Here is a 72,089-nt window from a genome sequence, read left to right on the forward strand (position 1 = left end):
ATGGTCTTATGTTGTATTTAAACGTTAAGAATACTTGCAGAAAGATTTATTTTGGCTTTCATTCTACTGGAAAAAAAAGTACTTTTTATTTTAACTGTCTGCAGTATTTATAGTCATTCCCTTCATGATCAAACATCACAAAAACTGATGCATAAAAATAATGACAATCTCCATAGTGAAGAACTTCTGCAGCAGCTATAACTCAAGGTGCGGAAAGGCATTCATGTTGCTCCAGCCCAGTGTAATTTGCTACACAGTGGACTCTATTATTTTATTCTAGAAATTAAAGTGAGATAATAGAGATATAAAGAACAATCACGTAATATTGAAAATCAGGAGCTTACCGTGTGATTCTGTCCAGGCAGCCGGCAATGTGTTGTCAGCTCAGCAGCATATGGCATATGCTCAGTTTCTGGCATAATGTGCTAGATCAAAAAGAATAACCTGCCCTACTTATTTAGTACACACCTGAATTGCATTAACTCTTTTCCCCACAAGGCATACCTGCAGGGCCGGATTAAGGTTGGTGGGGGCCCCTGGGCAGAAAATCTGGTGGGGGCCCCCATATCATTAACATTTTAGCCATAACAGTAGAGCGCGAACTGTAGCACTTAGATGTACAATCTAATTTTATCCTCTTGTTCTGCCACATTCAGATTTACAGTACTACAATAGAGATATAGTCCAGGATAACTCAAAGTAGTCCAATTATAGACAGAAAGAGTTACTCACATTTTTTTTTTATTGAACCCAATGTTAAGACAGCCAAGGAATAATAAAAATGCAGAAAGGGAAAGTTTTCACCGGCAGCAATTGTTGCTAACTACTGTATAACAATATGCTCTCTATTGTATTATCTCCGGAGTAGTGGCTTGCTCTCCTATAGTAAGAGAAGAAAAAGAAGCATTCTTTGAATACAGGTCTGTTGGCTGAAGGAGGATATATCACCTGTCTTAATGTGCCTGTGAGCATCTCCAAGTACAAGGGGGAGGTGTTAGCGATCGAAAACATGCTTTATATAAGTGTGTACAGATAAAAGCATAAGTAAATGTATACATTACAAGCTTTACTGTATTTTTTCCCACAATGATGTATGATTTTGTCTGGCTCTCTTGCTTTCCACATAATATAACAATTTCAAAGCATCTTTTCCCATAACTCTGAATTGTACTTTTTCTGTAATACCTCTTAGAAAGTCGTGAATAAATTGACAACTAAGTTTTACCACTCCCCCTGTCAAATCTCTGTATCCAACACATGTCTGTCATCAGATTGCAGAGCTCCAGGGGAAAATTAACACAAAGAATAAGTAAAATGTCAACATTAGTACCAGCATTAAATGCAAAAATTTTTATATGTGCCTTAAAAATTTCACTTACCCATCATATAATGAAATAGAGTATGTTGAGAAGGATCATATGAACTCTATCCATCAAACATCCAATGATTCTTGTAGTAACCTCAAAACACAACTTGTATGCTATAAGGAAATGAAAATTATAAAAAGTTAAAATAATCATCATTAGAATGGAATGGATATATCAGCAGACTAGAACTTTGCAGCTTTGCTTACCTAACAGTTATTCTCCATGTATAATTTAAGATGTATATATCCAGGTAATCCAAGATGTATGATAACAGATTTGATGCCACGAACAGAACACCCATAATGTATTAAACTTAAACGGAACTGAAAAAAAAAGAAGGGGTTAAACGCATGTTTTTACTTATGTTAAAGTGACTAAAGGGGTTGTGCTGTCTCCCCTGCTTCTGACTGCTCTACAGCAGTCTAGAAGCAGGGGGTTGGCTCATAACTCCATGGCTCAGCCAGCCCCCAGTATTGCATGAGGAGACTAACAGCAGTGCTCAGTTTTCTCAGACAAGTATATGGAGTATTCTGACTCATGGATATGTAGAACGTATGGTGCCTGGATAGACCTCTCTTTCTGGGCCCCTTCCGTATCGACCTGTACTCACGTTCATACCGATTAATCAGACAGCTTAACTCAGCCACGATCTCATGTAAGAAGACTCCAGGAAAAGAGGGATGCTTTAACTGAAATTCTTGTATTATGATGAAAGCAGCAGGTAAAAAGGAATATTCTTCAGAGGACATGTAACAGGATGCATACAGATGGAGGGACGATCACAAAATGGAGAATGAAGGAGGGAACAAACATACATCACAGGACTACAGGGAGAGAGTTGGAACAAAATACAGGGAAAGGCAAACTTCTGCCTAGCAACAGATGATGCAACACAAACAATGCAAATGTTAAATGATTTCCCAAGTCGTGGGACATGACACTCCCCGTCTGAAATCCTTGGATTTCACGATGTCCGTAATTCTTCGAAGTCGTTCGAACCTGAAAAACAAGAGAAAAGAGAAAAACATGTATGCAATAATAAACATCAAACATTTTTAAAGTCCAACTCTTTGTTGTTGACCCGTAGATCACACCGGAAGATAAGTCCAAGACTATAAACCCATCTTCGGATTGGGGAAGCCGGAAACATGCCAACTCTTCCACCAACCCAGCAATCCAATGGAAAATGTCAATGTTCAATAAAAAACTGGGGAATGAGGAGGAATGCTCCCCGCCGTGAGCAACGTCCAGGAGCAATGTTCAGTTCATGTGACGTCCTCCTTTGGCAGTAGCAGCACGAGATCGGTGACCGGACGGAGGAAGGTTTGGGTAGAGCCCCCTTTTGTCACCTTAACTTCTGTCTTACGAGTCTTTCCGTCCTCGCTGGGCATGACCTTGGTGATAAGACCCATTGGCCAGTCGTTACGATGAGCCTCTTTGTCTTTTAAGAGAACAAGGTCTCCTTCTTGGAGATTGGGACTGGGTGTCTGCCATTTGTGACGGTTTTGATGCAGGTGCAAGTATTCGGCCCTCCAACGGTGCCAAAACACGTTGGCTATGTGTTGTACTTGCTTCCACTGACGTTTGTAAATGTCCTTGTTATCGAAATTCCCGAGAGGAACTGTAGCAGCTCCAATCTTCTGTGTAAGAAGTGTAGCTGGGGTAAGAATCATTGGAGAATAACAACATGGGACTTGGAGTTGCTCTAAGAACTTCAAGGACTTCTTCCATGTCTCCCACCTTTGCTGTTTCTGAGTCGGAAGCGGGGTGTCCCAATCAGTGTTCTCGGCAGTGAGCTGTCTTAACAGTATCTTGCCTTGAATAGTGATGGATGCTACAAACCCGAGAGGATCGTAGATGCTGTTTATGACAGATAGGACTCCTCGTTTGGTAAAGGGTTTGTCACAGGGCGACACTTGGAAGGTGAAGGTGTCCTGTTTGATATCCCACAGTAGACCAAGGCTGCGCTGTGTGGGAGGAACATCAGAACCTAGGTTGAGGTCCTTTAGGTTCGTGGCATGGTCCTCAGATGGAAACGCGCTCATTACTTCTTGACTGTTAGAGATGATCTTGTGGAGTCTGAGGTTTGATGTGGATAGCATTTCCTGTGTCCTGGAGAGTAGGTCAATTGCCTCTTCACTTGTGGGCAAGGACTTGAGCCCGTCGTCTACGTAGAAGTTCTTCTCTACGAATTGACGAGCATCGGATCCGTACTCTCTCTCACCTTCCTGGGCTGTCCGTCTCAGTCCGTAGATCGCCACAGCAGGTGAAGGACTGTTGCCGAAGACATGGACCTTCATCTGGTAGCCTATGACTTGATTGTTGACATTGTTGTCTTTGTGCCATAGGAACCTAAGATAGTTTCTGCTGTCTTCCTTCATGATGAAGCAATGAAACATCTGCTGGATGTCGGCCATTATAGCAACAGGTTCTTGTCTGAAGCGGATCAATACTCCAAGGAGGCTGTTGTTCAGGTTGGGTCCAGTTAGTAGCAGGTTGTTGAGAGAGAGGCCTTCATACTGAGCACTGGAGTCAAACACCACTCTGATCTGGTTAGGCTTGCGAGGGTGATAGACACCAAAGGATGGAAGGTACCAACATTCTTCTCCTTCCTTCAGTGGTGGCGCAGGTTCAGCATGATCTTTGTCAAAGATGTTCTGCATAAAGTCAATGAAATGCTTCTCCATCTCTGGTTTCCTCTTTAGGGTACGTTTTAAGGATGAGAACCTTGCAGTTGCTTGCTGCAGGTTGTTTGGCAACCTCGCTCTTGGGAAACGAAAGGGTAAAGGAGCTACCCAACTGTTGGAGTCATCGTGAACAAATTCTTTGTCCATAACCTTTATGAATTCTTTATCTTCCCTTGTGGGTGCTAACTTGTTGTCTTCACTTGTGGAATCGAACACTGTTGACCCGAGGTTTTCGTCCCAGGGCTGGAGCATGTTCATGAAGGATTCCTGTTGCCTCTTGGTGTTGCTCACTTTCTCTTTCACCCAGTAATGATGTGGGCATGGCTGAAAATGAGTGCTGCGACCATTTGGCAAGATGTGTGTTTTGTAAGAGGAGATGTTATTAGGTCTCTTCATCTTGTGTATGCAAACATCGCCTGTAATTACCCAGCCTAGATCAAAGCGTTGGGCAAATGGTGCATCGTGTGGTCCGTTAATTTGCTGACGTACCTTGTGCAGCCGGAGAATGTCTCTGCAAAGCAGAATCAGGATATCTGCGCTGTTGTTGAGGGCTGGTATCTTGTTTGCTATCCCCTTGAGATGTGGGTGAAGAGCAGCCTCTGGCATTGGGATCTCTTCTCGATTGGATGGAATCTGGTTGCACTTGACAAGTGTGGGTAAGGGTATCTCCACGGTGTTGTCGAGGGATGTCGCTATAAGACCACTGGCCCTTCTCCCAGAAACCTCTGTAACACCGCTGCAGGTACCTAAGATGTAAGGGTAAGCATTTCCCTTTAAGTTAAACATACTGTATGAAAGAGTTCTGACCTTGCAAGTGATCGGTTGCTCTGATCATCCAAGAGGACGTACACCTTCGCGGCTTTCTCTGGGTGACCGTTGGGATATACGTTCACCAGGCAAATCTTCACACAGGACTTGTCCCAGAGACCTTCTCCGCAGACTTCTGTGCATGAAGAAGATATTGTGGTATGACTTGCAGTTTGAGCTGCGTCCTCCCCGCCATGGCTCGTGGTGGGGGAAGGAGTACGTGTAGAGTCAGGACGGTATGGGTGGAGTGCTTGTACGTGATCCTCACTGTCACACTCCATAGACTTAATTGTAGTTTTACAGTCTTTAGCAAGGTGTTCAGTAGAAGCACAACATCTGTAGCATACCCCGAACTTCTTTAGAAGTTCCTTGCGTTCTTGGAGCGGTTTCTTCCTGAAGCCGATGCACTTTTTTAAGGGATGTGGCTTCTTGTGGATGGGACACTCACGATTTGGGTTCTCTATCTTTTCACCCTTGTTGCTCTTGCCTGGGGCTGATGTTGGTAAGGGAAGAATATCCGTCTTCTTCACTGACACTGGACCCCTGCGGTTTCTGTCATTCGAGCGTGTGCTCACGTATTTGGAGGGAGGTGAAGCTGGGCCACTGGATTCTCCGTAGGAAAAGCTTGGGTCATTCTTACGCTCTGCAATGTCTTTTATAAACTCACAGAAGTAGGAGAACGGAGGAAATGACACTTGATGGTCTTTCTTGTATTTTGACCCTATTGCAGTCCACTTCTCTTGTACATTGTATGGTAGCTTGGAGATAATGGGGTTTACTCCACGAGCAGTGTCCAGGTAGCTAAGGCCAGGTAGGTGGGTGTCTGCCTTGGCCAGCTGGAGCTCTAACAGCAGGTCACTGAGCTCTAGGAACTTTGAACTGTCCTTGCTGGATATCTTTGGAAAACTCTGTAGTCGCTTGAACAGTGCATCCTCTATGGCTTCTGGACTGCCAAAGTTTCTCTCTAGCCTTTCCCATGCAGCCATGAGACCAGCCGTTGGATTACTGATATGTACAGACCTGAGTCTCTTGACACGCTCTGTGGATTGTGGTCCTAACCATCTGATCAGCAGGTCCAGCTCTTCCGCAGCAGTGATGCCGAGGTCACCAGTTACGGTTCTAAAGGCACTTTTCCAACCTCTGTAATTTTCAGGTTGGTCGTCGAACCTTGTGAGACCGGTTTTAGCAAGTTCACGGCGAATCATGTACCTTGCGAAGTCGGACATGTCTGTTCTTTCTGACTTAGGATGCACAATTGTAGGCTGAGCGGTGTTGTACATAGAGGTGGAGACGTCTTGGCCTTGAAACATGGGGAAGTATGGAGTGGCATATGCATTTAGTCCAGCAACTGGTTTGGTGGGTATAGTTTCTGCTACATGTGGAGGTGTCACTGTGTGGTTGTCGAGGGTATAATGACCTTGAATGCAGGATTCTGTAAGTGGATCGGCATCCTGGTGCTCTAGAGAAGCGTCAACACCATCAAGAGTGTTAGTGATGATCTGCGGTTCGCTATATTGGCTTAGCACGTAGTCTCTTGTGCGTTCAATAGGGTCTTCTGCCTCCATTTCACACAAACTGACGCTGTCTCTTTGACTCCCACTGACAGCCTGCTCGAGTACCTTTAATTCTGCCATGGCTGTTGCATGCTCACATTCCTTCTCTAGAGCTTCCTTTTCCGCTTTCACGCGTGCCGCTTCTGCATCCATTTCTGCTCTATTTTGTGCAGCAGCTGCATCCATTTCTGCTCTCTTTTGTGCAACAGCTGCGTCCATTTCTGCTCTCTTTTGTGCAAAGGCAGCTTGTACCTTAGTAGTTTCAGCCTTAGCACGTGCTCTTATAAGCTGCTCAGTAAGAGTAGAATATTTTGATGAACTTGACCTAGATGAACGTTTTGAGTGCTTACACGATTTGGATGAGCGAGTTGATGCATCTGGTGTTCGTGCAATTCTAGCCTCTATCTTGGCTTTAATGTCACGTACAGTGCATTCTCTTTCAGAATTAAGCTGCTGGAAACCTTGCAATTCGTTTAAAGTCTCTGGGAGATTCAGTTTCTTCAGGAGAATAATATATTGGTCACTCTTCTCCATATACATTTAGTATGCTGTGCATAATTGTTCTAGGACTCCCTCTGGTGGTAACTCATGAGAAGCAGGCCTTGATGCAGTGTCTATATGACTCAGCACTTTCTTCCATACTGAAGACACATCACTATATAATTCACATTTTGCAGTCTCTAAATTCTCCATGACTTTCCATGTGGGTTTGACTGTACGTTTTCCCCTTTCGCTAGATGGTGGATGGGGGTCTGGGTCTCTTTCCTGTGCTTGTAAGTCTGGTAGGGACATTGTATTCCTTGCTTCAGACATGATTAGATTGCAGGCAGGAAGAGTTGATGATGGGGGTTATACTTCCCACTGTTCAGCAACAGGAAATACACAGACTCTGCACAGAGTTGATACTTTGTATCTAATGCTGGAGCAGCTGCAGGGTCCTGTGTAATGATGGGAGTTATATTCCTCTCTGTTCAGCTGCAGTGTGTGGTGGCTTCCATGCGCGCTGGGGTCTGGCCGGAACTGGGCCACAGTCCAACTGGGAAATGTCCCCCTCCACTGAGATTTAGCACAGACCTCGAGTTACTGTCTCTGAAGGCAGGTTATTCCTTTTTACTATTCTGACTCATGGATATGTAGAACGTATGGTGCCTGGATAGACCTCTCTTTCTGGGCCCCTTCCGTATCGACCTGTACTCACGTTCATACCGATTAATCAGACAGCTTAACTCAGCCACGATCTCATGTAAGAAGACTCCAGGAAAAGAGGGATGCTTTAACTGAAATTCTTGTATTATGATGAAAGCAGCAGGTAAAAAGGAATATTCTTCAGAGGACATGTAACAGGATGCATACAGATGGAGGGACGATCACAAAATGGAGAATGAAGGAGGGAACAAACATACATCACAGGACTACAGGGAGAGAGTTGGAACAAAATACAGGGAAAGGCAAACTTCTGCCTAGCAACAGATGATGCAACACAAACAATGCAAATATTAAATGATTTCCCAAGTCGTGGGACATGACATGGAGAGCCGCGCGCATGCGCCGCAGGCTGCTCAAGAACTTTAACGGTTGACCTAGCTGTCTGTCAAAGACTGTGGCCACTGCTGGGGGGGATTCCTATTGGCGGGCATTTTTCATGTTCGGAGCACATAAGGTTTTACCATGATCACAAAAATAGATTCTTTAGGGTACACTGGGAAATTATAGTTAAGAAAATTGCTAGAGAGCATCCCTGAAAACACCCGTTAGCAATTATTTGCCTTATGTAAAGGTGGCTCAGATTACGGATTGCTCCTCCCCATGCTGTGCAGGGGGTTGTTACAGTAAAGGTCACTCGCTTCCAAACAATTATGAGCTAAATTTCTCTGTGTAAAGCCACCATTATTGCAAGAACAGTGAGACTATTAAGTCTCTGACACAGGCAATGGAAAAGGTTGATTTATTAAACAAGTTAAAGAAGGTCATGGGTGGGTGTCTTTCAACATAAAATTAGTGTTTGTTACGGGTGTTTTTCTGTATTGAAAAACTGAGTAATATAACAGACCAAGTCTCAACAGCAACCAGTTGCACATTTGCATTATGCATACCATATCTGAGCTTTTAAGGATGTACATATCATATTTGATCACAATGTGAGCATAGTTTTACAAACCTTTTGGAACATTTAGGAAGGCCAAAGTACTGGAAACTTAGAGGTGAACTTTTCTTGATTTTTTTCATAGCAAATTCTTGAATCAGATCTGAAAAGTCTAGCTCTTCAAGAATGTCATGTTCAATGCTTAACAAGCAAAGGTGGGATAGACGTTCCTGGCCCATTGTACTGCGAAGTCTGTTTTTATTTAGCTTCATTTTGGAGAATGATCTCTCTCCACTGCAATTGGTTACCATCAAGACCAAATACATTCTCAAAAGAATTTCAATATTTGGGAATGTACTCTTGAAAGGGTCCTTTAGCACCATTTTATACATGCAGAGCTCTCTAGGGAAATCTTCATGTTCAGCTAGTGTAGCATTTTTAACAAGATATGCAAACTGTTGTAATTCATTTTCAAGTGAAGCTGCATCTAGATCTTCAACATATATATTCGCTAAGTTACGGGCTGCAGAAGAGATTTGTTGTGGAGTGGCTACTGCAAGATTGCCAAGAATGCCAAACCTTTCAGCAATTACTTCATAGGAAGATATTCTATCCGAAAGAGATGTAGAAATGCGATCTATAACAGGTAAAAAGCTTTCAACCTTAAACTTCTCACTAGGAGAAAACTGGCTTCCAGGTTCCTTTGCATAGTCCAGGGGATTTAATCGGACATTTCTCTTATGACGTCTTGAGTGCTCCTCACAGTACTCTTCTGTGTCACTCAAATGTTTTGCTTCTTGCTCACATAGTAAAAAATGGTCTCTTTTCGACTCCACAAAATTCTTCAAAGACTTCAGCATATCCACTGCGGACTGAAGTAATAATTTTGGATGTTGTAGGGCCTTATTCGTGGCATCAAATCTGTTTAAAATGTCCTTCCAACAAACAGCTAATAATGATATTTCCAGTGATGACATCTGTCTTGAAAGACCATTCGCTTCATTTTTTACAATATCTTTTTCATCCTGGTCAGATCCAATTTTCACAAGAGCTTCTTTAATTTTTGCATAGCCTTGAACTAAAGCTTTTGTGGCATCTGCCCGGCATGCCCATCGAGTGTCACTTAGATTTTTGGGAACAAGATACTTTGATCCAGATTGACTTAGATAATTAGCCAAAATTTTATAGCGATGAGTGGATGCAGTGAAGAAAACATAAATTTGTTGTACAAATTTGAAGAAATTTACAGCCTTAGGACATGCATTAGCAGCTGCTTTACCAACCAAGTTTAAGGAGTGCCCACAGCATGGTATCAGCTCTGCAAATTTGTTCTTCTCTTTAACATATGTCTGCATCCCTTTATATTTTCCACACATGTTTGCGACATTGTCATAAGCTTGTCCCCGACAGTCACGTATTTCAATTTTATGTTGCTGTAAAAACTGCAGCAATGCATTAGCTATAGCATATCCTGTGTGACCACAATTTGGAAGAAATGTTAGGAATCTTTCCTTTGGTGAAGATCCTTCAAGATATCTTATAACAATTGTTAGCTGGTCTATGTGTGCTTCATCTGGGGTAGAATCAACTGACACCGAGTAATATTTTGATAATTTTAGCAATGATTTCTTGCTGAGCACGCTGTCCCATTAGTTGAATTAGCTCTTCAACAATTGTTGAAGACAGATAATTTGTTTTCCCTCTTCCTGTTCCACCATGTTCTTTAATGTGAGAGGCAAGAAACAGATCAAACTTTGCAATGAGCTCCATTATACCTAAACAGTTACCATTTCTTGTTGATTTCAGAAGCTCATTTTCACCTCTAAAAGCAAGTCCTCGTTCAGCCAGGAATTTTATGGTACTTACTACACGCATAAGGACTTGCTTCCAGTATCCATGTATTTCATCTGACATTTGAAGCAAATGAGCACTAATGGATCCTTTCCTTTCTCCCAGGTTTGCCAGTGTTATGACAGCGGTAAGATGGGACTTTGATACCTCATGTTCAGCAATACGTGCATGCACATGCTTCCAGTCTCCAAAACCTTCCCCAGAAAGGTTCTCCTTTTGTGGTGTAATAAGTTTACAGACATAACAATAGACTTTGCCTGTGCTTGGTGAGAAGCAGAGCCAAGATCGATTGACTGATTCACCATTCTTATTTCTTCGACTGAAAATATTTTTGCTACATTTTCTCTCAAATATTTCTTTTCCTGTTTTACACAGTTGCGAGACTGACTTTTCTAATAGCGCTGATGTGCAGTTCTGAAGCTTTTTTGATCCTTCAGTGGCCCAAAAATCTATAAATTCTGAGCTAAAAGTTTGAGGCCAAAGACCGATGTCATTACATACTCCAGCATTTATAGAATCACAGGCACAATCTACTGCTTCAGATGATAGATGAGCTTCTTCATCACCATAAGCAGGACTTGAATGACCTACAATACTTGAATGGTAGATTTGCTGTCCTCTAACAGCCGTGTACACTAGGTCTTCTTGCTTTTTATCATCTGCTTGGTCATCTGCTTCACCTATATCCATTACAACATGTTCTTCCCTTTCATCTGCTGTAAGATGGTAGTCATCTTCCGCTACATTAGCTGTGAAGTCCTCTTCTCCAGATTTTCTTGGATGCACATTACCAACAACACGTTCATCATATTTTTCTTTATTGTCTTCTTTACTAGCAGCTTGGGTTAATTCATTTTCCTCATCAGCTATGTAACAAATATTGTGAACCTCTGCTGCAAGACAAAATAAATGTTTTTTGTTTTTGTTTTTTTTTAAATTAAAAAAATAAATGTTCATAGGTATGCATTTGCTTTCACCTACCTCTACTGGATTGTCCCTGTAGCTCACGCAAATCATCTGGCAAAATTTGGCAAAAATAGTTGCTCAGCTTCTGAGTCTTTTCAAGAAAACCATCTCTTCTTTTCTTTTCTATAGCTTTGTTCCTCTTCTGAGCACCACTACTATATGATCTTGGTGTTTTATGCCTATCAATTCTTCGCTCAGCCATGCTGTACCTTTACAGAAAAAAAATATGACATACAAACCATAGATCTCACGAGTGAATTCCAGCAGTTGTGTCTGAGCATACTCATATCTATGTGCTCCCATCCTGCTATATACCCCTTCCTGGCATATGGCCGCATCCTGCTATTTAACACATCCTGCTATATATGCCCTCAGGCCCCTCATCCTGCTCATAATATACCCCATCCTGGTGTATGGCCGCATCCTGCTATATACCCCCATCCTGCTATATACCCCCTCCCCCATACTCTTATATACCCCATGCATCCTGCTATATACACCTATATTGCTATATACCCCCATCCTGCTATATGGCCTGTATCCTGTGACACACAAAAATAAACGTTTATACTCACCTTTCCTCACTCCAGCAGCATCGCTCCTCCTCCCGTCTATGCCGGCAGCAGCGCCGCTGACCTGTGTGGAGCCGGCCACGATCCCTGCAGCATCGCTCGTCCTCCTGTCTGTGCCGGCCGCGGCTGTGTCTGGACACGTGAGCACAGCGATGACGTCATCTCTGTGCGCACCACTAGTCTCCACACACAGCCGCGGCCGGCACAGACAGGAGCTATATATAAATATATAGCTAGCTGGAGGCAAGGGGGTTAATCACCGTGGCACTGCAGAGTTGATTGGCGGGACCGTACACAGCAGGCGGCGGGCGCACAATGCTCGTGAACGCGGCGAGCAGGCAGAGCAGATCCACAAGACAGGAGGCGTGACAGGAGAGGAGGCGTGACAGGAGAGGATGAGGCGGTACCGGTATGCCTAGTTCATCTCAGCGTGACGGCGTCTAATATTTATCCTCGCGCTGCGTTAATAAAATGGCGGTCGCTGCCCAGTGGTGGGGGCCCGGGCCCCCTTAGAAGCTCTTGTGGTGGGGGCCCCGGGGCTGAAGCCCCGCCTGCCCCTCCTATAATCCGGCCCTGCATACCTGGGGTAAATTGCTATGCTTTTCTTTAATGCTATGGGTACTTCTGGAATTGTATATCTGATTTTATATTTTTACATATGACAGTGGTAATCTTTAGTCAGGCCTGGTTTTAGATAAAATGTAACTCTGTGCAAAAAAAATGAAAAGTGTGGCCCTCAATGCTAATATATTGCAGCCTCACAAAGAAACATTTAGGTTGAATTTACACGAGTGGATTTCAGACCGTTAAACAGGAGCAATTGACAATATTCAAGTTTGGCCCTTGTTTGCTGGCCTCTTTACACAGGCTGACGAAGAATGATGGGGGCAGAATGATCTCTAATAGGTCCCTCTGTTTCCATAAGTATCATATGTTATCGACAGCACATCTCCTGATTACACGGGCAAGGTGCTGCAGAGTACAATGACTTTTGTTCCAGCATAAATAAATTACCCAATAATCCGATGAATGAGCATCATTTTGCTAGTTTTTTTGGCGATTGCTGACACTCTCATCCGCAGTACCGGTATTAATAAGCATAGATACTAGAGATGGGCGAGCCCGAACATTAAAGTTATGCGTCTGTACCAAACACCTACTCTTCGGGAACGGACACCAAACACAGACTACAACAGGAAGTCCGTGTTACTGTTCAGGTTTGGCCCCCGAACGCCGAGTGTTTGCCGTGCTGTCATGTGCATGGCAGTGCGGCAAACACCACTTCTGATTGGTGGTAAAATCATTACCGCCGGTCAGAGAGCCGTGGTTCCTACGCTGTCAAATGACAGTGTGAGCCCACAGCTGCAATCAGAGATGTAAAGTTTACCTCCAGTCACTGGCGTCAGCTGATGGGACTACTGCTCCCATCAGCCTACACCTGCTGCTGCTAATAACAGCAAAAGCAGGAGCGGATGATGGGTGTATTCATTAGCCTGCGCTCTAAATGAATAATTTAAAAAAACGGTGTGGGTTCTCCCCTGTATTTTTGATAACCAACACAGACAAAACTCACAGCTGGGGGCTGCAACCCTCAACTGTCAGCTTCAGCAAGGCTGGTTATCAAAAATAGAGGGGTCCCCACGCTGTTTTGTTTATTATTTTTATAAATAATTTTTAAAAAATGGCATGGGGTCCCCTTCATTTTTTAACTGTTTGACAGAACCAGCTGGACCTGAAAATCCAAGGGTCTGCCCATCTCTATTTACCATATGTCTAATGATGTAAATGTGAAAAAGGACCAAAAACCCAACTAATGGACACCCAGCAGTGGGAAGTTTTATAAACATAATGTCCAGCTCAAAGAAAATGGACGCCATCCCATTATTTACACAGAGCGCAAAAACCTGAATCAAAAAACGAAAGAAATTAACTTTAATATAAGTTGGTGTGCATGCATCATATAAGCGAATGTTCACAGTGGCCACTAAATAGACGAAACCAAAAAAAATAACAAAATGAGCAAATACCCTGCAGTAAATAAATAGCAATAGAGCATGAAAATAATGAAATAATATAGGGTACTTGGTCATCATAATTTTGATTAAAAAAATGTAAAAACCATCCCACCACTTCACGGTGACCATATTCGGGATGGTCCTAACCTCTAGTATAAAAATCTTACTATATGTCTAATGATGAATATGTGAATAAGGGCCGAGAAGGACCAAGGCCCTGACTAGCATACAGCAGTTACGGTTCCTGCCAATTGGACCTGCATGTACCTTGAGTATGGGATTCTGATGTGCTGCTCTCAGCCAAGAGATGGACAGAATTCTTATTCATTTGCATAGAAATTTTGATCTCCTCTCCATAAAAAGCAGAATGCAACAGTGCCCCATTCGTGAGATTAATTGTGGGTCCCATTGATACGATCCACAACTGCTAAACATTTATTTCATAGCCCGTGGATATAGCATAAATGTATGAGATGGGAATATCCCTGTAAGTGTAAACTCAGTCATGGTGGATTTCAGGTGCACATTCCACACCACATACTTACAGCAATTTATAGTGAAAAAATCTTTTGTAGTTCCAGCACACGATATAGAAAAATTTAAAAAAAGCCTTTATTTAGTCCATCATTAAAAATTACAATACTATGCAATAAAAGCATATGTAGGCTTACGCGCTTCGGATCATATTTGACCCTCAATCATAGCATCAGTTACAGCAATTTATAGTACAATACAGAGCGGTGGGTCATTTCACGTCAGTAAAAAATGATGGATCCGATTCATTATTATTTGTGCCTTTTTTGTCTAATTTTTGGAGTTTTTCACCTGTTTTTCATTTTTACCCAATTCTTCATTTCATTTGTACCTTTTTAAAAGTCTGTTTTTATGTTTTTTCATGTTTTTCCTTTCTTAGGCTATGTGCCCACGTAGCGTTTTAAAACGCACAATGAAAACCGGACTCCTTCCCAGAAATCGCGCATTTTTTTCCGCGCAATTTCACCGCGATTTTACCGCGATTCTGTTCGCGATTTTGCCGCGATTTTTTCAAGCACTATCCAAGTGATTTGAAGCATCGCTTGGAAAATCATTGACAGGTTGGTCACACTCGTCAAACATAGTGTTTGACAAGTGTGACCAGATTTTTACTATTGAGGCTGCCTATGCAGCCTCAATAGTAAAAGATAAAATGTTAAAAATGATAAAAAAATAAAAAATCGGGGTATATTTACCTTCCGACGTCCCGCGCTGCATTCCCGGGCCTCAGCGTTCCCAGCGATGCCTTGCGAGACCTGTGATGACGTTGGTCTCGCATTACTATAGCGATCTCGTGAGACCGCTAGAGTCACGCGAGGCTACGTCATCACAGGACCTTGCCGCAAGGCAATACTTGGAACGCTGAGGCCCGGGAATGCAGCGCGGGACGTCAGAAGGTAAATATACCCCGATTTTTTTATTTTTTATTCTTTTTTTTTTACAGGGGTATGGTACCCAGGGCCTGGAGGACAGTCTCCTCTCCTCCACACCGTGGGTACCAACCGCACATGAGACGCTTAACTTCCCGCATGGTGGGCATAGCCACATGCGGGAAGTAAGCGATTCTCATGCATTCCTATGGGTGCGGAATCGCGGCAATTCTTTGCGATTCCGCACAAAAGAATGATCATGCGATTTATTCCGCGATGCGATTCCGCCTCGAAAAAAAGCGCAGCATTAGCACAGCATGTGCGGAATGCCATAGGAACGCATGGGGTGCGTCATGTACATGATTTTTAAATGTTTTCGCGCCGAAAATCGCGGCAAAAATGCTTTAATGTTCACCATTGTGGGTAGTATTTAGGGCTTCCAGATAAATCAATTACGATTTCTTAAAAAGTAAAAAAATTGACGAAAAAGAATTCCAAGCTTTTTGCCCATTACAGAGGAACATGCAGCTTTTTGAGCATTTTTGATTTTGCTCAAAATTCATTAACCACTTACTTTTGAAACATTTAGAGAGAAAAAATGAATGAATTCCACAAAAAAATAATAGAAAAGTGGCGTAAAAAAAATAAACAAAGACTTATGAAGAATTGTGCCCTATGTGTGAAAAAAAGCATAAATCAATATTCCCAAGAAATAAAAAGAAATAGCCTCCTGCACGCGTATGTTTCCTGGAGGAATTGAGTAAAAGGAAAAGAATGAATGAGTTTGCGGCACCAAAGGGTGATTTTACACAGATATCTTTCAGCCTAAGGTTGGCCCTGAATCTATCCTAACGCCAGTTCACGTGATAGTATTTCACAGTCTATAACCATGGGACTTCCGACCCCCTAATTGGAGCCTCATAAACATATATCAGGCTGTAAATCCGGGTTTGGTCAGAACAGAATGCAATTTTGTAAGAGCTTTTCTTACACGTCACGGTCATGCTAAAGATTTTTCCCCATTTCTCAGCCAAAAGCATGGAAGGTCCTCTTAAATAAAAACAAAATGTAACAATTTGGGCCATGTCAGTACGCCCTTAGAGGTAATTTAATTGTATTCGGCAGAATTAATATTCCAGTGCAAAGCCATTTATAGATCGTATGTAATAAAGCAATCATCTCATTTCTGCACCTGCTTCTTTTCCTGCCGTGCATTTTTCATTGTTTTGATTCCGATTTATCATCTGTGACTTGACTTCCAAAGTCATACATTTTTACACTATTTTTATCATCACAGCCTCATGAGGGTTTGTTTATTTGCAAGATGAATTATAGATTTTAATGCCGCCCAGGGCCGGTTTTAGGCAAAGTGGGGCCCTAGGCAATGTTTAAAATGGGGCCCCAAATACTAACATTTTGCACATCACACAGAAGCATTTCAATTGTATTTACATGCTCTGAGTTCAGGCCGCTAAATGAGTGTGATCAACAAAATTTATGTTGTTCAACAATGGTTTCCCGGCCTCTTTCCACCATCTGAGAAAGAATGTTGGAGACAGAACAATCACTAATGGATCACTAACAGATCACCATACATTATCATGTTATCAACAGCACATCTACAGTATACGCCCCATAGTCCTCCATATAGTATAATACACTCCTCAGTCCTCCATATAGTATAATACACTCCCCATAGTCCTCCATATAGTATATTACACTCCTCATAGCCCTCCATATAGTATAATACACTCCTCATAGTCCTCCATATATTAAAATGCACTGCTCAGTCCTCCATATTGTATAATACACTCCTCATAGTGCTCCATATAGTATAATACACCGCCAGTCATCCAAGTAGTACAATTCATTTCCCATAGTATAATGCAGCCCATAGTTCTTAACATAGTATAATGTATTCCCCATAGTGCTCAATACAGTATAATGCAGCCCACATAAAGTATAATGCAGCCACCCCATACAGCATAATGCAGCCACCCCACGGAGTATAATGTAGCCCCGCCATACAATATAATGTAACCATCCATACAGTAGAATATAATGCAGCCCCCCTTAGAGCATAATGCAGCCACCCCACAGAATCTAATGTAACCCCCCATAGAATATAATGCAGCCCCTCCATAGAATATAATGCAGCCCCCCATAGAATATAATGCAGCCCCTTATATAGTATAATGTAGCCCCTCCATAGAATAGTGTAGCCAACCCCCTATAGTACTGTATAATGCAGCCCTAATAGAATATAATGTAGCCCCCTCATAAAGTATAATGCAGCCCCCATACAATATAATCTAGCCCCCCCATAGAATATCATGCAGCCCCCCATAGAATACAAGGTAGCCTCCTCATATAGTATAATGTAGCCCCCTCAGAGTATGATGTAATCACCCCCATAGAATATAATAAATATAATACAGCCCCCCATAGAATATAATGTAGCCCCGAATAGAATAGAATACAGCCCACCTCCCCATAGAATATAATGTAGCCCCCCATATTACAGTCACATGTAAAAGTTTGGGCACCCCTATTAATGTTAACCTTTTTTCTTTATAACAATTTTGTTTTTTGCAACAGCTATTTCAGTTTCACATATCTAATAACTGATGGACTCAGTTATATTTCTGGATTCAAATGAGGTTTATTGTACTAACAGAAAATGTGCAATCTGCATTTAAACAAAATTTGACCGGTGCAAAAGTATGGGCACCCTTATCATTTTCTTGATTTGAACACTCCTAACTACTTTTTACTGACTTCCTGAAGCACTAAATTGGTTTTGTAACCTCATTGAGCTTTAAACTTCATAGCCAGGTGTATCAAATCATGAGAAAAGGTATTTAAGGTGGCCACTTGCAAGTAGTTCTCCTATTTGATTCTCCTATGAAGAGTGGCATCATGGGCGCCTCAAAACAACTCTCAAATGATCTGAAAACAAAGATTATTCAACATAGCTTTTCAGGGGAAGGATACAAAAAGTTGTCTCAGAGATTTAGAGAAGAACACAGGTACAGTTCTTGTTAAGCCCAGAAGTGGCAGGCCAAGAAAAATATCAGAAAGGCAGAGAAGAAGAATGGTGAGAACAGTCAAGGACAATCCACAGACCACATCCAAAGACCTGCAGCATCATCTTGCTGCAGATGGTGTCACTGTGCATCGGTCAACAATACAGCGCACTTTGCACAAGGAGAAGCTGTATGGGAGAGTGATGCGAAAGAAGCCGTTTCTGCAAGCACGCCACAAACAGAGTCGCCTGAGGTATGCAAAAGCACATTTGGACAAGCCAGTTACATTTTGGAAGAAGGTCCTGTGGACTGATGAAACAAAGATTGAGTTGTTTGGTCATACAAAAAGGCGTTATGCACGGAGGCTAAAAAACACAGCATTCCAAGAAAAACACTTGCTATCCACAGTAAAATTTGGTGGAGGTTCCATCATGCTTTGGGGCTGTGTGGCCAATGCCGGCACCGGGAATCTTGTTAAAGTTGAGGGTCGCATGGATTCAACTCAGTATCAGCAGATTCTTGACAATAATGTGCAAGAATCAGTGACGAAGTTGAAGTTACGCAGGGGATGGATAATTCAGCAAGACAATTATCCAAAACACCGCTCCAAATCTACTCAGGCATTCATGCAGAGGAACAATTACAATGTTCTGGAATGGCCATCCCAGTCCCCAGACCTGAATATCATTGAACATCTGTGGCATGATTTGAAGCGGGCTGTCCATGCTCGGCGACCATCAAACTTAACTGAACTGGAATTTGTTGTAAACAGGAATGGTCACAAATACCTTCATCCAGGATCCAGGAACTCATTAATAGCTACAGGAAGCAACTAGAGGCTGTTATTTTTGCAAAAGGAGGATCTACGAAATATTAATGTCACTTTTATGTTGAGGTGCCCATACTTTTGCACCAGTCAAATTTTATTAAAATGCAGATTGCCCATTTTCTGTTAGTACAATAAACCTCATTTGAATCCAGAAATATAACGGAGTCCATCAGTTATTAGATATGTGAAACTGAAATAGCTGTTGCAAAAACCAAAATTTTTATAAAGAAAAAAGGATAACTTTAATAGGGGTGCCCAAACTTTTACATATGACTGTATATAACACTGCCTCCCCCATAGAATTTAATGTATAATATACCCCCCATGGTATATAATGCAGCCACATAGTATATAGCACAGTTGCATAGTATATAACACAGCCCCACATGGTATATAGCACAGCCCACATGGTATACAGCACAGCCCCACATGGTATACAGCACAGCACCACATGGTATATAGCACAGCCCACATGGTATACAGCACAGCCCCACATGGTATACAGCACAGCACCACATGGTATATAGCACAGCCCCACATGGTATATAGCACAGCCCCACATGTTATATAGCACAGCCCCACATGGTATATAGCACAGCCCACATGGCATACAGCACAGCCCCACATGGTATATAGCACAGCCCTACATGGTATATAGCACAGTCCCACATGGTATAAAGCACAGCCCCACATGGTATACAGCACAGCCCCCCCTCCCAAGCACAGCACCAAGGTATACAGCACAGCACCACATGGCATACAGCACAGCCCCCCTCCCCGATCACACCCCCATGGTATACAGCACAGCTCCCCCAGCACAGCCCCATGGTATACAGCACAGCACCATGGTATACAGCACAGCCCCCCAGCACAGCCCCATGGGCCATGGTATACAGCACACCCCAGCATGGCCCCATGATATACAGGACAGCCCCCCCAGCACAGCCCCATGGTTTACAGCACCCCCCCAGCACAGCCCCCCAGAATGGCCCCACAGTCCAGTACTCACTGCTGCATTGAAAAGAAAATTCTCCTCACCTTCTCCTCGTGCCCACGCTGCTCCCGGCTCCTGTCTCCTCTCATGCTCTGCCTGGCAAACAGTGAGCGCATGATGATGTCATTGCGCACCTGCAGTGTTAGAGGCAGAGAGGAGAATGATGGGAGAGGGAGCATCAGCTGACGCTCTCTCCTCCATCATTGCGGTGGCAGGGGGAGTCGGCGCTGGGGGAAGGCGGGGCCCCATAGTGGCTGCATGATGTGTCGCTAGCTGGGGGCCCCTGAGGGAGCGGGAGCCCTAGGCAGCTGCCTGGTCTGCCTGCCCCTAACGCCGGGACTGATGCCGCCATGTAATTTATACAATAATGTGCAAAAAAAATTCTTTGTGTTGTGCACTGGAAAAGAAAATGCAATTGAGCCATTGGTGCATGGGTTTCATTTTTATAGTATTCATTATAGGAAAAAAATTACATGTTGACTATATGCTGTAGGTCAGTACTACTGCTATTTTACCATTTATTATATTGTCATTTTCTTGATTGACTAATCTTAAGATAGAGTTTTGAAAAATCTTTAAAATTAAGCTTGTGCTTCCAAATAGTGAAACCCATTTTTTTGGCATCCCGCCCCACTGCCCCAATTAATAATGCTGCGTGAAATTTTTTTTTTTTTTTTTCAGGATGAGTTGTAATTTTTATTGGTACACAAAACTTTATCGTTTTTTTAAATACCAATTTTGAGGCAATACAAGGGAGTGGGGTAACAACTGTGAATCCCAAGGGTGCTGCGACTCTGAGCAAGTAACAAGAAGTTTCACCATGTCAAAGGTTTTGCAGCTTGCTTCTCGCAGTCATAATTAGAGTTGAGCGAAACAGGTTGTTCAGATTCAAAAGTCGCCAACTTTCGCCAAAGTCGGGTTTCGCCGAGTGAAACTCGACCATAGCGTGATGTCGGCCATGCGGTCGTCGACCCAAGCGACAAAGTCAGATTTCACAGAATGCTTGCACGTGACTGTTTTTCAGCCAATGAGCAAGGACGTACACTGTGGGCAACGAGATGACATGTGCAGCGTCCGGGGAGAGAGAGAGAGACTTCGCGCAATTTAAAAAAGCGGTCCGGCATGTAGGTGTCCTCCACTCCCTGCCGACTTTGCTTCCCCATTGACTTGCATTGGGTTTTGTGTTTCAGTTGGACCTCAGACTTTTCCCGATAGTCGGCCGATTTCGTTCGACTCGACTTTTGAGAAAGACGGGTTTCATGAAACCCGACTCGACCCTAAAAAAGGCAAAGTCGCTCATCTCCAGTCATAATATCTTAGCCATAAATGAGCCAATCAAGTTCAGGACAACCAAAGGGCGGACATACCATTGGTGCAGCCTGTGTGGCCATACAGGCCAAGATGTAAGGGGCCACTAACACCTCCAAAGTAGGTAGAATTATGCATTATGATAAGTTATTAGACTGCAACGGGCCAATATACTGTTCTTGCACAGACTGTGTCCACTCCTGCCGCAGCCGGTCTTGGACCATGACACAGAGATGAGTGAATGCCTTAGATTTTAATGCGCTGTGCATTTTTTAGTTTTAGCAATTATTCCCTTTTATGAGGAGGAAGAGGAAGAGGAAGGAGAAGAAGAGGAAGGAGAAGGAGAAGGGGAAGGCAGAAGAAGATCTCGTTTGCGCCCCACAGAAGAGGAATCATTTTCTATGCATGGTGGATACGTTTTTAGCGTTATTTTGCAGGAATATGATTGAAGCCGGACCAAACACAACAATTGCATGTTTCTGTTTTTCTTTTCCCAGTATTTCAATTAAAGATTAATTAATTTCCTCTAAATTTGTCCCAATTGCATCTTCGAAATAAGAAAATTAGAGCTCATCCAGACATCCGTTTTTCTCAGACTGGTGCTATCCATATTTTTCATTTATATAACTTGCACAGAACTTCAGAACATGCTGTTGTTGCTGTAAATGAATTACATAATTATGAAACGTGTTCTTCATTATTGGCACTGGAAAATTAATTCAGAGTTTATCATGGCAACATTACAAAATTAGGGTCAGGTCACAAGGTTACGCACCTGCTGCAAGCATCTTATGGGAGGCAACCATCTTTAAGAAAACACAACACTGTCAAAGACATGTATGCACAGGGCGCTGTGGCTTAGTTGGTTAAAGCGCCTGTCTAGTAAACAGGAGATCCTGAGTTCGAATCTCAGCAGTGCCTTGTAATTTTATTTAACTGAAAACTCATGCAGGCAATTATAGTTATGAGTAAGGGGGCTCATAATATTCTCCATATTAGTAAGTGCAGGCAGAAGCAGGACCGTAACTGTAATAAATTTGATCTAACTCATTGTATGCCACAATCATGACTTAACAGCAGGAAATAGCAAAGGAGTGATCACCCTTCAAATCAAATCAGTGGGATTTCCCATGATGTGATCAATATAGCTGAGGATCTTGTAACCAGGACTGTCTGTTAAGAATACCTGTTAAAGGAAAGCTACTATAAGAAAATGAACGACTATTTATATTGGGTTTCTGTGTTACATCTATTTTAAAAAAATGAATTGGCAATAGCTTTTTTTGATATCTTCATCTTTATTAGAAAAAAAGAACATTTAGTAATATTTCAATTTTCACACAGACCATTGGGGACTTTTATAGACTCATCTTTCCTTTTAAGAAGAGTTTTCAGCAGGCTCATTATTATCAGAGACAGGATTACAATGATAGGTAAACCCTAGAAATGAGCGAGCGCTAAAATGCTCTGATGCTCGTTATTCAAATCAAGCAAATCCTATAACACGCATGCTCATTTTGAGTAACTAGCATAAAGGGAGTCAATGGGAAATTTGCACATTAGTCCAGCAGACAATACAAGGAGGTTTTGGGGGCAGTGAAAATGTTGAAACTACTAAAAATATGTAAATTTCAGTGTAATTTATGAGGGAAGAGAGAATTGCCAAAAATTAGGGACTCAGAGGGACTCAGATATACCCTGTATTAGACATAAAGTAGGGGCTCATACATGTTCTGTTCAAATTTGTCATGATCCAGGTTGGATATGACAGAGATATATCACAAGCAACCTTTTTTTTCTGTGAGCTGTTTTGGTCAGGGTTGGTTTTGCCCCCAGTGGCCATTAAGGGTTATTACACAGGGTGTCTTTTTCTTAGTTTCCCCCCGGTGGCCATTAGAATTATTGCACTGTTTGTCTTTTGTTCTAAATTTGCCCCCCCGGTGGTGGTGAGCGTCATTGCACTTGGTTACTTTAGGTTTGTGCACGAAATTATAAAACAGGTGTGATTGCTCTATAAAAGAGTGTCAGGTGTGGTAATCACAGTGGGTGATAGTCCTCAGTTACAAGCAAGTCTGGGTGAAGGATGGAGCTGAAGGAGAGTCCTGGGCAGCTCAGTGAGAGTCCTGGAGTGGCAGCTATGGTGTCTGCGAGGAGGGCTGGCATGGCTTGGTGGAGTTGCAGCTATAGTGTCAGCAAGGAGTTCTTGCGTGGCTTGGTGGAGTGAGTGGCAGCTATGGTGTAGAGATGCACTCATGATGCTGGACTCGGTTGCTGGAAAGGTGGACTCAAGATGCTGGACTCTTTTGCTGGAAAGCTGGACTCATATGCTGGACTCTGTTTCTGGACAGCTGCACGCAGGTGGTGGACTCTGTTTGCTCCAAGGCTGCACAATGGTGTTGGATCCGGTCGGAGGAAAAGATGCACGCAGGTGGTGGGCTCTTTTGCTGGTAGCGTAAGCAACAGAGCAAAGCTAAGTGGTGTTTCCCTGTTTTGTCTCTTTTCCTTATGTGTGTTTTAGTGCAGTGGTGGGATTAGTTTCCGCACCGTCCACTTCACTAGTGAGGGTTTAGGTGCAGGGCGAGTCAGGGTTTTTAGGTTCCTGATCGTCGCCCGGTGGGGAACCTGCCTAGGGAACGTTAGGAGTGTAGAGACACTGACTCAGGGGAGTGCAGGAGGTCTCCACTTCCCGCTCCCTATCGCAGGGCCACCATTGTTATTGTTACCCAGGTTTTCCCTTTTATTGTTTAAATTCGCCTTACTTAATGCGGGGTTTCCTGACATACGTGTATTTCCGAAATTCGCCTGTTGGCGGTGGCGTATCCAGCTGCACGTTTTATTATTTAAATTCGCCCAACTGGAGGCGGTGTATCCAGGGTCACGCGTGTCATCTAAATCCGCCCTGCTGGAGGCTCTGTGTCCAGTCGCGCGTGATCGTGACAAACTTGTCACATTGTGGTACTTCTATACTCATATAGGCTAAGCACTAAGTGCAAAGCCTGCCAAAAATTACAAGCAGGGTCATCCATACACCCTTGAAGGCACCAACCTCATTCAAATATTGTGAACAAAGTGTAGTTGTGGTACTTCTACACTCATAAAGGCTCTGAACAAAGTTAAAAGCCTGAAAATAAATTATAAGGAGGGTCATCCAGTCATCCATAGACCCTTGAAGGCAACATCTTGTAGGCCTCATTCAAATATTGAAGATTTAAAACACTTTATGTGTTGCTGTCATCTAGTGGCATGAAAAAGTCAGAGCTAATCCAGGCTTTATTCATTGTTATCAGAGTGAGCCTGTCAGCACTTTCTGTTGACAGGCAAAAGAATCTGTCTGTTATGAGCCCCCCAGCGGCACTTAAAACTAGATCAGACAAGATGCTAGAAGCAGGGCAGCATAACACCTCCAAGGTATAGAGGGACAGCTTATGCCAGGTGTCCAGCTTTGAGACCAAATTGTTAGGAAATTAGGGAGTACACTGGTTTTGTCAGCCAGGTATTGCTTGACCATCTTTAAAAACTTTTCCCTCCTTGTGAAAAATGCCCAGTCATCAGGGCAAGGACATTAAAAGGGTGTCATGAAATTGGCTCAGGCCTTTGACAGTGTACCCTTGCCTGTGCTGTACCTGGTGTGTGTCTCCCTCGCCTCTCTTCCTTGGTTGGGCACAGAAGCTTGCCCTCTGCTGCTGGTGTTGTCTGATGGGAATTTTTTTATCATATTTTCCACAATGGCCTTCTGGTATAGTACTATTTTAGTAGACCTCTCTGCCATAGGAAGGAGAGATGCAAGGTACTCCTTGTAGCGTGGTCTAGCAGGGTGAAGACTTAGTACTCTTTTTTGGCCAAGATGAATGTAACGTCAGGGTCACGGAAAAGGCAGTGGTAGATAAAGTCGTCCATATGTGCCAAGCTCCCGACAGCCAAGACTTCCCTATTTCCACCATGATTGTTACTCTCCATCTCCTCCTTCTCATCCTCCTCTATCTCTTCCTCTTAATTTCCCTCCTCAGCCCATTCATGCAGGAGAGACTGGACGAAGCTTGTGTGTGTACTAGCCTTTGTTGCACTATCAACCAGCTCCTGTTCCTCCTCCTCAGCCTCCACCTCCTCAATGTTACCCAATCCATTCTGAGCAAATGAGATGAGGCTGAGCTGGGTAGTATCTCCCTGTCTCATGTCTTTCTCCATCTCCACCTGGTCTTTATGCAAAGATTCATGTTTAATTGTCAGCAGCCACTATTTAAGTAGGCACAGTAGCGGGATTATTGTATTGATAATGGCATCATCACTGCTCACCATCTTTATGAAGTCTTCAAAATCTTAGAGAATTGCACAAATGTCAGATAGTCATGACCATTCTTCAGTTGTTATGTGCAGAGGCTGACCAGAATACAGATGGGTATGTAGGAGCTGATATTTCAAAACTGGCCTCTGCTGCTTACAAAGCTTTGCCAGCATGTGCAGTGTAGAGTTCCAGCATGTGGCGACATCTCACACCAGTCGGTGAGCTGGCACTTGCATGCAATGCTCCAGCACTGCCAGAGCAGACAAAACTGTAGCTGACTTGCGGAAATGGGGGCTGACACTGAATTCTGTGACCAGAAGCTCTGGCAAATCTGGATATGTGTGTGAGCTTACCAAGTTTCACTGCCGCCATCGTGTTACAGCCATTATCACACATGACCATGCCTTGTTGTAGGTTCAGCGGCGAGAGTAACAGATCTGTTTAGTCTTTTATTCTTTCAATAACTCTGCTGCAGTGTGCAGTTTATCTAATACACACAGTAGCTTCATCAGAGCCTGTTGCTGCTTTGCTGAGGCAGTGCTGCAGAGCTTTCAGCTAATGTTGATGAAGTTCTCTGAGATAGCACATCGGAGATGGAGGATGAGATGGGGGTGCAGGAACTGCTGTAGAAGGTTGAGGAAACCGGCTCCGGCCTCCACAATGTTTGCCCAGTGTGCCGTCAGAGAAATGTAGCATCCCTGGCCATGTGTCGGTCGTTAAGTGGACAATCCCAGTAACCGTGTTGTTAAAGGCATGAGTAATGTTCCAGGTCGTATGCTGGTACACCTGGAGAAATAGTGGCAGCTGGTGACCGTGAACAAAAGGACAAATTTGGACACCTGTAGTAGGCCAACGTTTCTTTTTTTTATTTCAAACCAACAAATTTTCACACAAACCAGGTTCTACAGTATCTATGACAATAATCAATGTTTGAACAACCAAATTTGTACACCTGTAGCCGGACAATTTTTTCTTTTTATTTCGATTCAACAAAATTTCACATACAAAGCAAGTGAAGCTTTCACAAAAATATTTGGCTAATATTTTGCGTTTTTTTATCTTAAACGACTATAATTTACCCCAAAGCATGTTAAACTTTATGAATGACAGTAATCAATATGAAACAAAAATATTTTGTGAACTACTTAATTTTACAGAAAGCAAGTTAAAATGTATGGATGACTAATTGAAATCAGAAAAAAATTTGAACTTGTTTTGGAGTTTTATATACCAGTGCAGTTTAACAGTAGGCAGTGTGTTAAAGTCTATGGATGACTAATTCATTCCAGATACATTTTTTAACGTATTTTGGGAGTTTTATATACCAAGGTAACAAGAATGTAACAAGAACCGCGTTAAACTCTATGTAAAACTAATTAAATCCAGAAAAAAAGTTGATCTTTTTTTGGAGCTTTATGTACCACCGTAATGTAACACTAACCACATTAAACTCTATAGATGACTAATGCAATAAAAAACAAGCAAACTTTTTTGGGAGTTTTATATACCACCATAATGTAACACTAACCACTAGAGATGAGCGACTTTGCCTTTTTTCTGATCGAGTCGGGTTTCATTAAACCCGACATTCGCAAAAGTCGGGTCGAACGAAATCGGCCGATTATCGTGAAAAGTCGAAGGCCGACTGAAACACGAAGCCCAATGCAAGTCTATGGGGAAGCAAAGTCGGCAGGGAGTGGAGGACAGGAAACACACCTACAGTGCCCATTTGAATGCCAAAAACATCAATTCTGATTACTGAAGCTTTTCAACCTTAATTTTCTTCATAATACTAGCTACGCACTGAAAAATGGGGGTTATTTGGCTAAATTTGTGGGGTGGTAGGGCTGGCTCCAGGTTTTCATGTGCCCTGGGCCAAAGGGCACCCCTTTAACACATACCACAACTCATGATGCTCCGATACCGCAGAGAAATAACGGCATAGTACAATGAAAAATACTTCACTTTTTACTTCTCATGACTGATATCCATTTTTAATAGCTCCAAAAACGGACAGTATATTACTCCATAGAGTATTATGGCCACTGCATAGTGCGCTATACAGAGTAATGAGGCCCATATATTTCTCCATACAGAATCATTGGTCCCATATAATGATTGAAACACTATATGATGAGCTCCACATAATGCTACAGTATATGTTGGCCCCCATGGATGAAGCTCCACTGTTTTATGGGCCCAAATAATGCTCCATACATAATGGGCCCCATTTCTAATGCTCTAGTGTATAATGTGCCCTGTAAATGCTGCTCCAGTGTCTGCTGTCCACCTTTGGAATGCTCCAGTGTATGGTGGGCCCCATATATCATTCTCCAGAGTATAGTGCTCCCCAAAAATTGCTGTCCCAACATTGAAAACAATTAAATAAGTCTCCTCGCTATGGAATCCCTGTACTAGTCTGGACTCCTCGTCGTCCCCATCGTCCATCTCACTGCACTTGGCTGTTTAGGCAGAGGGCGTACAGACGTGATGTCATTGCGCTCTCTGATCAGACTATCACTGTCAGGAAACGCGGAAGATGTCATGGCGGTGGAGCAGGGAGAGGTAAGTATTTCAACTTTGCAAGTGCTGTGATCCTGAGCAAGCAGGGGGGGCCTACTCATTGGCGACGGCAGTGGCACAGGGCCCCTCTAATAGTACGGCGGTGTGTGGCGGTGTGTCTGATGGCGGGTGGGCTCTCCCACCGGCAGAGACACTTTTGCGTACTATGAGGGGCCCTGTGCCAGTGCCGTCGCCCATGAGTATGCCCCCCCACCAGCTCAAGGAACCTGCACTTTCATCTGCACCTTCCTCTTTGTCACCGTGTAAGGTGGTATAGTATGCGGGAAGGGGAACCTGAGTTTCCTCTGGGTCAGATTCTGGCTGTGTAGAGTGTGAGGGGAATGTAGTGGTCTGGGTCAATGTACCAGCAGAATCATCTAGCAGTGGCTGGGCATCAGTGCACTTATGGCGTCCCCAGGAGTACGGTCGCCACAGTGGCATTACCTTCCTCCTAGGGAGTGTGATGTAATGCTTGGGAGCAACGAAGGATCTCTCTAGCAGTTAAACCAACACACAACACATTTCCCACTCCACGCCAGCAGGGAGACCTCTGAACATGACTGCTGAGGAGCTGCTCTCTGTGGTCGGGAGGAGGTAAGTTAGGCCATTCTGTGCAGGGAAGGGGAAGTGTGTGGACGTGAGAAGGGGAGCTGGAGGATGAGCAGAGTTAAGGCTCACTCCTAGCTGGAGCGCATGGTCCGGATTCCGGTCTCAGAGTTTGTAGGGACACTGACGTTCCTGCAGCAGAATCCGGAGGATGTAGCACCTGTAAATGCTCTGTACCCAACTGAGGCTCGGAGGCCCCAGCATCAACGTGTGTGAGCCAGGAGGAAAAGGCTACGGCTGCCAGCCATACGAGAAAGTTCCAAAAGAGAGTCAACAGGGGAACTTCATTTAACTCAGCACTGCGAGTACCTCAGATAAGCGCTAGAATGGAGGCCACACTACCTATCTGCAGAGAGAGAAATCCAAATTGGCTTCCAGGCTGACCAACTCCTTCTCCATCTGTACTCTGGGTCCTGGACAGCACCTACCAAGTACAGGTAAAGGAACTGCACAACTGTGTCTGTCATCTTTCTCCTGCGCTTGGCACACGGCTCAGCTACATTCTGCACTGCACACCATCTACCAACTCTTTCATCTGCCCTGCGACTACGGCCCTACCTGTGCAAGTCTTCTACATCTTAGATGCACCACAACATCTGTCCCACAGAAGCGACACTGCAGCGCTGGTCAATCTAATCAGAAACCAGAGGTGGCGTCACGTATCATTCACCTATAAATGTAATTCACCCCTTTGCATGGACGCTCAGGGCCACGGAACGGGTCACCACCACCGTGACACATCCCTGTGAGACACCGGCCCGGTACCGATTAACCCCACTGCCTTGGCTGGCCACCCACACTCCATGTCAGATTCATCTTGGACTGGGGAATTCACGATTTGACTTGATAACCCAGGCATGGTATGATAGAAAGAGCTACATGGACTAATGTGAAGTGTGGCCTGCTGCCTCATTCAGTTTGGATGGGGGTGCAGGACACAAGGAAAGGGGTTCTTCCTGACCAGGAGCCAGCACTTGACCACTCAGTGCTTGCATTTTTTGAAACTTCAGAAGAGGCGGGCATATTTGATGGAGTCTGTTTCGGCAATGTAAGCCAAAACCAGTTCCTCATGCTCTGCCTTTAAAAGCGGTTAACCTACTCCCAGAAAAGGTATCATTCCAGGCGTTCCGGAGCCAGACCATGACGCAGGCTCAACACCTCCTGCCTTACTGCTATTGTGCTTTTGCCACTACCAGCAGATGCACCACCACCATCATCACCAGCTGGCCCCCCCGCGCCCACGTCTGCGGCCTCTTCCACCAAACTTCAAAATTTTGCACAAAATAGACACAAAATAACATCAGATATATGGCACTGCATCAGAAGCGTACAGCTCTATTCATTCAAAGGATAATTGTCAATCTCCATATATATTCCATCAGTCACACAGACGCTCACAGGCTCAGTATGGATTAGACAAGAATATAAAAAGTAGACAAAGTGTACAGTATCATCAGATAGCAGGTATATATAGTATAGTTTAAACATTAACAATGTACGTCTATATATCAGGAGTAGTGTTGAGCCACCACGCTAGTGTTTTGGTTCGTCACACAGGAGGCAAGTTCGTCGAACCCAATTGAAAACAATGGTAGGCAAAAACAAACACATACAAACACATAGAAAACAATTACAAAACACCTTAAAAGGTGTCCCAAAGCAGAGAAAATGCTCAGAAGACAAAAATTACATATGGAAAAGGGCAACTACATTTAGAAAAGAGGTGGAGGAGTAAAAGGAGGAGGTGGAGGAGACACAGATATAGGCTTGTCATTCCCTTATGAAGTCAAGAAAGGCTGGAATAAAAATGTAAAATACCAACCAAAAAAAAAAATTCTGAAATCGAACACGATCATATACCGTCGGACTTCCCACCAATAAATTATGCCAACTGGCGATCGGGCGGCGTTATTCCTACGAACCTCCAAACAGCGTCCATGAAGGCAAAGTGTTTGCTTTCCGGGGGCAGTATGATTGCAAAGCTGAACCTTAAAGGAATGTCCAAAAGGGCACCACCAGGAGTGGAGCCTGCGGCTTAATTGGACTCCACCCGGGAAACCACAACCATGCCACCTTAAGAAAAGATGCACATACTGAAAGCTTTGTCGATTGTGTGTGTGGTGTGGTATGTCCGTTTTTAGTTGTGCTAGCAATTTGTCAGCTTTATTCCGTTAACGAACGAGACTCCGGCATGTCCCCGTGGTATGCGTCAAGCTTACTAGAGGGATACGCGAGGCTCTGGCACTATCATGGTCTATCATGGCGTTACATGTCCGAGACTGCATGCGCGCTACACTGAAAGGACCAGATTTTGTCGCTTACAGGTGCAGATAACCAGCAGAACACCGTTAGTGATGGGGATCTGTGATTCCAATTATTCCCCGCGAATGATGATTTCTCAGTAAGTGCAGGTTAATCGCAATTCCTGAATTAGGCCTAACAGGCATTCCTGAAAAAATGCAAAAAATTACGTGTCCAAACCACAGTTGCTGTAGCTTGCTTAACAGCTCGGCAGCTGTTCTCAGGCCCAGTATGGATTCGACAAGATTCTAGAAAGTTGATAAAGGGTACAGTTTCACCGGGTAACACGTATATATGTAGCATAGTTTACACATTAAAAACCTATGTCTATATATCAGGAGGCAGGCTCAGACGGTCTCAGGCCCAGTATGGATTAGACGTGATTGGACAAAGGTGAGAAAGGGTACCGTATCACTGGATAACATGTATGTATAGCATAGTTTACACATTAAAAACCTATGTCTCATATATAACAGGAGGCAGGCTCAGACGGTCTCAGGCCCAGTATGGATTAGATGTGATTGGACAAAGGTGAGAAAGGGTAGCGTATCACCGGATTACAGGTATGTATAGCAAAGATTACACATTAAAAACCTATGTCTATAGATCAGGAGGCAGGCTCAGACGGTCTCAGGCCCAGTATGGATTTGACCAGCTTGTGCAAAGTTGAGAAAGCGTACATTATCACTGGATAGCAGGTATATATAACATAGTTTAAATATTTAAAATCTCCTTGTTCTCAGTATGGATTAGACAACAATCTAAAAAGTAGAAAAAAGGAAATGTATTTGAAGCGTACACCAGTATACACTTTTGGTGGTATTTTTAAATCTTCATATATATTTCTGTCTCAGTAAGACAGTCCAGACTCTCCGCAATAGGAAATGAGATGCATACAATTACTGACATAAATTCTAGTGATTGCAGAAATCTAGGAATTCCTATTCACGGGATAAACGTCCGTCACAAATCTCAGAGGCGATGCAGACCCTCAATTAATTAGTGTGTGGAGACAGCGAAAACCTTTCTTTGTGAAGAAAGTGTTGCTGTATCGCAGTACCGTTGATCCCATCGCCATTACTCATATCCATATAATTTTGATCACAGGGAGAGATGTAAACATGGTGCTCACTGGCTATCATGCTCTGTCACGTAACTTTGGAGTGCAAAAGACAGAAGCCACAGGCCGTAGGCGATTCTAGTGGATTGGCATGAGAGGGCACATTTAAAAATGTGCGCAGGAATGTCACACGTCTGTGAGTAGGAAAACTGTGAAAGCTGATGATAAACCACCACTGCATCTCATTGTGAGTCAACGTCCATAAGAAATGGAAGCCATTGATCATCTGAAGCTAGATCCCGGCCAGTGGGACAGGGCATAGCTACGTCTTAACCATCATCTTCTATCAGTTCACCAAATTTGTAGTGGCAGTCCCAGTGAAGGATTTGACAGCCCAGACTACACAGCGGAGGAGCAGGGAGAGGTAAACATTGCAAATGCTGGGGCCCTGCCCAAGCAAGGGGGGCCCACTCGTGGGCATCGGTACTGGCACTGGGCCCCTCATAGTACGGCGGTGTGTCTGACGGCAGGTGTGCACCCCCACCGTCAGAGACACTTGATTGCACTATGAGGGACCCTGTTCCAGTGCCCGCGCCCAAGAGTCGGCCCACCCACCTGTCCAGGGCAACGGCACTCGCACGGTTGCCTGCGCTAGGTGGTGACCCCGGCCATGGGGGGAGGAGGCAGCCCAGTTAGGGAGGTTTTCAAAATGGCATATGTTGATGTGGGACATTCACCTGCTGCTAAAGGCGAAATTGGTCAAGTCCCAGGAAGAGGTGGACCAAAGAAAGTCATTTTTCTGTCAACCTATGTGTCATCAGGGTAAGGTGTGACAAAATCCTTGGAAACCCATGCATGGTTCATTTTAATGAAGGTTAGATCATCCACATTTTGGGTCGACAGATGGGTCCTTTTTTCTGTCAGGATTGATCCAGCAGCACTGAAGACTCTTTCCGATAGCACACTTGCAGCTGGGAAAGCGAGCTCCTGTAAGGCATATTGTGCCAATTCAGGCCAGGTGTCCAGTTTAGCTGCCCAATAGTCAAATAGGAATGACCTGTGAGGGAGAACATCTATATGGGAGGAAAAGTAGTTTGTAACCATAGTTGACAAGTGCTGTCTCCTGTCACTTTCAATTGATGCAGTATTACCAGTCGTGTGAGCGGGACTTGAAAAATCAGTCCACAACATGGTCATGAAACCCCTGTCTTCAACGCCACTTCTGATGTGTGCACCACCAACACCTCTTCCAAGTTGCCCCCGGCCCCTACGGCTCGTGTGACAACCATCACCGCTGCTGTGCGCTGGGAATGCCTCAACCAACCAGTTTACCAGAGTTGCTTGTTTGTTAGCCAATATTAGGTCAAGGTTCTCCTGTGGCATGATGTTTTGGAATTTGCCTTTATAGCGTGGATCCAGGATGCTGGCCAACCAGTAGTTATCATCGTTCATCATTTTGGCAATGCGGGGGTCCCTTTTTAGGATCTGCAAGGCATAATCTGACATGTGGGCCAATGTTCCCGGTGTCAATGATGCACTGTGAGTGCTGGGTGGAGGAGCACTTTCAGGCAAATCCACATCCCTCCAGTCACGCACAAACCCAGTACCAGACCTTGCCACGCCAACATTTTCTCTTGCCACACGAGAAGCATCCTCCTCCCCTAAATAATCATCCCCATCATCATCCTCCTCTTCTTCCTCCACCTTTTCTACGACAGTTCCCTGAACAGACAATTGCTGACTGTCATCAAGGCTTCCCTCCTCCTCTTCCTCATCATCCTCGACTGCAGGCGCCTGCTCCTTGATGTGCGTCAAAGTTTGCATGAGCAGACGCATAAGTGGGATGCTCATGCTTATGATGGCGTCGTCTGCGCTTACCAGCCGTGTGCATTCCTCAAAACATTGAAGGACTTTACAGAGGTCTTTCAGCTTCGACCACTGCACACTTGTCAACTCTATGTCTACCCTCAAAGTGCCTGCCCATGTATCCTCCCACAAATGCATTACGGCCTGCCTCTGTTCGCACAGCCGCTCAACCATGTGCAGGGTGGAGTTCCACCTTGTTGCAACGTCGATAATTAGGCGGTGCTTGGGAAGGTGGAGCAATCGCTGCAGCTTCTGCATACGACTGGAGTGTACAGGTGACCGGCGGATGTGCGAGCACAGTCTTTGAACCTTATGGAGCAGGCCTGTTAACTCCGGATAATTAGTGAGGAAGCACTGCACCACCAGGTTCAAGGTGTGAGCCAAGCAAGGTATGTGGCTGAGTTTTGAAAGGGCTATGGCTGCCACAAAATTCCAGCCGTTATCACTAACTACCTTGCCTCAAGATGTAGACTGCCCAGCCATGACTCAGTTTGTCGCTGAAAGTAGTTGGCCAGTACCTCCGCCGTGTGTCTGTCGCCCAAACACATCATCTGAAACACAGCCTGCTGACGCTTTCCACTAGCTGATCGATAGTGGGACACATCGTGTGCACCACTGTCAGCTGCGGATGCAGTGCTCGTGCGACTGCGCTCTGTCGACGGGCTTTTGCTTCTGGAGGAGGAGGAGGGTTGAACGCCTACAGCCAACTGTTTCCTATACCATGGGCTAGGCAGCACTGTGCCATCACAGCTGTCCCCTGTGGACCCTGCATCCACCACATTAACCCAGTGCGCAGTGATGGACACGTAACGGCCCTGTCCATGCCTACTGGACCATGCATAAGTTGTGAGGTGCACCTTTCCACTCACTGATTGCTTGAGTGCATGGACAATGCGGTCTTTCACATGAAGGTGGAGGGCTGGGATGACTTTGCGAGAAAAGTGGCGACTGGGTAGGTCATAGCGTGGTACTGCGTAGGCCATGAGTTCGCGGAAAGCTGCGCTTTCCACCAACCGATAGGGCATCATCTCTAACGAGATTAGTTTGGCAATGTGGGCGTTCAAACCCAGTGTACGTGGATGAGAGGATGAGTACTTTCTTGTCCTACTCAGAGTCTCTGGTAGGGTGAGCTGGACTTGAGAGCTGCATATGGTGGAACTAGCGGTGGACATGGCGGACTGAGAGAGGGTTGATGATGGTGATGGAGTTGGTGTTCTTTCTGATGGCCTAGATTCAGTCTTTCATTGCAATAACAGTGTGATTCCCTGACTGATTTTCCCTTGCGACGACAACTCAACATTTGCTGCTGGTGGTGTGCTAACCGTTGGACTTACAGTGGGGGAAACAATGTAGCGTTGCTGACTACCTTCTTTGGGAGCAGTAGCACATGTGGTACGTGAGTTTTGGTAGTCCGTCCATGCTTGCAAGTGCATGGTGGTTAAATGTCTTAGCATGCAACTGGTATTCAAATTTCTCAGATTTTTCCCTCGGCTAAAGGTCTTTGCGCACTTCTTACAGAACCTTGGCCTGATCATGAGGATTTTGTTCAAAAAAGTGCCACACTGCACTCTTCCTACTATGGAAGACATTTTGAGGCCTTGCACGCTGTGCTATTTTGACCGTCTGGCCAAGCTGTCCTGCAACTCTTTTGGTTTTTGTAACCCGTTTTTGGACTGCTCCAGGCCTGCCAGATAACAGCTGATGTTGATGCCCGCTGCGGATGCTTCTCCTCCTCCTCTGAGCTATTGGCCGCGGCACCCTCTACCCCCAATGGATGCCAATCTGGGTCAACAACTGGGTCATCCATCACCTCCTCTTCAATGTCATGTGCACCTTCCTCTGTGTCACCATGTATGGTGGTATAGTATGCGGGAAGGGGCACCTGAGTTTCATCTGGGTCAGATTCTGGCTCAGTACACTGTGAGGACAATGTAGTGCTCTGAGTGAATGTACCAGCAGAATCATCTAGCAGTGGCTGTGCATCAGTGCACTCCATGTCAGATTCATCTTGGCCTGGGTAATTCACAATTTGACTTGATAACCCAGGCATGGTATGTGAAAACAGCTCCATGGAGTAATCTGTAGTGTGGCCTGCCACATCCTTCAATTTTGGTACGGGTGAAGGACACAAGGAAAGGTGTGGTTCATGACCATGAGCCTCCAATGACGACTCAGTGCTTTTATTTTTTAAAACTTCAGAAGAGGAGGTGATAGAGCTGGAGGCTGAGTCAGCAGTGTAAGCCAAAACTTGTTCTTGAAGCTCCGGCTTTAAAAGCGGTTTACCTACTCCCAGAAAAGGGAGCCTTCGAGGCCTTGTGGAGCCAGACAATGACGCAGGCTCAACACCTCCTGCATTAGGTGCTATTTTGCTTTTGCTTTTTGGTGTTAGATCCACCACCAACACCAACACCATCATTACCAGCTGCCAACCCCCGCCCACTTCCACGGACTCTTCCACCACACTTCCTCATTTTTGGGGAAAATGTACCCAAAAAACCACCAACTATATGGTACTGTAAAACAAGGTACAAGGTGTATATAGTAGTGGGGAGAATTGGAATCTCTGTAGACTTCAGGACACAGTTGGATTCTGTCAGGCCCTGTTTATTTTACACCGCAATGTGACAGGCAGATTCTGGATGGTGTAAGAAAGGTGGATAGAGGACTGTGGAGAATTGGAATCTGTCTACACTTAAGGACACAGTTGGATTCTGTCAGGCCCTGTGTCTATAACACCGCAATGTGACCGGCAGAAATTGCCTAGTGTATGACAAACTACAAGGTGTATATAGAATTGGGCAGAATTGGAATTTCCCTAGAGTGTAGGTCTGTAAGAACAGACAAACTCCTCGGCTTTTCCTTACAGAGTCACACATTTAGATAGCTTCAATTTGGCCATGATAACAGCCGTTACACGGTACTGAGAGAGGAGCGTGCACGTACACCGCTGTACGGTGTATGTAAAATTGTCAAGCTCCGTGTTTTTGTATACGGACTGACACACACTATCTCTCTCTAGTTTTGAATGTAATCAAACAGCAAATATACTAAACTGTTTGAAAAACGGACAAAACTATAAGGTGTAGGTCTGTAAGAACGGACAAACTCCTCGACCTTTCCTTACAGAGTCACACACGTAAATAGCTTCAATTTGGCCGTGATAACAGCTGTTACACAGTACTGAGAGAGGAGCGTGCACGTACACCGCTGTACGGTGTATGTAAAATTGTCAAGCTCGTGTTTTTGTATACGGACTGACACACGCTGTCTCTCTCTAGTTTTGAATGTAATCAAACAGCAAATATACTAAACTGTTTGAAAAACGGACAAAACTATAAGGTGTAGGTCTGTAAGAATGGACAAACTCCTCGACTTTTCCTTACAGAGTCACACACGTAGATAGCTTCAATTTGGCCGTGATAACAGCCGTTACACGGTACTGTGTGAGGAGTGTACACCGTTGTATGGTGTGTGGAAAAAATGAACGCTCACTACCTCAACAGGACAAAACAATACAATTTAGATTGCTTTTAAAAAAGTAGTTTGAACACCAGTGTGCACACAGCAATGCAGCTAGCTTTAAAAGGCAGGCTAATCACCACCAGCGCTGCTGCACAAAAGCAAAAATCTTCACCTTTCACTGCACAGTAACTACAGTGAAAAGCGCTAGCAGCAGAAGCAGTTTTATTTTCTTTTTGCCTTCCTAACGCTCTCCCTACAGAATCAGCAGCTGCAGCAGCTCTCCCTATTCTGAGACCAGCATGAGTAACATGGCGGTCGGCGTCCCTGCCCTTTTATACCCCCCTGTGACGCCACACAAAGCAAGCCAATCACTTGCATGCCCTTCTCCAAGATGGTGGTGACCGCTGCCTATGTCATCACGTTGCCCGCAGTGTCCGTTCTTCAAGATTGGCTGAAAAAGGGCGCTAAAGCATCTTTTGAAATGCGACTTTGGCGCTAAAGTCGCCGACCTCACGCTAAGGTCGGGTTTCGTTTCATGAATCCCGACTTTGGAGAAAGTCGGCGACTTTTGAATTTTTTTGACCCGTTTCGCTCAACTCTACTAACCACATTAAACTCTATGGATGACTAGTTCAATCCCCCCAAAAAAATGTGAACTTTTTTTGAGATTTATACACCACTGTAATGTAACATTAAGCCCTTGTGTGGATGACAATAATGTCAATTTTTTCTGCCCCCCCCAAAAAAAAAAAAGTATGAGTTCACGTGCGGCAGCTATATATTTAGCAACGGACTACAAAGCCCTAAGCCCTGCCATTTTCCCTGCTCCTGCAACTGTCCCTAGACTAAATGCAGAATGTATCTGATACAAACAGCAAAATACAAGATTATCTCTTAGAATGACTGTTAATATGTTGGTTCAGCATTAGCACCAGTATGAACACTAGAGGACTCTGATTAGTTAAACTGTGCACACACAGGCCAGGATAATTGCTCTGTCCCTCCAATCACACTTCCGTGAGCTGTGCAATGTCATCAGTGTGCCAAGTATGGCGGCCCAGGTTCTTTTATAACCTCTGGTGAGGTCATGCAGCCAGCCAGTCACAGCAATGCCACTACCAAAATGGCTACAGCATTACAGTGACTGTCAGGCTATCCCCGCATGTTTATTGGTTGTATTACAGGCGGCAAACATGTGGGGTGGAGATTCAAGATTCAAATCCAGCCAATGCACGTTAAGTGCACCTCCAAGCACCCAGACACTTGAGTGATATCCAAGTATCACTGAGCACCTTCTCTCATCCCTAGTAAACACCTCTATGCACAGCTGATAGCACAGGATCTATGCTTCATCTCCCTTCACAATGACCTTTGCATACACGCTTATTAGATGCTTCTATTGAAAAGAATGGAGTTGGAACCTTGGAGCCTGATCATTGTTGCTAATATACATGTAGTATTTCTTGAGACAACAGGGTGTAAGAGTTTAAAAAAACCTAAGTGGACAATGTGAAAATTGCAAGATTTCTTCTTTTTTGGATTTTTTTTTTTACATAGTACACATAGCCTGATTTTAGAAAAATTACATTTTCTGCTCAAACATCCTTATACTGATCCTGTACACAGCTCTGTTTGCACACATTCATGCAAGGGCTGTGCACTTCAGAGAGCTGTTTTCAGTGATCAGTGAAGAACTCAGGACCCAGCCTCTCTCCAATTGGCAGCACTTTGCAGTCTCTTTAACATATATATATATTGTAATGTATTTATGCCCTGCTGTCCTTACAGTTTTTATGTGTCAGCACAAGGGGCAAAGCATATAAAGGAAAAAGAAAAGGCCCCAGTGAGATTTGAACTCGCGACCCCTGGTTTACAAGACCAGTGCTCTAACCCCTGAGCTATGGAGCCATATTTGTGACTCTAGTAGGGAGGATATTCTCATCGATGTCGGTTCACATAAGGGTATAAAAAATGAGTCATATTTTCATCCTGAAAATTGGGACGATTTTTTTCTCAATTGTCATTCGTGTGCAGTTCGGGTTTTTACAGCAGTTGTTAATCATGTACAGGACCATGTACATTATCCTATGTTACAAAAGTGTAATGTATCCATAAAAATTGGATACTAGACTGTGGCTCCTTATGGCATCCATTTTTTTTGTGCACCCCTAGACTTAAATGGGTGAACCGGACTCAAGTTAGTCTGCAGTTAGCTATTAGTTAGCTATTAGATTTTCACGTTTGATGAATTATTCATAGATTGGATATTGTTTGGGTAAAATTTTGTTCAGGACTTTGAGATGTTTATTTTACTACTTGTGGTCCTGGGTTATTCACGTAAATCGCTTATGTCGCGCATAAACGAACTGAATCGTACATAAGTTCAATTTAAAAAGAGGTACCCTGGACCACTAGTACTCAAAATGACCAGCTCAATGTCCTGAATAATATTTGGCAAAAAAATAATCAACTCTATGTGTAGTTCAGAAGTTATTCACATAAATCGCTTATTCTAACTTGAGTCCGGTAATGGGTGAGTCTCTTCTCATTTACGGAAAAGCTTGAGCATTCTGCTAATTTTTTTTCACACGTATTCGGTCAGTGAAAAAATTGTTCATCTGCGCTGCCCCATTGAACAACATTGGTGCGAAGACTGTCCGTTTTTTCCATGGACAGAACTCCGACCAAAAATACAATCGTGTGAATGAGTCCTCAAGGTTATTCTAATGTTGTCAGGTGAATGTAGACCTGTGGGCAGGTCTTTCCTTGGTTTCTCTGGCTTAGAGCAGGAAGATAAGACTCTGCCTACAGTCCTGTCCTGGAGCACGGGCATATCATTAACTGAAAACTTCTAACACTGATTACACAAGAACCACAAGACAGATTTCTTCACCCCATGTATCAGTTTAAAGGGAATCTGTCACCCCATTTTAGCCATATAAGCTGCAGCCACCACCATCAGGGGCTTATCTACAGCATTCTGTAATGCTGTAGATAAGCCCCCGATGTAATCTGAAAGATAAGAGAAGCATGTTAGATTATACTCACCGGGGGGTGGAGTCAGGTGCAGTGGGTGTCGCGGTCCAGTCCGGCGCCTCCCATCTTCATACGATGCCGTCCTCCTCCTTGCTTCTCCCTCTGCTCCTGCACATGCGTACTTTATCTGGCCTGTTGAGAGCAGAGTAAAGTACTACAGCGCGCAGGCGCTGGGAAAGGTCAGAAAGTTCCGGCGCCTGCACACTACAGTACTTTATTCTGCCCTCAACAGGGCAGATAAAGTACGCGTGTGCAGGAGCCGAGGGAAAAGCAAGGAGGACGGCATCGTATGAAGATGGGAGGCGCAGGACCGGACCGCAACACCCATCGGACTGGACCGAATGCCGGGGTGAGTATAATCTAACTCTTTTTTCTTATCTTTCAGGTAACATCGGGGGCTTATCTACAGCATTACACAATGCTGTAGATAAGCCCCTGATGGCGGTGGCCGCAGCTGATAGAGCTAAAATGGGGTGACAGATCCCCTTTAACAATGCCAACCTGACAGAGTCTGTAGGTTACTTAGCAAAATTCTGCTAACAGGTGTTTATTCTGTCAACACATGTAAGCGAATGTACAATGGAAGATGAAATTCCACATTGGTGTGCACCATTTGTGGTTAAAGACTGCCATCTACTGCTCAAAGTAGAGTATGGGCCCAAACAGAACACAGGGTCAGGTGACTTCTGTGACACAGCTCTCTGATATAAAAGTCCCCCCTGGTGTCTGGCTTGTAACTCTAGATGTAGAGTCACTCTACACGTGCATACAACATGATTTTGGCATACAGGCGGTTTCGTTATTCTTGGACCAAAATACAACAGGTGACAGAAAACACGATTCATTCCTGTTGGAATTGTTGCATTTTATACTGGACAAAAATTATTTTATTTTTGATCGCGTGTACTATAGGCAAGTGATGGGGACCGCGATGGGCGCACGCTGTGCACCCGCGTACGCAAATTTGTTTTTGGGGTGGTGGGAGCTTACCAGGGTGTTCTCTCTGGAGTTATTTTCCATGCATGTCATCAAGTGGTATCGTTATATTGACGACATTTTGTTTCTCTGGACAGGCACCCTGGAGGAATGCCATCAGTTTGTGGAGTTATTAAATAACAACCCCTGGAATATACGGTTAACCTCGCACTTTTCACAAACGGAGGTTGAATTCTTGGATTTAAAGCTCCGCCCCATTGACTCCTGCATTTTCATCTCACTTTATCGTAAACCCACTTCCACCAACAGTTTGCTGCATTTTTCCAGCTTTCACCCCCAGCATCTTAGGAATGGCATCCCTAAGGGCCAGTTTTATCGGGTAAAGAGGAATTGCAGCACGCAAGATGATTTTCTGGCACACGCACAGGATTTGACTACACGATTCAGAAATAGAGGCTTTCCTAGAAAGGTAATCTCACGTGCGTACATGGCAGCAAGGGAGGCAGACAGGGCATGTCTTCTTGAATCTCGGGCAAGGGGACCCCCAAGACCTCTTGGGGTCATTACCACATCAGTGGCATGATATCAGGGGCATTTTGTCCAGACATTGGGGGGAATCCTTTTAAGTGAGCCCAGATTGAAACCTCATATCTCTGCTCGACCGAGTCTGGTGGCAAGAAGAGCTAGGAACTTGAAAGACTGCTTGAGCCACAGTCATTTTAAACGACCAGTCACCAGACTGAACAGGGGTACACGATTGGTTGGCACTTTTCCTTGTGGCAATTGTAATATATGCCCGTTTATTCTATGTGCCAGTGTTTTGACTCTGCCCTCTTTCCCATTTCAGATTACCACACGGAGGTATGTTAATTGTAAATCTCACAATGTTTACACGTTGGTCTGTCCATGCCCAAAAAAATATACGTTGGACAAACAACACAGGAGCTAAGGAAAAGGATTCAGCACCACTTTTCCTGCATCACAACAGCCAAGAAAGACACGGAGAAAGGAAAAACTTTGACGACTGTTGCCTCGCATTACTTGACAACACACAATTCCCAATGGAGTGGCACCAGGATCATGGGACTTGAGGCTGTTCAACTAGACATCAGGGGTGGTGATATCACCCTGGAACTTCTCAGGCGAGAATCCAAATGGATCTTTAATTTAAATAGCCTGGTGCCCTCTGGCCTGAATGAGGACTTATTGTTCACTGGCTTTTATAAACAGGCGTGATTCATGACCTGGACTATAATATTGTTTTTTTTATATTCATTGTTTGTTCTTGTTTTTTTCAATGCCATCTAGATGTGTATCAAGTCCAGTGTGATGGCTATTTTTCGTGCCGTTGTGTTCACATATTTTTGTCTCTATTCTTTTAGATTTGGAGGCTTTTACAATGCCATCTGTCTATGTTGATACAGGGTACGGGTATATAAATAGCATACCATATATTTATGTCCTTTTTGACATGTTTATCTTATAGAGTCATCCTTATAGTCTGCCTATTGTGTATACACAGTGGGCTTATTATTATTATAGATAAAAAATGAAGATGAAAATAATAATATGTTACAGGTTTTGAAGATTGACTATTAAAATAATGACCATTTTGGCCTCTAAAATATAGTTCAGCGCCATTTATGCATTACTACCTTTTTCCCCCTTGTTTATGACCCTGTAGTGGGGACAAGGCACTCAGGTGAGGACTGTTGGATATTGTTTCTTAGTCCCGCCTTGCTTTTTGGTGCCCTTATCATATGCTTCTTTAAATAGGGCAACTCGGTTTGCATTAGTCACAGGACCTTTATCAGAGTTAATTTCTCTGAATATACATGCATCAATAACATCGGTTATTATAGTGTTGATATAAATGGTCAACTACTGGCGCCTGAGTTAATGGCGCTTTACTTATTTGATTGCTTTGTGATCTATACCTTTGGATATTGGTGGCAATTCTGTTATGATTCACAGCAAGTTCACAGCAAGTTGAATACTGTGTCAGCTAACCAATAATTGGCGTGTGCAGTGGGTCAGATCATTGAGACCTTTAATTGTATCCTTGGGTATATGATTTTGGTTCCTTTGATATTGAAACGTGTGCATTGGGCAAATTTTATACAATCTTAGATAGCAATTGCCTTCAGTATTTAGTGTTCTGTGCCTGTGTGTTGTGTCCGTCCATTACGGTTCCTTGATTACGCACTGAGCTATGGGCTTTCAGCTCGGAGGCCGCTGGCGCTTGCGCACTGTGCTAAATCCATTACTGATATAGGCCCTGCACTTTGGCCAGTGACGTTTTACCACTAATGTGTATCGCCGCTTTTGTGTTTAACATTAGCGCAGTAGCGTTTTTATTTGGTCATGTGATTTTGGACTTCTTGTCATTGACATATGTGCAATGGGCAGATTTTTATATGCCTTCAGTATGTGCCATTAATAGCGGTCATTCTGCGCATGCGCTATAGGTCTGAGGGCTATGACCCCTTGATTATATAACAAGTAGAGTTGAGCGAAACGGGTCGAAAAATTTCAAAAGTCGCCGACTTTTGGCAAAGTCGGGTTTCATGAAACGAAACCCGACCCTAGGATGAGGTCGGCCACGAGGTCGGCGACTTACGTGCCAAAGTCGCGTTTCAAAAGTTTGTTTTGCGTTCTTTTTCAGCCAATCAGGATCCACGGACACTGTGGGCAACGTGATGACATAGGCAGGGGTCACCACCATCTTTTAGAAGGGCATGCAAGTGATTGGCTGGCTTTGGTGGGCGTCACCGGGGTTATAAAAGGGCGTGCACGCCGACCGCCATCTTACTTCTGCCGATCTTAGCATAGGGAGAGGTTGCTGATTCTGTAGGGAGAGCGTTAGCCAGGGAAGAAGAAAAAAAAACTGCTTCTGCTGCTAGCGATTTTGCCTGTGCAACACACCAGTCACTGTGTGTGCAGTGCAAGGGGAGGCTATATTGTGGTGGATCAGCGGTGTTGGTTGTTAGGCTGCCTTCTAAGGCTTCCTGACAGCTGCATTGCTGTTTCCCCACTGTTCTGCAAACTGCTTTTTTAAAAGCAATCCCAATGTCCTGCTGAGGTACTGAGCGTGCATTTATTCACACCATACAGCGGTGTACGCTCCTCACACAGTACCGTGTAACGGCTGTTATCACAGCCACAGTGAAGCTATCTGTGTGTCACTGTGGAATGATAAGTGGAGGACTTGTTCCGTTCTTACAGACCTACACTCTAGGGAGATTCCTATTCTGCCCAATTCTACAATTCACTTTTTTCACACCTGTGCCATCGAGCCTGTGACATAGCGCTCTGATATTCAGTGGGCCTCACACAATCCAAGTGTCCAGTGTCCACAAGTGTCTGCAGAAATTCAAAATCTCCCTTATCCTGTAGTCACTTTTTTCACACCTGTTGCATCGAGCCTGTGACATAGCGCTCTGATATTCAGTGGGCCTCACACAATCCAAGTGTCCAGTGTCCACAGAAAATCTAAATCTCCCCTGTCCTATAGACACCTTGTACCTTGTTTTACATTACTATATAGTTTGTTGGATTTTGTCTACATTTCTACCAAAAATGAGGAAGGCTGGTGGAAGAGGCCGTGGAATTGGGTGGGGGTTGGCAGCTGGTAATGATGGTGTTGGTGGTGGATCTGATGGTAGTGGCAAAAGCAAAATAGGACCGAATGCAGGAGGTGTTGAGCCTGCGTCATCGTCTGACTCCATAAGGCTTCGAAGGCTTAGTTTTCTAGGAGTTGGCAAACCGCTTTTAACTCCAGAGCATCAGGAAAAAGTTTTGTCTTACATTGCTGACTCAGCCTCCAGCTCTATCGCCTCCTCTTCTTCAGTTGTAAAAAGTAAAAGCACTGAGTCGTCATTGGAGGCTCATGTTCATGAACCACACCTTTCCTTGTGTCCTTCACCCCAACCAATATTGAAGGATGACGCAGGCCATACTACTGATTACTCCATGGAGCTGTTTTCACATATCATGCCTGGATTATCAAGTGAAATGGTGAATTACCCAGGCCAAGATGAATCTGACATGGAGTGCACTGATGCACAGCCGCTGATAGATGATTCTGCTGGTACATTCACTCAGAGCACTACATTGTCCTCGCAGTGTACAGAGCCAGATTCTGACTCTGATGAGACTCAGGTGCCCCTTCCCGCACACTATACCACCATACACGGTGACACAGAGGAAGGTGCACATGACATAGAAGAGGAGGTGATGGATGACCCAGTTGTTGACCCAGATTGGCATCCATTGGGGGAAGAGGGTGCTGCTTCCAATAGCTCAGATGAGGAGCATCCACAGCAGACATCGACATCGCAACAGCTGTTATCTGGCAGGCCCGGAGCACTCCAAAGACAGGTTCCAAAAATCAAAAGAGTTGCTGGACAGCTTGTCCAGAGGGTCAAAAGATCACAGCGTGCTAGGCCGCAAAATGTCTGCCAAAGTAGGAAGAGTGCAGTGTGGCACTTTTTTGAACAAAATCCTCATGATCAGGCCAAGGTTATCTGTAAGAAGTGCGCAAAGACCTTTAGCCGAGGGAAAAATCTGAAAAATTTGAATACCAGTTGCATGCTTAGACATTTAACCAGCATGCACTTGCAAGCGTGGACACAACACCAAACCTCAAGTGCCACATGTGCAACTGATCACAAAGAAGGTAGTCAGCAACGCTACATTGTTTCCCCCACTGTAAGCCCACCGGTTAGCACAGCAGCAAATGTTGAGGTGTCGTTGCAAGGCCACAGCAGTCAGGGAATCCCACTGTTATATCAACGAAATACTGAATCTAGGCCATCAGAAAGAACACCAACTCCATCACCATCATCAACCCTCTCTCAGTCCGCCCTGTCCACCGCTACTTCCACCATATGCAGCTCTCAAGTCCAGCTCACCCTCCCAGACACTATGAGTAGGTCAAGAAAGTACTCAGTCTCTCATCCGCGTACACTGGGTTTGAACGCCCACATTGCCAAACTAATCTCGTTTGAGATGATGCCCTCTCGGTTGGTGGAAAGCGCAGCTTTCCGCGAACTCATGGCCTATGCAGTACCACGCTATGACCTACCCAGTCGCCACTTCTTCTCTCGCAAAGCCATCCCAGCCCTCCACCCTCATGTGAAAGACCGCATTGTCCATGCACTCAAGCAGTCAGTGAGTGGAAAGGTGCACCTCACAACTGATGCATGGTCCAGTCCGCATGGCCAGGGCCGTTACGTGTCCATCACTGCGCACTGGGTTAATGTGGTGGATGCAGGGTCCACAGGGGACAGCGGTGGTGGGACAATGCTGCCTAGCCCACGGTATAGGAAACAGTTGGCTGTAGGCGTTCCACCCTCCTCCTCCTCCGCCAGAAGCGAAAGCTCGTCCACAGAGCGCAGTCGTACGAGCACTCCATCTGCAGCTGCCACTGTTGCACACGAGGTGTCCCCCTGTCGAGCAGCTAGTGGAAAGCGTCAGCAGGCTGTGTTGCAGATGATGTGTTTGGGCGACAGACACACCGCCGAGGTGCTGGCCGAGTACTTGAAGCGACAAACTGAGTCATGGCTGGGCAGTGTACATCTTGAGGCAGGCAAGGTAGTTAGTGATAACGGACGTAATTTTGAGGCAGCCATAGCCCTTTCAAAACTCAGCCACATACCTTGCTTGGCTCACACCTTGAACCTGGTGGTGCAGTGCTTCCTCAAAAATTATCCGGAGTTAACAGCCCTGCTCCATAAGGTGCGAAGACTGTGCGCGCACATCCGCCGGTCGCCTGTACACTCCGTTCGTATGCAGAAGCTGCAGCGATTGCTCCACCTTCCCAACCACCGCCTCATTATCGACATTGCAACAAGGTGGAACTCCACCCTGCACATGGTGGAGTGGCTGTGCGAGCAGAGGCAGGCCATAATGCATTTGTGGGAGGATACACGGCCAGGCACTTTGAGAGCAGACATGGAGTTGACAGGTGTGCAGTGGTCGAAGCTGAAAGACCTCTGTAAAGTCCTTCAGTGTTTTGAGGAATGCATACGGCTGGTAAGCGCAGACGACGCCATCCTAAGCATGAGCATCCCACTTATGCGTCTGCTCATGCAAACTTTGACGCACCTTAAGGAGCAGGCGTCTGCAGCCAATGTTGACGAGGAGGAAGAGGTGGAGGGAATCCTTGATGACATTCAGCCATTGTCTGCTCAGGGACCTCTCCTGGACGAGTTGGAGGAAGAAGAGGAGGAGGAGGATGATGATGGGGATGATTACTTAGGGGAGGAGGATGCATCTCGTGGGGCAAGTGAAAATGTTGGCGTGGCAAGGTCTGGTACAGGGTTTGTGCGTGACTGGAGGGATGTGGATTTGCCAGAAAGTGCTCCTCCAACCAGCACTCGCAGTGCATCATTGACACCGGGAACATTGCCCCACATGTCAGATTATGCCTTGCGGATCCTAAAAAGGGACCCCCGCATTGCCAAAATGATGAACGATGACGACTACTGGTTGGCCACCATCCTGGATCCACGCTATAAAGGCAAATTACAAAATATCATGCCACACGAGAACCTTGACCTAATATTGGCTAATAAACAAGCAACTCTGGTAAATCGGTTGCTTGAGGCATTCCCAGCACACAGCAGCGGTGATGGTCCTCACACGAGTCGCACGGGCCGGGGGCAGCTTGGCAGAGGTGTTCGTGGTGCACACAGCAGAAGTGGCGTTGGAGACAGGGGTTTCATGACAATGTTGTGGACTGATTTTTCAAGTACCGCTCACACAACTGGTAATACAGCATGGATGGAAAGTGACAGGAGACAGCAGTTGTCAACTATGCTTACAAACTACTTTTCCTCCCATATCAATGTTCTCCCACACAGGTCACTCCCCTTTGACTATTGGGCCACTAAACTGGACACCTGGCCTGAATTGGCACAATATGCCTTACAGGAGCTCGCTTGCCCAGCTGCAAGTGTGCTATCGGAAAGAGTCTTCAGTGCAGCTGGATCAATCCTGACAGAAAAAAGGACCCGTCTGTCAACCCAAAATGTGGATGATCTAACCTTCATTAAAATGAACCATGCATGGGTTTCCAAGGATTTTTCCCACCTTCCCCTGATGACACATAGGGTGACAGAAAAATGGCTTGCTTTGGTCCACCTCTTCCTGGGACTTGACCTATTTCGCCTTTTGCATCAGCTGAATGTCCAACATCAACATATGCCACTTTCTAAAACTCCCTAACTGTGCTGCCTCCCCCCCCATGGCCGGGGTCACCACCTAGTGCACGACACCGTGCGAGTGCCGTTGCCCTGGACAGGTGGGTAGGCCGACTCTTGGGCGCGGGCACTGGCACAGGGTCCCTCATAGTGCAATCAAGTGTCTCTGACGGTGGTGGTGCACACCCGCCATCAGACACACCGCTGTACTATGAGGGGCCCAGTGCCAGTACCGACGCCCACGAGTGGGCCCCCCTTGCTTGGGCAGGGCCCCAGCATTTGAAATCTTTACCTATCCCTGCTCCTCCGCTGTGTAGTCTGGGCCGTCAAATCCATACTGTGCCTGACAGCGTCTGAGCCTGCCTCCTGATGTATAGACATATCTTTTGAATGTGTACGCTATCCATACATGTTATCCTGGGATACGGTACCCTTTCTCACCTTTGTGCAATCACGTGCAAGCCATACTGGGCCTAACACCGTCTGAGCCTGCCTCCTGATGTATAGACATATCTTTTGAATGTGTACGCTATCCATACATGTTATCCGGGGATACAGTACCCTTTCTCACCTTTGTGCAATCACGTGCAAGCCATACTGGGCCTAACACCGTCTGAGCCTGCCTCCTGATGTATAGACATATCTTTTGAATGTGTACGCTATCCATACATGTTATCCGGGGATACAGTACCCTTTCTCACCTTTGTGCAATCACGTGCAAGCCATACTGGGCCTAACACCGTCTGAGCCTGCCTCCTGATGTATAGACATATCTTTTGAATGTGTACGCTATCCATACATGTTATCCGGGGATACAGTACCCTTTCTCACCTTTGTGCAATCACGTGCAAGCCATACTGGGCCTAACACCGTCTGAGCCTGCCTCCTGATGTATAGACATATATTTTGAATGTGTACGCTATCCATACATGTTATCCTGGGATACGGTACCCTTTCTCACCTTTGTGCAATCACGTGCAAGCCATACTGGGCCTAACACCATCTGAGCCTGCCTCCTGATGTATAGACATATATTTTGAATGTGTACGCTATCCATACATGTTATCCTGGGATACGGTACCCTTTCTCACCTTTGTGCAATCACGTGCAAGCCATACTGGGCCTAACACCGTCTGAGCCTGCCTCCTGATGTATAGACATATCTTTTGAATGTGTACGCTATCCATACATGTTATCCGGGGATACAGTACCCTTTCTCACCTTTGTGCAATCACGTGCAAGCCATACTGGGCCTAACACCGTCTGAGCCTGCCTCCTGATGTATAGACATATATTTTGAATGTGTACGCTATCCATACATGTTATCCTGGGATACGGTACCCTTTCTCACCTTTGTGCAATCACGTGCAAGCCATACTGGGCCTAACACCGTCTGAGCCTGCCTCCTGATGTATAGACATATATTTTGAATGTGTACGCTATCCATACATGTTATCCTGGGATACGGTACCCTTTCTCACCTTTGTGCAATCACGTGTAATCCATACTGGGCGTGAGAACGGCTGGCGAGCTGTTAAGCAAGCTACAGCACCTGTGGTTTGCACACGTAAGTTTTTCATTTTTTCAGGAATGACGGTTAGGCCTAATTCTGGAACTGCGGTTGACCTGCACTTACTGGGAAATCATCGTTCGCGGGTAATAATTGTAATCAGTGATCCCCATCACTAACGTTGTTCAGCGGGTTATCTGCACCTCTAAGCGACAAACGCTGGCCTTTTCAGTGTAGCGCACATGCAGCCACGGACATGTAAGGGCATGACACACCAGTTATTTGCCAATCTCATGTGCCAGAGCCTCACGTGTCCCTCTAGTAAGCCGGACTCGGACCGCGGGGCATGACGGAGTCTCGTTCGTTAACGGAATTAAGCTTGCAATGTGTGCATCTGTTCTGTAGCTGGCATGGTTGAGGTTTCCCAGGTGGAGTCGAATTTAACCGTAGGCTCCACTCCTGGTGGTGCCCTTCTGGACATTCCTTTAAGGTTCAGCTTTGCAACCATACTGCCCACGTAAAACAAACACTTTGCCTTCATGAACGCTGTTTGGAGGGTCATGACTCGTGGGAATAACGCCGCCCAATCAGTTAACCTGCTAGATATATCCTTCGTTGCTCCCAAGCAGGACATCACACTCCCTAGGAGGAAGGTAATGCCACTGTGGCGACCGTACTCCTGGGGGCGACACAAGTGCACTGATGCCCAGCCACTGCTCGATGAATCTGCTGGTACATTGACCCAGACCACTACATTCCCCTTGCACGCTACACGGCCTGAATCTGACCCTGATGAAACTCAGGTTACCCTTCCCATATACAGTTCCATCTTACACGGTGACAAAGAGGAAGCTGCAGATGAAAGTGCAGGTTCGGCCCACCCGCCATCAGACACACCACCGTACTATCAGGGGCCCTGTGCCAGTGCCGTCGCCAACGAGTGGGCCCCCCCTGCTTGCTCAGGATCACAGCACTTGCAAGGTTGAAATACTGTGCAGTGAGATGGAAGATGGGGATGACGAGGAGTCCAGACTAGTACAGGGATTCCCTAGCGAGGAGACTTATTTGATTGTTTTCAATGTTGGGACAGCAATTTTTGGGGAGCACTATACTCTGGAGAATGATAGATAGGGCCCACCATAAACTGGAACATTCCAAAGGTGGACATCAGACACTGGAGCAGCATTTGCAGGGCCCATTATACACTAGAGCATTAGAAATGGGGCCCATTATGTTTGGAGCATTATTTGGGCCCATAAGACAGTGGAACTTCATCCATGGGGACCAACATATACTGTAGCATTATGTGGAGCTCATCATATACTGTTTCAAACATTATATGGGACCAATGATTCTGTATGGAGAAATAGATGGGCCTCGTCATGAGATGTAAAAAGTGAAGTATTTTTCATTATACTATACCGCTATTTCTCTGCCGTATCGGAGCATGATGAGTTGTGGTATGTGTTAAAGGGGCGCTCTTTCGCCCAGGGCACATGAAAACCTGGAGCCAGCCCTACCCCCCACAACTTTAGCCAAATAACCCCCATTTTTCAGTGCGTAACTTGTATTATGAAGTTAATTAAGGTTGACCAGCTTAAGTAAGAAGAATTGATGCTTTTGGCATTCAAATGAGCACTGTAGGTGTGTTTCCTGTCCTCCTCTCACTGCCGACTTTTATTCCTCATTGACTTACATTGGGTTTCGTGTTTCGGGACGACCCCGACTTTTCCCTATAATCGGCCGATTTTGCTCGACCCGACTTTTGGAAAAGTCGGGTTTCACGAAACGAAACTCGACCCTAAAAAAACAAAAGTCGCTCAACTCTAATAACAAGTCATTTGTTTAAGGGCTGCAGATACCGGCGTTTTCGCGCTGGGTCTAAACCATTACAGATATGGGCAGTGTACTACGACCTCCTGATGATTTGACAGTTATGTATATCGCCGTCTCAGTGTTTAACATTAGCACATTTGAGCTTGTGTGGCGCCCCTGAGGCTCAGTTGCCACAGAGGTACTGCACCTTCTCCTAAGGTGTGGTGCCCCACCATCCAGGTAAGTTGGAGGCTCCTGATCATGCTCCAACACTCGCACCCCACACAATAGAGTAGTTCAGCAAAACCACATTGCGGCTCCTTGCTTAGAGAGAGGCAGAGCACCTTTGGTGGTTCCCTGCTTGGAACACTAGACGTGCTGGGAGGTGGGTGGAGTTGAGTATACATATAAAAGAGTGGGACGGTTCCAGGATTGAGGTTCAGTTCAGGTTCAGTCTGACAGGAGGTTGAGTAGGAGAGGAAGCCTCTCGGGAGGAGTGGGATCCCTGGAAGAGGGATGGAGGAAGGAGTGCTGCAGCTGCCTCAGTGACCTGAGCCAGCTGGCACGGGAAAGGAAAGGAAAGAAGGACAAGGACATTGAACCGAAGCCTGAGCTTCCATAGAAGGGAAAAGACAAGTACGGAACGTAGGAGTAAAAGGGAACATAGAGGACGTGGGTTAGAGGAAGAACCCTGCCTAGAAGTTCTAAGCGCAAGGCCGGGGCCCGGTCCCCGAGGTTGTATGGACACTAAAGGTTCTGCAGCAGACACCGGTGGAGTAGTGGGCTGTAAATGCACTACTCTCATCTAAGACTTGAGGGCTAGTGTTGAGCGATACCATCCGATGTCGTGAAATATTGGATCGGATTGGATCGGACCGATACCAAAAAAGTCAATGGGACAGAAATATTGGAATTAAAAAAAACCCTTTCTTTCCTTGTAGGTTAATTCTACATGAAGAAAAACAACTAAGAATAATGTAAAATGTATTGGGGGAGGTGGAGGAGACGTTGCTGGAACTCAGATACCGAGAAGGAGGCACCTCAGCCAAAGGCACTGCCGAGAACCAGCTGACGGTGCTGGAACCCGGATGGGTAGCAGAAGCTGCAAGAGCAAATAGAACTAGCGAGGACCAGCTGACAGTGCTGGAACCCGGAGGGGCAGCAGAAGAAACAAGAGCCAATTGCACTACCGAGGACCAGCTGATGGTGCTGGAACCCGGTTACTAAGCAGGAGGTACCTATGCTAGAAAGCACTACCAAGGACCAGCAGACGTTGCTGGAACTCGGATACCGAGAAGGAGGCACCTCAGCCAAAGGCACTGCCGAGAACCAGCTGACGGTACAGGAACCCGGATGGGTAGCAGAAGGTACCAATGAAAAACAAAGTTGCAAGGCCATGAGCCGGCCGCAGTTACCGAAACCCACAGTCCTTACAGGGGGTGCTTGTCCTATTGGCACTATGGAACCAGCCTTTATTACCAGAACCCGCAGCCCACATAGGAAGCACCTAAACTGCAGGCACCATAGACTCGGCTAACCCGACAGGACAACGTTTTGGTGGCAAAGTGACGCTGACACTACCCGGAAACAGCAGGCGTGCTGGAACCAGTCTGGGCAGGAGGGAGTAACCGTGCCAAAGACACTTCTGAGCAGCAACTGGCGATGTTGGAGCCCTGGGTCAATCAGGGTTTTAGGCTGAGGCCTAATTTCATCAAGTTTAATATCGGTTGTAGACTACTACTGATTTTAACCGTGCTCCAATTAGGCCTCTGGCTCCACTGTCTCTAGTATTTACCCTGGCCTCCAACACCGCCAGTTGCTGCTCAAAAGTGCGGTCCGCACAATCAACACTTGTTCCTGTGTTACTGGGGTTCAGTCACGTCAGTTGATCCCCTGATGTGTGTCCGGCAATGTCTCCTGCTCTGTCCACATTCCCAGTAGTGGGAATGTGGACAGAGCAGGAGACATTGCCGGACACACATCAGGGGATCAGCTGACGTTACTGAACCCCAGTAACACAGGAACAAGTGTTGATTGTGCAGACGGCACTTCTGAGCAGCAACTGGTGGTGTTGGAGGACGGGGGAAATACTAGAGTCAGAGTGGAGCCAGAGGCCTAATTGGAGCAAGTTTGAAATCAGTAGTAGTGTGAATGTGGAGGCAGCAGTAGACAGTGCCGGACACACAGCAGGGGAGCAGCTAGCGTTACTGAACCCCACTAACACTTGAGCATGTGTTTTTCTCTGTGCAGACGGCACTTCTGAGCAACAACTGGCGGTGTTGGAGCCCAGGGATTACAGTTCAGGTGGTAGAAACATGAACACAACAGGAGACCTGGATACTGTTGCCAACCAATTATTTATTCTGGAAGAGGACTGGCAAATTCTGGCGAGATCCAGGCCTTGTTCATTTTCTGAAAAGTAAGCCGGTCTACGTTATCGGAGGATAGTCGCGTGCGACGGTCTGTTAGTACACCACCTGCGGCACTAAAGATGCATTCCTATAATACACTAGCAGCCGGGCAAGCCAGCACCTCCAATGCATACTGGCTTAGCTCTGGCTATGTATCCAGCTTAGAGAACCAAAACTTGAAGGGGGAAGAGCCGTCTGGGAGTACACTGACAGGGCAAGACATGTAGTCTGTCACCATCTGACGGAAACGTTGCCTCCTGCTGACTGGAGCCGTCTGTGATGGTGTAGACATTTGTGGCGGGCACACAAAACTTTGCCACATTTGGGCCATACTGGTCTTGCCTTATGCTGAGGCGCTGCCTCTGCTCCCTCTTTGTGCAGAGCTTCCTCCACTGCCTCGACGCACAGAGCTGCTTTGTAAAGCACTAGTAGCACTGCTCTTGGGTGGAATGGAGAATATGATGGAATGCACCAGTGTCTCTTGGTACTCCCGCATTTTACGCTCCCGTTTCAACGGTGTTATGAGGCTTTGTAAGTTGTTGAGGTAGCGAGGATCTAGGAGGGTGCACACTCAATAATCAGCCGTGTTGAGAATGTGGGCGATGCGGCGGTTGTTTCTCAAGCACTGCAGCATGAAATCAACCATGTGCTGCAGACTCCCAACTGCCCAAGAAACGCTGTCCCCTGCTTGAGGCGTCATCTCTGCCTGCTCTGCATCACCCCACCCTCGCTGTACATACTGACTAGAGCATTGTGTACCTCCCTCCTCTGGAGAGATGTCTTCCTCCTCCATTGACTCCTCCTCATCCTCCTCACAAAGTGTCCCCTGCCTAGGCCTTTGTGAGGAACCACGTTGCGCAGACTGTCCAGAAGCAGATTGCATTTGTGACTCCTCATCCTCCACCTCTTCCAAAACCTCCTCCCTTAGTGCTTGCAGTGTTTTTTGAAGCAGGCAGATAAGGGGGACAGTCATGCTGACTAGTGCATCATCTGCACTCGCCATCAGCATGGAATCATCGAAGGCACGCAAAACGAGGCAGGTGTCCTTCATAGAGGCCCACTCAGTGGTGCTGAAGTGTGACCGGCGCACAGTGCGACTTGTTTGCGCCTGATGCAGCTGGTACTCCATTACTGCTGCCTGCTGCTCACACAACCGCTCCAACATATGTAACGTTGAATTCCACCTGGTGGGTAGATCACATATGATGCGATGTTCCGGAAGGCGTAATCGGCGCTGCAGAGCTGCAATGCGCGATCTTGCCATGCTGGAACGCCGCAAGTGAGACCACTCTATGCGGATCTTGTGCAGCAGTGCATCAAGATCCGGATAGTCACTCAGAAAGCTCTACACGACCAAGTTGAGCACATGTGCCAGACATGGGATATGAGTGAGGTTGCCTAGGCCCAGAGCTGCCACCAGATTTTGGCCATTGTCACACACTACCAAGCCGGGCTGGAGATTCGCTGGCACAAACCACACGTTGCTCTCCTACTTGATGGCATTCCAGAGCTCCTGCGCTGTGTGGCTTCGATTCCCCAAAGAAATTAATTTCAGTACGGCCTGTTGACGTTTGGCCACAGCTGTGCTCATATCGGTCGTAACAGGCTCCTGCAGCGCTGATTCTGAGGAACTGGAGTATGAGGAGGAGTCCATGTGTACAGACTGGATTCCAGCAATCCTTGGAGTTGGCAGAACATGTACAGCGCCACTCTCAAGATCTGTACCCGGCTCCACATTGACCCAATGGGCAGTGAGGGAAAGGTATCGTCCCTGTCCATGGTTACTGGTCCACGCATCGGTGGTCAGGTGGACCTTGCTACTGACGGTGTTTAGTAGCGCATGTTTAATTTTTCCCTCCAAATGCTTTTGCAGGGCAGGGACGGCTTGCCTGCTGAAATAAAAGCGGTTGGGCACGGTGTATTGTGGGACTGCCAATGCCATGAAGTTCCGGAAGGTGTCAGTCTCCACCAGCCTGAATGAGAGCATTTCAAGGGCCAGTAGTTTGGCAATGCCAGCATTCAGAGCCTGTGCTCGGGGATGATTTGCCGAGTATGGCCGCCTTTTCTCCCATGCCTGTGCTACCGATGGCTGTAGAGTGGCCTGGGAGTGTGAGGATGACAGGGAACGTGGTGCTGTGGGTGGAATGTCACTGGGTCTCTGGACAACAGTGCCAGAGGTTCTTCCATGGCGATCCTGTGAGGAAGCCGAACCAGCTGTGTGTGAGCTGGAGGAAGAGGCTACAACACGAGCTGAAGAGGTGGTAGGTGGTGCTGTAGGTTGGCCTATGTCTTCAGTGTGTCTTTGTAACTCCACCACGTGCTTGGTCCGCACATGTTTCCACATATTTGTGGTATTGAGGTTGCTGACACTTTTCCCTCTTTGGACTTTCTGGTGACACAGCTTGCATTTGACAAAGCAAATGTCATCTGCAACTGTGTCAAAAAAGGACCATGCATTGCAAGTCTTGGGAGTGCCTGTTTTGGCTTTTGGAAGAGGAATGCTCCTAACAGGTGCCGAAGTGGAGGCTACAGGCAACCAAGTCTGTCCCCTCCCTCTCCCTCCTGTTTTGACCGTTCGGGGAATCTCTTCCTCAGAGCTGCTCCCACCACCTTCCTGTTCCTCATGCCATGATGGGTCAAGGACCTCATCATCTAGACTCCCCTCTTCAAACACCTGCTTCTCCTGGGTAGTCTCGCCAGCACCGTACGCACCAGAAAGTGGCACCTGAGTCTCATCATCTGATGCGTACTGAGGTGTGCTGACCATAGGCACTGGCCCACCCGCCTCTTCAGATTCAGAGGGACAAAGCAGTTGCGCATCACTGCATTCTCCCTCTTCTTCACATTCTTGAATGCTGCTTGGCTGGCCCCCTCTTTCCAAGCCAACAGATTCAGAGAACAGAAGTAGAGACTGAGTTGGCTTCTGTACAGGGCTCTCTGACTGCCTGGGCAATTTGGCAGGTGGTGAAGAGACAGATGGTTGCTCTTCAGTGCTCTGGCCCTGAGAGGATGTGGAAGTCATTAAAGTCGATGCGTTAGCTGCCATCCATCCGACAACGGCTTCAATTTGTTCGTCCCGCAGCAGTGGGGTACAGCGAGGTCCTACTAAGCTGCGCATAAAGGACTGTTGCCTGGTAAAACTGGGGGATGCTGACTCACTGGTGCCCGCAGCAGGCACAGAATCCCCACGTCCTCTCCCTGCTGTATCCCCACGTCTTCTCCCTGCTGCAACTCCACGCCCACGAGCCTTACTCCCTGACCTCTTCATCTTGGTAGACTGATAAAGATAGGCAGAAAAGTACAAAGGGGGGCTTAGTGTGCTTATTCCTGAACAGCTGCTAACAGGTATAAGAAACACTAATTTTATAAAGTGTGTGGACTACATTTTAATATGAGCTAATGTGGCCTACACAACTGTCAAGTGGAGTGTTTGGTGAACTTTATTTTGTTTTGTTTTTTCAAAAAAACAAACAGGATGTGACCAAAGATGTGAAAGCGATAATATCACAAACTTTTTGGAGCTATTACAATGCAGGAAGGTAACCTACAATGCAATAGATGAGGCTCCAAAAATTGGGTAATACTAATCTGGCTGCAGCTGCAGGGCACAAGCCAGAAAAAAAGCTCCTCTATCTACTCCTATATAGTGTTTGCAACCAACCAATGTATATGGATATGGATGGATGCACACTAATAGGAGAATTAATGAAAAATGAGCTGCAATAAAAGAAAAATATGTATGAGGCAGTGACGCACTCTGAGCGGCCTACAACCAGACGTGGCTGCAGGACACACTACAGCGTGAGCTGCACTCACACACACCTTGCAGACAGCTGTGAACAGCACAGCAAGGCAAAAGAAAGCTACAGTGATGGTTTATGTAGCCTGGTTAAAGCACAATATTATTTGGAAAATCGCTATCTCTAACTGTCCCTCAGAGTCTTGAACAGTAGCCTGTCCCTAACTGAATTCACAGCAGAGTGAACCCGAAATGGCAGCGCCGGCGGCTTTTATAGTGCATCATGACATCATTTCAGCAGCCAATCACAGCCATGCCATTAGTTAACATGCCTACATGCCTAACAGGATGTGCCCACACTTCTGAGGATTGTCATTGGCTGAATCAAATCAAACTGGCTCATAGCATTATGGGGACTTCCGATTCCGGTATTCGATATGCAAAAAGTATCGGAACTCAGTATCGGAATTCCGATACCACGAATATCGGCCGATACCTGATATTTTGCGGTATCGGAATGCTCAACACTGTTGAGGGCACAACAGCAATACGGATAGAGAGCCGGGACTTAGGAGTAGAGAGTCCCCAAAGCAGGCTACAGCTGTCTGCCGTGCAAGTAGAGTTCTTGGGAACATCAGACAGGAGGAACTCCAGTGTAACACAGTACTAGGAGATCTTCACACTTAAAGGCGCTATAGAGGAGAAGTTCAGAAAAGGCACATAAGTTGGCGGAGTGTGGAAGGGAGCTTTCCATCTTGCCTGGAGGTTGACTGAGTCCCTGACCCGGAGGACACGGCACAGAAGCGGGCACTACAGACTGAGTAAAGCTTTGGAACTACATACCCTGGTGTCCTCCATTCCTTCCTGTGTCCGTCCGCCTGGCACTGCTACATCCCCTGCGCCAAACACTGCACCATCTAAGTGTCTCCACATCTACACTGCCCTGGGACAACAGCCCTGCCTGTGGAGGGCTATAACATCATTGCTGCACCACACCATCTGTCCCGGAGGATCTGTCTGCAGCGTCGGCTTAACACCTCCCTTGCCGAACACCACAGGTGGTGTCACGAACTATTCATCTAACTACATTCCACTATTTACATCTTCCTATTACTTGGGCGCCCAGGGCCACGGTCCGGGTCACCGCCGCTGTGACACACATCCCACTGATACCGGCCTCTTACCAAGTACCCCACAGCCCTGGAAGGGCGACCCACTTGTCTTCTATCTGGTCATGTGACTCCGGGCCTGTCATTAACGCAGGCGCAGTGGACGGACTTCTTTAAGTCCTTAGTATGAGCTATGAATAGCTGGTGTGTTGCGCAGGCGCAATAAGTTTGATGACCTTAGATCACACACCGAGTCATCTACTTCCGGGTTGTAGACGCCGGCACTTGCGCTCTGGGCAGAATCCAGCTCTGATAGGGGCCATGTATTGCCACCATTGGCCACATGCCGCCTATGTGTTTTTTGTTGCTTCTCTGGTAAGTGTAGCACAGCTGTGCTTCATTACTAATTAACTACTATATTAAAAGACACGACTGACTGACTTTCAGTACCCCTGACGAAGCCACAATGGGTGGCGACACGCGTCGGGTCTCTGCTCTCTCAGGCTCCACTCCACTTTATACTTGCACTTTGTGCACAGATAATTCAGGGTTGTGCTATTTCCTTTCAAGTGGCTATTTTAGCCTTCACTATTCAACCCAGTATGCCCAGATAATTTTAGCAACATGGGATGCTCTCAGGGAAGTGTGCATAATCCTTTGGGATTTCACTAATAGTAATTTACTAGCTTGTTGATGTATGAATATTTATGCATGTTCTCTATAGATAATCCGCCTTTGCGGATATATGCTTTAAATAATTCTTCACTTATGTGTACACCACATGCTACCATAGTGATGTTTACTGAATGTGCTGCCTTTTTAACATCTGTATTTATGGTGTGTGCATTTATTTGAATTAATGAGTAAGACTTTATGCAGATATTCTACACAACATATGGTGGGTTTCTATACTATGATATGCAATTTGTATGCACATATGGTTTTCCAATGGAGGTATCTTATGTGGAGTGGTGAGCTATGAAAGTTTGGTTCTATTTTGGGCCTTAGATTTTTCTATGTCACAAGTGTGACGAATTTTAATGTTTTTAACCATATTGGGTGTTTGTCTTTTGTGTCTAAATAAAGATTGAAGCTATTACTCTTTGCTAATTCTTGCCTCAGGTGATCCCCTTTGTGTGGCCTATTCCTTTCTTCTTTTTCTAAATTGCTACAATTTTTGTATAGGTCTGGTTGGATCCCTGTTTATATGTCAGTGGTGCCCCCGTGTGTTTTTTGAACTGATATAAAAGTCCGGAGTGACAAGCAGTATGGCGCCTAGAAGTGAGACAAATAGGACATATGCTGAGAGAGACACCCCGACGACCCCAGAGTTGTCGTGCGCGAGACACAGACAACGACGGTGGAGACACAGACTATGCCTGTTAAGATTCCGGGCCCAGCACTCATTCGCCCTGGCTGAATAGACAACTGTCACACGTCAAGCACCGAAGACTGGGTGCAGACTCCAACCCAAAAGTGGATGTCCACTGTGGTAATCAGGAGGTACAAGTGAGCCAGGCTGTTGCTTCCTACACAGAAGTGCAGTACAGGTTTTGATCTGGTGCAGAGCAGCAGACAGGACAGGAACCGGCCAGTGGGAGGAAGGTCCAGAAAGCTTCAACTGAGGCTGGTTTCACACTTGCGTTTTTTTGCGCTGTTTTTTTTAGCGCAAAAAAAAGCATGCTTTTTTTTCCCTATACTTTTACATGGGTGCACATACACATGCATTTGTATGCGCATGCGTTTTTTTGTAGTGTGCGCTCGGGCGCACAAAATGCATCCTGTTGCATTTTTTGTGCGTCCGACTTGCCCCAAAAAAACACATGTGCACGCAATGCGGTTTTTTTTACAGCAAAACACCCATTATAGTCTATAGGTGCGCATACGTGCGCATTGTAATGCGCAAAAAAAGCACCAAAACCCGCAAAAAACACACACAAACACATGATGCGTTTTTTTCATGTGTTTGTGTGCACAAAAAACGTGCAGCAAAAAAATGCAAGTGTGAATGTAGCCTGAGTTTGTCAGAAAGACTTGTTGCTTAGCGGGAAGACTCGGTGACTCCTGTTAGAGCCTGTAACTTGAGTAGAACCACGTTAATGACACCTCTATCACCGTGAACACTGTGCCCACAGAGAATCAGGGAAGAGGAATTCTGCTTGAAGTCAACTTTGCTAATACTGTATTCTGTCAAATTCTGTTCTCAGATGACTAACTTCCTATTCATAATAATAATAATAATAATAATAAATTTTATTTCTATATATATGTGAGAACCACAGAAAATATGACATGAATGTGATAACTGGCTGCAACACTGTGCCAAGTAGATTAAATGAAAAAAAGGGAGAAAAGAGACACAGGATAACATGCACACAACAGCAGAATGTCCATGTCAAAAAAGGCTTTTATTGACATACAATAGCCAGAGAGATCCAAGTGTACAATAAAAACAATTAAAAACTACAAATGAAACAAAAGTGGGCAGGTGGAGAACACATGCAGTATACAAAGGAAGAAATATTTATATCAATAAGTGTTTCAAAATATGCATTCACAACAATGCCCTCTATCACCATATAATATGCATAAAATGTTTAGTATAAACATATGGACAATTTGCAGAAGTAAAGTCTGATCATGGACTTGCATGGTAATCATTTGGATTGGTTGCATACCTACAAGTGACTATTAGACTGATCGGACTTTACTGCTACAAATTGTCCATATATTTATACTTTAGGGAAGCAGGAATCAGACTGGTGTCCTAGGAGTCCACAGAGAAATCACCCGCAGGGCAGGAGGGCGTCGGCAGCCTTATATCCAGTCAGTGACTCCACTCAGCCAGTCATCCTCATTAGACTCAGGTGCCTGATAATCAGGCTCATTACCTTCCTTTACCAGAATAGGGAGTTCCCCAGACCTCAGTGAAGAAGGGGAAAATGAACTCACAACAGTACCTCCCCCTTGAGGAGGGGTCACCGAACCCTCAACCACGCCACCAGGGCGATCAGGGTGAGCCCGATGAAAGGCACGCACCAATCTTTTGGCATGAATATCAGAGGCAGAGACCCAGGAATTATCCTCCTGACCATAACCCTTCCACTTAACCAAATACTGGAGTCTCCGTCTAGCCAGACGGGAATCCAGTATTTTCTCTACCTCATATTCCATGTTACCTTCAACCAATACAGGGTCTGGAGGTGCCACCCCAGGAACAACTGGTTCAACAATCCTCTTCAACAAGGACTTATGGAACACATTATTGATTTTAAATGTGACAGGAAGAGCCAAACGAAAAGAGACCAGATTAATAATCTAAAAAATCTTGTAAGGTCCAATAAATCTAGGCTTAAACTTAGGAGAAGCCACCTTCATAGCAATATTTTTTGAAGATAACCACTCCATATCACCAATCTTAAACTGGGGACCAATTGTCCTATGTCGATTAGAAAACCGCTGGGCCTTTTCCTGGGAGAGAGATAACTTATCCACCACTTGGTCCCAGATCTGGTGCATTCTCTCCACCACAGTGTCAACACCTGGGCAGGCAGAGGGCTCCACCTGCCCTGAAGAAAATCGAGGATGAAACCCAAAGTTACAAAAAAAAGGTGACATCAAAGTGGCAGAACTAGCTCTATTATTTAAAGCAAATTCGGCCAAGGGCAAAAATGAAACCCAATCATCCTGATCAGCGGAAATAAAACATCTCAAATACGACTCCAAGGTCTGGTTTGTTCTCTCTGTCTGCCCATTGGTCTGAGGGTGAAAAGCAGAGGAGAAGGACAACTGAATTCCCAGCTTGGAACAGAAAGTCCTCCAAAATCTAGACACAAACTGAACTCCTCTGTCAGATACAATGTTCTCAGGAATCCCGTGCAAGCGAACCACCTGTTGCAAAAACAGGGGCACCAACTCAGAGGAAGATGGCAACTTAGGGAGTGGTACAAGATGAACCATCTTAGAGAACCTTTCACAAATCACCCAAATAACAGTCATTTTTTGAGAGACCGGCATATCAGAGATGAAATCCATTGAAATACGAGTCCATGGCCTCCTGGGGACCGGCAAAGGCATCAACAACCCACTAGAGCGAGAACCAGATTTAGACCGGGAGCAAGTCCCACAGGACTGCACAAAATTCCTGACATCATGAGACAAGGTGGGCCACCAAAAAGAGCGACTCACCAGATCTCTAGTACCAAAAATACCTGGATGACCAGCCAATGCAGAGCAATGAACTTCAGACATCACTCTCTTCTTCCACTGGTCAGGAACATACAACTTTCCACTGGGACAACGCTCAGGTTTGTCCTCCTGGAACTCTTGCAGAGCAAGTCTCAAATCGGGCGAGATGGCAGAAAGAACTACCCCTTCGCCTAAGATGGTAGCAGGCTTGGTCACTACAGGAGAATCAGCAAAGAAACTCCTAGAGAGGGCGTCTGCCTTGACATTCTTAGTTCCAGGAAGAAAAGAAACCACAAAATCAAAACGTGTAAAAAACAAGGCCCACCTAGCCTGTCTAGGGTTCAAGCGTTTAGCCGACTCTAGGTAAATCAAATTCTTGTGGTCAGTGAGGACCACAACTTGATGTTTAGCTCCCTCCAACCAATGTCTCCACTCCTCAAATGCCCATTTCATGGCCAACAGTTCCCAGTTCCCCACATCATAGTTACGTTCAGATGGAGAGAACTTTCGGGAAAAGAAAGCACAGGGATTCATTTTAGATGTTACAGGATCCTTTTGGGACAAAACAGCTCCTGCACCAATCTCAGAAGCATCCACCTCTACCTGGAACGGGAGTGAGACATCCGGTTGACGCAAAACCGGGGCAGAGGTAAATCTTCGCTTCAGCTCCAGAAAGGAAGCAACAGCCTCCGGAGACCAATTCAACACATCAGCACCCTTCTTAGTCAGATCAGTCAATGGCTTGGCAATACTAGAAAACACCATAGAAATGATAAGAATAATAGGCCTCAGTTACCACAACTGTCTACAAGGAAAACTGTTGCTCATAGCAACCATCACAGCTCAGTTTTAATCTTTTAAACAGCTCTTGTGAAATGAAACATGCTTAGTGATTGGTTGCTATGGGCAACACAGGCAGTGTACCTGCTGTGGTCAAGATGATGTGTCTATGGGAATAAAGGATGGAGGATGTGTGATGGGTATATGGGCACTGGACTATGGAATGGAGGAGGGAGGGGGTGACTTATTTCTATCATGTGCGCTCTGCTCCTTTCTGGGGGGCAGACAATGGCTGGGGTAACTTATGTTCCCGGGAATGCTAGGTTTCTGCCACACGGTCAATGTTTGCTGAGGTGTTGTGGAGTGGGAAAACTGTTGCTCATAGCAACCAATCACAGCTCAGCTTTCATCTATTAAACAGCCCTGGTGAAATGAAAGATGTTTAGTGATTGTTGCAAGGAAAACTGTTGCTCATAGCAACCAATCACAGCTCAGCTTTCATCTTTTGAATAGCTCTGGTGAAATGAAAGCTGCTTAGTGATTGGGTGGGGCTATGTGGAGTGGGTGTGGCTGAAATACACATACATACACACATACACTCATTTTTAGATATAGAGATAAAATGACACATAAGATTTGAAAAACAAAGCTCGATCATCAAGGATAAAATTGTCTCCATCACTAAAAGGTTAAAACTAAACATCAAAAGCACAGTATAATATAAAGAGCAGGTTCGCTGGATTCAAAGTCCAGAGTGCTAACCATTACACCATGGAACCACGTGTCAGCACACAGCTGTGAGGCTCATAGAGCATGGACACAATGCAGGATGTGAAGTGGCTTTACCGGTTAGTTCAGTTTTGCTTGTTAACAGTTTCTTCATTATTTGTAAAATTAAATAAAGTATACTGAGAGCTGCATAAATCAGATGCCATGCCTGCAATTTGGTATCCCTTTCACTCAAATTATTTTTTATTTACATTATTTAGATTATTTTTTAGAAAAAAATCATATATATATATGGTATTTTTTAAAATACTTTTCCCATATTATTATTGTAGATTGACGCCATACTCTGAGTATAGTGTTCAGTAGTTGGGAGTGCCTTGATGCACGCTGCTGTCAGTGCAGAGGTGGACAGAATTGTCATGAATTTATATGGGCATTCTGATCAGTTTGCCACAAAAAGCAGCATGCTGTAGGGCCCAACATGATTTGAACACACAACCTTCTGATCGGAAGTCAGACACGCTACCAACTGCGCCACGAGGTCAGCTGGATACTTTCTGCCAAGATTACAATGTCTAAGATGAACTGATGGCTTCAAGCTATTGCCTTTTGGTGTGCTGGCATCACTTCTCCTCGGTAGAGTAGCTACTGGGGGGGGCAGAGGGTGCAGTCACTCCAGGCCTTGCACTCTGAGGGGGCCCACCCGGAGCTATGCTACTGTAACTATATCCACGCCCATACAGTTACATTCTGCAGCAGAGCAGGGAGAATCAATCACCCGGCTAATATGGGGCCCCTGAGCAGGCGGGGGGAAAACCTGGTGCCAGCGCTGGGCCCCCGCCCGTCATCAGAGGTTCAACTGTATCGATTGGATGCAGATACAGCTGACCGCATTGATGAGAGAAGGAGCGTTACGCTCCTTTTCCCATCATCCCTCTCAGCGTCTGACGCAGACACTGACAGCGGGCGCGCTGACGTCACTACCTGGCACCCGCTGTCAGGAGATGAGCGGGCACTCGGAGGAACCAGGAGGAAGAGAGGTGAATATTGTTTTGTTTTTTTTTTTTATGGAGGTGCATCATGCTATAAAGGCCTGAGTGGGTGCATTATATTAGAGTCTGCCTATAGGGGGCTGCCTTATATTACAATCTGCCTATGGAGGGTGCATTATATTACAGTCTGCCTGGGGGTGCCTTACATTGCAGTCTGCTTATGGGGGGCTGCATTATATTATAGAGTCTGCTTAAGGGGGGCTCCATTATACTATAAAGTCTGACTATGGGGGATTGCATTATACTATATAGAGTCTGCCTATGGGGAGTGCATTATACTATATGGAGACCTATGGGGAGTGCATTATAATATAGACTCTGCATTATACTGTATTGAGGACTATCTGGTGCATTATACTACATGGATGCTATCTAGGGGGCAATCATGCAGTATGGGGATTATAGTGACGGGACCATCATACAGTGTTGGAGCCATCAAACAGTTTGGGGGATACTAAGGGGTCAGTATATATACAATGAGTGGGCATTGTACTGTGCATAAGAGAGCATCATACTGTGTATAGGGGAGCTGTACGGGGGGGGAGACTCGGGACATTATTAAAAGTAAAGTGGGCACTTATTGTTATAGGGGAACTCAGGTTACTGTGACTGTCAAAGGGGCACACACAGGGCAATATTACTTTCTAGGGAGCAAATCGTGGGCACTGTTTTCTAGCGACCTTGCACCCGGCATTACTATATTCTAGGAGGTTGCTTTAGAGTTTAAAGGGCACAGAGAACCACGCAGTATACTGTGTGCAGAATTATTAGGCAAATGAGTATTTTGATCACATCATCCTTTTTATACATGTTGTCCTACTCCAAGCTGTATAGGCTTGAAAGCCAACTGCCAATTATGTAAATCAGGTGATTTGCATCTCTGTAATGAGGAGCGATGTGGTCTAATGACATCAACACCCTATATAAGGTGTGCTTAATTATTAGGCAACTTCCTTTCCTTTGGCAAAATGGGTCTGAAGAAAGATTTGACGGACTCTGAAAAGTCAAAAATTGAGAGATGTCTTGCAGAGGGATGCAGCTGTCTTGAAATTGCCAAACTTTTGAAGCGTGATCACCAATCAATCAACAATCAAGCATTTCATGGCAAATAGCCAACAGGGTCGCAAGAAGCGTGTTGATAAAAAAAGGAGCAAAATAACTGCCCATGAATTGAGGAAAATCAAGCGTGAAGCTGCCAAGATGCAATTTGCCACCAGTTTTGCAATATTTCAGAGCTGCAACGTTACTGGAGTATCAAAAAGCTCAAGGTGTGCCATACTCAGGGCATGGCCAAGGTAAGGAAGGCTGGAAAACAACCACCTTTGAACAAGAAACATAACTTGCCTAATAATTCTGAACGCAGTGTAGGTGCAGTAATAGGGACACAGCGGCTCAGCATTGGGGTATCAGCAGGATGAGCAGTTTGTGCAGGTTGGTGATACATGGCGATGGGGCTGGAATATGAGACGTGAAATGTGTCTTTGTTGTAATCTCTACAGACAAGTTCTGGCTGCAGAAGTTGTCATGTCGGTCTGGGCCAGATAGAAAAGTGAACGATTCCATCAGAAAGAACGTCAGCGGTAAGTCACCATCTGTAACTGTTGTGAGGTAGCGCTGTCATTCAAGGTTGGGGGACACTCGCTTGGCAGCAAATAAATCACATCCGGTACGGGTTTTCCATAAAACCATATCAGTCCGTGAGGTTTATTATTCAGCATAAACCAAAGGAAGCACCACAAAGTTCATATCAGCATAGCATCCATTATATAGGCTATTCAGCCTCATCATTATCTCACCCGTCAGGGTTCCTTATGTGGCTTCACCATCGCATACGTTAGTTCCCTCCAGGGAGCTCTCAGGCACACATCGCCAATGCTCACACAGCCGCTCCACAGGCTGTTAGCCAGGAGATCCTTCTCCTCACGGGACCTTCCAAACTGGACCAATCAGGTCCCAGCATTCACACCTTGTGACCTACCCTGGCCACCTTATATGGTCCGTAGCCATGCCCACTGGGTCACATGGCTATGACCTCATCACAGGTCCTTCACATACTCACATAGCCTTTTACTATAGGCGTTTTCAGACACACCCCTGGGTGGATTTGTAGGTAACCAGAACCCGCCCATCTCTCTAGTTACCTGAAGACTTCTCCCTTACACTTAAAAACAACACCTCAGCAATGATATTGCTGATCACACATACACAAGTCTCCATCTCAAAGCCAGCCACTTTGAGAGATACATAACTATTAGAGTTGAGCGATACCGTCCGATACTTCAAAATATCGGATCGGAATGGATCGGCCGATCTTTAAAAAAAGTATCGGTATCGCCGATGCCGATACCGGAAGTCCCATTCAAGTCTATGAGACTTCCGGTATCGGAATTGGAAAAACCCTTTCCTGCCCTTGTACAGCCTCTCGGGGGTCTGTACGGGCCTTCCAGGGGTCTCTGCCGGCCTGCCGGGGGCTGTGCCGGCCTGCCGGTGGGCTGTGCAGACTGCCCGGGGTCTGTACCGGCCTGCCGGTGGTCTGTGCAGGCTCCGGGGGGGCTGTGCCGGCCTGCCGGGGGGTTTGTGCAGGCTCCGGTAGTCTGTGCAGGCATCGTCCGATGGGACTACAAGTCCCATCGGGCGATGCCTGCTACCATGACAGTGATTGACACATTAGCCAATGATCGGACAGTAGTAGTCCCATCATCCGGCTAATGTGTTAAATGTAAAAAAAAAAATACTACATACATACATACTACATGCATGCTACATACATACTACATATATACTACATGCATGCTACATACATACTACATACATACTACATATATACTACATGCATGCTACATACATACTACATGCATGCTACATACATACTACATGCTACATATATACTACATGCATGCTACATACATGCTACATGCTACATACTACATATATACTACATGCATGCTACATACATACTACATGCTACATACATACTACATACATACTACATATATGCATCATACATACTACATATATGCATCATACATACTACATGCTGCATACATACTACATACATACTACATATATACTACATGCATGCTACATACATACTACATACTACATACATACTGCATGCATGCTACATACATACTACATGCTACATACATACTACATACATACATGCTACATACATACTACATATATACTACATGCATGCTACATACATACTACATGCTACATACATACTACATACATACTACATGCATGCTACATACATACTACATGCTACATATATACTACATACATACTACATACATACTACATGCATGCTACATACTACATGCTACATACATACTACATACATACTACATATATACTACATGCATGCTACATACATACTACATGCTACATACATACTACATACATACTACATGCATGCTACATACTACATGCTACATACATACTACATACATACTACATACATACTACATATATACTACATGCATGCTACATACATACTACATGCTACATACATACTACATACATACTACATGCATGCTACATACATACTACATGCTACATACATACTACATACATACTACATGCATGCTACATACAATACATTCATACAATACATACATAGACATACAGTACATATAACATAGAGTAACATACTTACCAATACTTGTCACATTGTTCCCCAAAGCCATTGTCTTTTACGGAATAAATATTAACATAACAAACCACAAAAATACTCACCCATGATCCAAAGCAGTCCACGAGTGTGTCCCATGACGATCTTGGGTAGAGAACTGCAGCATCAGCTGATGCTGCCGCTCTCTACGGGCTGCCGGAATCCAATGACGGAAGGTAGGTATCCTTCCACACTGTATTCCTCCGCCACTTAAAAAAAAAAAAGTCCCTAGTCTCACTTTATGGTAAAAGCTGTCCCACACAGCTTTTACCATAAAGTGAGACTAGGGACTTTTTTTTTTTAAGTGGCGGAGGAATACAGTGCGGAAGGATACCTACCTTCCGTCATTGGATTCCTGCAGCCCGTAGAGAGCGGCAGCATCAGCTGATGCTGCAGTTCTCTACCCAAGATCGTCGTGGGACACACTCGTGGACTGCTTCGGATCATGGGTGAGTATTTTTGTGGTTTGTTATGTTAATATTTATTCCGTAAAAGACAATGGCTTCGGGGAACAATGTGACAAGTATTGGTAAGTATGTTACTCTATGTTATATGTACTGTATGTCTATGTATGTATTGTATGAATGTATTGTATGTAGCATGCATGTAGTATGTATGTAGTATGTATGTAGCATGTATGTAGTATGTATGTAGCATGTAGTATGTATGTAGCATGCATGTAGTATATATGTAGTATATATGTGGTATGTATGTAGCATGTAGTATGTATGTAGCATGCATGTAGTATGTATGTAGTATGTATGTAGCATGTAGTATGTATGTAGCATGCATGTAGTATATATGTAGTATGTATGTAGCATGCATATAGTATGTATGTAGCATGCATGTAGTATATATGTAGTATGTATGTAGCATGCATGTAGTATATATGTAGTATGTATGTAGTATGTATGTAGCATGTAGTATGTATGTGGCATGCATGTAGCATGTAGTATGTAGCATGCATGTAGTATGTATGTAGTATGTATGTAGCATGTAGTATGTATGTAGCATGCATGTAGCATGTAGTATGTATGCAGCATGCATGTAGTATATATGTAGTATGTATGTAGCATGTAGTATTAATGTAGCATGTAGTATGTATGTAGCATGCATGTAGTATGTATGTAGCATGTAGTATGTATGTAGCATGCATGTAGCATGTAGTATGTATGTAGCATGCATGTAGTATATATGTAGTATGTATGTAGCATGTAGTATGTATGTAGCATGCATGTAGTATGTATGTAGCATGTAGTATGTATGTAGCATGCATGTAGTATATATGTAGTATGTATGTAGCATGTAGTATGTATGTAGTATGTATGTAGCATGTAGTATGTATGTAGCATGCATGTAGCATGTAGTATGTATGTAGCATGCATGTAGTATATATGTGGTATGTATGTAGCATGTAGTATGTATGTGGCATGCATGTAGTATGTATGTAGTATGTATGTAGCATGTAGTATGTATGTAGCATGCATGTAGTATATATGTAGTATGTATGTAGCATGTAGTATGTATGTAGTATGCATGTAGTATGTATGTAGTATGTATGTAGCATGTAGCATGTAGTATGTATGTAGCATGCATGTAGTATATATGTGGTATGTATGTAGCATGCATGTAGTATGTATGTAGTATGTATGTAGTATTTTTTTTTTTTTTTAACATTTAACACATTAGCCGGATGATGGGACTACTACTGTCCCATCATTGGCTAATGTGTCAATCACTGTCATGGTAGCAGGCATCGCCCGATGGGACTTGTAGTCCCATCGGACGATGCCTGCACAGACCCCCGGACATCAGAACAGCCCCCCGGCAGGCCGGTACAGACCCCCACAGGGTGCACAGCCCCCCGGCAGGCCGGCACAGCCCCCCGGCAGGCCGGTACAGACCACCACAGGGTGCACAGACCACCGGCAGGCCGGTACAGACCCCGGGCAGTCCACACAGCCCCCCGGCAGGCCGGCACAGCCCCCCGGCAGGCCGGCAGAGACCCCCGGAAGGCCCGAAATGACGGCGCATCATGATGCGCACACACCGCGCATCATGATGACGTCATTTCGGCTGTCAATCAACTTTGAACTTCCGATTCCGATGCCCGATATTGAAAAAATATCGGATGTCGGTATCGGAATTCCGATACAGCAAGTATCGGCCGATACCCGATACTTGCGGTATCGGAATGCTCAACTCTAATAACTATCCTTCAGGATTCTGCCACTCACCCGTTCTCTTGGGACATCCACACAGTGCCCCCTAGTGGACACAGTGTTCATTACACCACATACCCC

General features: G+C 45.3%; 2 non-coding genes across 2 annotated transcripts; one reads left to right on the top strand and one right to left on the bottom strand.

The window, feature by feature from the left end:
* The first annotated feature begins 22,308 nt into the window (after window positions 1-22,308).
* Window positions 22,309-22,382, top strand: TRNAT-AGU (transfer RNA threonine (anticodon AGU)). The gene has a single exon. It is a non-coding gene; the product is annotated as a tRNA-Thr (tRNA).
* Window positions 22,383-39,435: 17,053 nt separating this feature from the next.
* Window positions 39,436-39,508, bottom strand: TRNAT-UGU (transfer RNA threonine (anticodon UGU)). The gene has a single exon. It is a non-coding gene; the product is annotated as a tRNA-Thr (tRNA).
* Window positions 39,509-72,089: the final 32,581 nt, after the last annotated feature.

The sequence above is a fragment of the Dendrobates tinctorius genome, unplaced genomic scaffold, assembly GCF_039654945.1.
Source record: "Dendrobates tinctorius isolate UK_male_01 unplaced genomic scaffold, ASM3965494v1 ptg000211l, whole genome shotgun sequence".
Classification (NCBI taxonomy): domain Eukaryota; kingdom Metazoa; phylum Chordata; class Amphibia; order Anura; family Dendrobatidae; genus Dendrobates; species Dendrobates tinctorius.